General features: G+C 24.5%; 1 protein-coding gene across 1 annotated transcript; it reads left to right on the top strand.

Annotated features, from left to right (window-relative positions):
* Window positions 1-7,180: 7,180 nt before the first annotated feature.
* Window positions 7,181-18,173, top strand: LOC126997807 (terminal nucleotidyltransferase 4A-like). Its single transcript, XM_050859020.1, has 5 exons — window positions 7,181-7,281; window positions 7,323-7,850; window positions 14,108-14,142; window positions 17,631-17,848; window positions 18,066-18,173. The coding sequence occupies exons 1-5, from the start codon at window positions 7,181-7,183 to the stop codon at window positions 18,171-18,173; spliced, it is 990 nt and encodes a 329-aa protein (XP_050714977.1).
* The last annotated feature ends 48,888 nt before the right edge of the window (window positions 18,174-67,061 follow it).

Here is a 67,061-nt window from a genome sequence, read left to right as displayed (position 1 = left end):
GAGACAAGAAAACCTGTCGGAAGAGGAAAACAGCGTGTCGACTTGCAGATAAATATGACGCCAGAAATGCCCGCGTGTGGTCTCGTCACTTAAAAAGTGATTATTCTCCAAGGAGTGATAGTGCCACTTGGGGACTAAAGGCAACAAGGGCACTGAGGCCAGGGGCTGTACCATCTGTACATATTCCATCAAAATCACATACAGGCAGGTTATGTATAGTGAAAGCAGTGAAGATGAAGGTGACTGGTGGTGGCGGGGTGCGTGTTGTGTCGAGTGCAGGGACAGGCGAGTGGCTGCACGTCCCAGATGATGATTCAGGCCCTCCTCCAGTGCCATTTACAGATAGGTGCTAGGGGTTTCAGAGCTACTGATTGATGTAAGGCTAGGCCAGTTTTTGCATCACTATACGAGAATGGCACGGCATTCCTTACTGTTTTAGTCACCGATATTTTGGTAGGGATACAAGAAGAAAATATGAAACACACATATAGTATAGTATGGACGAGATACAGCATCTGTGACAGCTCAACTTCAGCATTTTTTTGCTGTTCTCTTGGTTAATTTTCTCGATTTGGTGCATAAATGTTCCAGCCTATTACAAAAGTTTCATTCTGCACAAGTTTCATATTCTGCTGCATTGAAATAACGTAACAGAAGGTGCGTTACCATGCTTTCGCCATGGCTTTGGGCACCAGCGCGCACGAGATGCGGGCGTGACGTCATCGTTCCCAGTGACGTCATAACAATGACGTCGGAGCGAAATCTCCTCTCTTGATCCTTGTAACACACTGCCTTCCTGCCCCCCTGCCCCCCTCCCACCGACTGAGCTAGGCACCTCTGAAACACCGTCCTAAAGTTTGAAGATTAAGGTCATTGTCCCTGCTTAAGGCTGAGCTCCTGGGTGATTGAAGCTGCTTAATAAGAAGGGCAAAGTAGGTAGAGGAAGGATGGTAAAGGAGGTAGAGTGGATGATAAGGAGGAGGAGGCGAAGTAGGATAGAGATTACAAGGAAGAAAGCAAGGAAGAAAAGAAGGAAGTAAAGGAATAATAAGGGAGGAAGATTTACATAGATTTACATAGAAAATCAGACCACACAGCCCCCATGCTCCAGACTAGGTGGTCTGTCCTTAAACCTAAGTGAATCTATACTAATCAGATGGCTCCTAAACGTTGCATTTCTAATCGAGTTCCTATGAAGGTGAAGGAAGTGACGGGCGAGCTGGTTGTTAAAGGAGTCAATCGTGTTACATTGGACCAATGACGGTGAGAGCTTATTCCATTCTCGCACTACAACGTTGGTGAAGAAAAATTTGGTGCAGTCTGAATTTACTTGTCTACATTTGAGTTTTATGCCATTGTTCCTCGTTCGCAAAGTGTCATCGATCATAAACAATTTTGTTCTGTCTACATTCGTGAAACCATTAAGTAGTTTAAAACAGTCGATCAGTTTTCCTCGGAGGCGACGTTTCTCAAGAGAGAACATGTTAAGGGTGGAAAGCCTTTCTTCGTAGGATTTGTTGCGCAAGGAAGGGATCATTTTTGTTGCCCGACGCTGAACACCTTCTAATTTAGCAATGTCCTTGGCATGGTGAGGAGACCAAAACTATACCGACTATTCCAAGTGTGGACTGACTAAACTATTGTACGGCGGAAGTATTACATCTTTATTCTTGAATAAAAAGTTTCTTTTAATGAAGCCCAACATTCTGTTCGCTTTATTTGCTGCATCGATACATTGATGTGAGAATTTGAGGTTTGACGCGATTTTGACCCCAGGTCCTTAACGCATTGAACGCTTGTGAGAGGATGGTAAGGGCCGCAGAGGAAATGAGAGATAAGAGGAAGGAAGGAAGGAAAGAAGAGGAGGATAAATGAGGAAGGGGATGATGGTAAGCGGCGCAGAGAGAGTTGATGAAGTGATGAAGGATGAATAGCGATGAAGAGAATGTGAGATAGCCACGAAGAGGAGGAGTAACTGGAGGAGAGAGATTGCAGGAAAGGGAGGAAGGAAGGGGATGATAAAGGGAGAAATGACAGAATGATGATGAGAGGATGAAGGATGAATAGCGATGAGGAGCGCGTGAGAATGTGAGAAGGGGAGGAACAAACTGGAGGAGAGAGATTGCAAGGAAGGCAGGAAGGAAGGAAGGGGACGATGAATGAGGAAGGGAATGTAGGGACGGCGTGATGGTGAGAGAAGGAGGGAGCGTGAGGGTGAGGGTGTGAGGTGACTGAGGAGGGGGAACAAAAGGACGATAGATTGCAAGGAAGGAAGGAAGGAAGGAAGGAAGGAAGGAAGGAAGGGGATGAAGGGACGGCATGATAGTGAGAGAAGGAGGGAGCGTGAGGGTGAGGGTGTGAGGTGTATGTAAAGGGAGTAAAAAAGGACTATAGATTGCAAGGAAGGAAGGAAGGAAGGAAGGAAGGAAGGAAGGGAATGTAGGGACGGCTTGATGGTGAGAGAAGGAGGGAGCGTGAGGGTGAGGGTGTGAGGTGACTGAGGAGGGGGAACAAAAGGACGATAGATTGCAAGGAAGGAAGGAAGGAAGGAAGGGACGGCATGATGGTGAGAGAAGGAGGGAGCGTGAGGGTGAGGGTGTGAGGTGACTGAAGAGGAGGAACAAAGGGACGATAGATTGCAAGGAAGGAAGGAAGGAAGGAAGGAAGGAAGGAAGGGGAAGGAAGGGGATGAAAGGACGGCATGATGGTGAGAGAAGGAGGGAGCGTGAGGGTGAGGGTGTGAGGTGACTGAAGAGGGGGAACAAAAGGACGATAGATTGCAAGGAAGGAAGGAAGGAAGGAAGGAAGGAAGGAAGGAATGAAGGGACGGCATGATGGTGAGAGAAGGAGGGAGCGTGAGGGTGAGGGTGTGAGGTGACTGAGGAGGGGGAACAAAAGGACGATAGATTGCAAGGAAGGAAGGAAGGAAGGAAGGAAGGAAGGAAGGAAGGAAGGAAGGAATGAGGGACGGCATGATCGTGAGAGAAGGAGGAGCGTGAGGGTGAGGGTGTGAGGTGACTGAGGAGGGGGAACAAAAGGACGATAGATTGCAAGGAAGGAAGGAAGGAAGGAAGGAAGGAAGGAAGGAAGGAAGGAAGGAATGAAGGGACGGCATGATGGTGAGAGAAGGAGGGAGCGTGAGGGTGAGGGTGTGAGGTGACTGAGGAGGGGGAACAAAAGGACGATAGATTGCAAGGAAGGAAGGAAGGAAGGAAGGAAGGAAGGAAGGGACGGCATGATGGTGAGAGAAGGAGGGAGCGTGAGGGTGAGGGTGTGAGGTGACTGAAGAGGGGGAACAAAAGGACGATAGATTGCAAGGAAGGAAGGAAGGAAGGAAGGAAGGGGATGAAGGGACGGCATGATGGTGAGAGAAGGAGGAGCGTGTGGGTGAGGGTGTGAGGTGACTGAAGAGGGGGAACAAAAGGACGATAGATTGCAAGGAAGGAAGGAAGGAAGGAAGGAAGGAAGGAAGGAAGGAAGGAAGGGACGGCATGATGGTGAGAGACGGAGTGAGCGGGTGGGTGAGGTGTGGAGTAGAAAGAAGAGGAGGAACAAAGGACGATAGATTGCAAGGAAGGAAGGAAGGAAGGAAGGAAGGAAGGAAGGAATGAAGGGACGGCATGATGTTGTGAGAAGGAGGGAGCGTGAGGGTGAGGGGTGGAGGTGACTGAAGAGGGGGAACAAAAGGACGATAGATTGCAAGGAAGGAAGGAAGGAAGGAAGGAAGGAAGGAAGGAAGGAAGGGACGGCATGATGGTGAGAGAAGGAGGGAGCGTGAGGGTGAGGGTGTGAGGTGACTGAAGAGGAGGAACAAAAGGACGATAGATTGCAAGGAAGGAAGGAAGGAAGGAAGGAAGGAAGGAAGGAAGGGAATGAAGGGACGGCATGATGGTGAGAGAAGGAGGGAGCGTGAGGGTGAGGGTGTGAGGTGACTGAAGAGGAGGAACAAAAGGACGATAGTTTGCAAGGCAGGAAGGAAGGAAGGAAGGAAGGAAGGGGATGATAAGTCAGGATGAGGATGGCTGGGACGGTGAGAGTACAGAGTAAGTGGGAGGTGAAGAATTAGGGATTGGAAACAGCCGCCACCATGCTCTCCCTCATCCTCTTCTTCTTCTTCTTTTCACCATTACAACTTTCTTTCCTTTTCCATTACGATTTTGTTTTCTTCGTTTTAATAAGTTCTTATAATTAGTACTTACTTTTATGAACTTTCTTCTTCTTCTTCTTCTTCTTCTTCTTCTTCTGTTCTTTCTTATCATCATAACATTCTTTACCACTTCCGTCTATAATATTTTCTTTGTTTTCAAAATTCTACATTGTTGTGCTTTTACATATGTCTCTTTTTTTTCTTTCTCTCTTTCTTTCTTTCTTTCTTTCTCCTTCTGCTGCGCCTCCTTCAGCAGCCTCCAGCTTTAACTTTACCTTGCAGGATGCCTCGCCTCGCCTGCCTCCTCGCCACGCCGCCTTGGCAAACTCATCCTGATTACAACACATTATCTCTCTCTCTCTCTCTCTCTCTCTCTAACTCTCTCTAACTTCCTTTGGTTCCCTTCCTTCCACCACCCTCACCTTCCTTTATTTCACAACCTTTTCCTCCTTCATGGTCCCCATTCGTCTTTTTCTTCCTCCCTCCCTTTGCCTTCCCGTTTTTCACACCCCGTCATCCTCCTCAGCACATCCTTCCCTTCCCTTTCTTGGCCACTTCTCGACAGTTCCGATTCCCCTCTGTCACGTCTGTCCTTCCTTCCCTTCTACAGGCCTCTTCTATTCTCTGTTCTCTCATTCAACAACCCACCTTTTAATATTTCTTTTCTTTTGCTCATCTTTCACTTTCCAATACTCTCCTTCTCAACGGTCCTCCCATCCTAATATTACACGTGCTAGCCTTCCCTCCTCTCCTCCCCACCTCTATGGGGCGTCCACACTCACCTTTCTTCCACTAATTCTACACATAAAACCCGTTGTCTTGTATTATTAAGGGAGAACACGGCCAACTGATTACTAAACACTACCTTTGTTTCCTTCCTTTTCTTCTTTGGGTCTACGTTCACACCCTGTGAAGGTCCTCGATCATTCTCTGTAAGTTTTCCTCTGAGTCTGTGGAGGCCTTCACTTTCCATCCTGGTTCCAAACAATCCCAGGCTAGCCGACTCTGCCTCATGTCACACTCTTTTCATAAACACAGAGGAACAAAAATGAACACCTACCAAAAGAAAATCGGAATCGTACTGGCAGGCATCACTGCGGCCCTCGCGCCGGACCGCTGGGGGGCCGCCTGCTACGGCGGGCTGCTCCTGGAGGCGCGGCGGAGTGGCAGGCTGCCGGCCCACACACAACGGCGCTGGGAGAGCTAAGGCAGCGTCTGGCCGGCGCCTGGTGGCTCCCCGGCGCTGCGCCCTGCACCGCCCCGGGATCCCCTGATGGAGTGTGGCCTCCCGCCGGCGACGGCTGGTGGGACGTGCTGCGGCTGCTGGCCGGGGCCAAGCGGCATCTGGACTGCCTGCACGAGCAGGTACGGCAGGCTGAGGAGGAGCAAGCAGGTTTCGTTAGAACTCTGCTAGTTTGCGGCTGCCTGCTGCTGCTCCTGGCGATGTTGGCGGCCCTGGCTGCCGTGGCCTCCAGCCCACCGTCCCGACGGGAAGGAGGTGAAGAAACAGGCCTGAACGTGACACCACCTGATAAGGGGGCGATGAAAAAAGCAAGAAGAAACACACCTGGAGGAGGTGAAGGAGTGTGTCCAGGAAGGACCACGTGACACGGAGACACCCGGCGACGGGGAAGGAGGCGGTGAGGAAAGGATGACAGAAGTAGGAAATGAAGGAGAGGAGCACCTGAGTGACGGGTGTGTGGAAGATGGGAGAAGAGACGGAGACAGAAGGCGAAGAAGGGTTGGAAAATGAAGAAGACTTGGAAAAAGGAGATACAGAAACCAAAGAAGACTTGCTAACTGAAGAAGAGACAGAAAAGGAAGAAGAGATGGAAAACAAGGAAGAGGTGGAAAGGGAAATGACGAGAATAAGGAAGATGAAGTAGACAATGCAAACGAGGAGAATAAAAATGAAGTACATAAGGAAACTGAGGAAGACATTGAGAAAGAAGACCACAGACAAAATACAGACAATGAGATGGAAGGAATGAAAATGACGGGCAGAAGGAAAATGAAGAAAATACTGCGAGGGAAGAAGGAAATGAAAATGAAGAACAGGAAGAAAATGAAGAAAATATTGAGAAAGAAGAAAATAAAAATGAACACAAAGAAAATGAAGAAAATATTGAGAAAGAAGAAGTAAACGAAAATGAAGAACAAAAGGAAAATGAAGAAAATATTGAGAAAGAAGAAGAAAACGAAAATGAAGAACACAAGGAAAATGAAGAAAATATTGAGAAAGAAGAAGTAAACGAAAATGAAGAACACAAGGAAAATGAAGAAAATATTGAGAAAGAAGAAGAAAATGAAAATGAAGAACACAAGGAAAATGAAGAAAATATTGAGAAAGAAGAAGAAAATGAAAATGAAGAACACAAGGAAAATGAAGAAAATATTGAGAAAGAAGAAGAAAATGAAAATGAAGAACACAAGGAATATGAAGAAAGTATTGAGAAAGAAGAAGAAAATGAAAATGAAGAACACAAGGAATATGAAGAAAGTATTGAGAAAGAAGAAGTAAATGAAAATGAAGAACACAAGGAATATGAAGAAAGTATTGAGAAAGAAGAAGTAAATGAAAATGAAGAACACAAGGAATATGAAGAAAGTATTGAGAAAGAAGAGTGTTCCCAAGCCGCGGACAACACGAACACCGTCGAGGCGACAGACGATACAAGTCATGCCGCAGAGTCTAGCCCGTCCGCCAAAACTTTAAAACACGTTCATGCAACCGAACCCCAAACGCAGACCAGTGCCACTCCTCCTGTGCCACGCCAAGCACCTCCTCAGACACCCACCCGTGCCCCTTCGTCTGCTTCACCTCAACAACGACACCCCGCCAGCCAACACCGCCTCTTTCTACCGCCAATTCCCCGCCCGCCCCCCTGGGACTGCCCTCCCAAGTGTTATGACGGCAGCCGCCGCGCTCTGCACCAGGAACTACTGGACTTTCATCGGTGGGCTGGCGGCTCAGACGCCGAGTACCAGCGTCGCCTGCGTCCAGTGGAGGACCTGCGGCGTGTGGTGGTCACAATGTGGCCTCAGGTGCGCGTCGAGGCCACCGGCAGCCTGGCCAACGGCCTCTATATGGCGGACAGCGACGTGGATGCGACACTGCTGGGCCACTGGCCCGAGTCACCCTCTCCACTGCTCGCATTTCCGCGACGCCCTCCAGCGGGAGGGCGTGGCGGCTCGGCCAGCTCACCGTGCTGGAAAAGACGACGGTTCCACTGGTCAAGTTCGTCCACCAGGCGACGGGCTTGCCCGTGGACGTGTCCCAGGGCAGCGAGGCGGCCGTGCGCGCCGCAGAGCTGGTGCGGGAGTTGTTGCGCCGCTTCCCGGCCCTGGCGCCCATCTCACTGCTGGTGCGCCACTACCTGCGTGGCCTGGGCCTGGCAGAGGTCTTCACGGGGGGCGTGTCATCCTACGCCGTCACCCTTATGGTCACCAGCTTCCTGCAGCTGCAGATTCCCCCGGACGCCCAGCACGACCTCGGGTGGCTGTTGGTGAGCTTCTTCGCCTTCTACGGCTATGAGTTTAATTTCGCCAGCACGGGGATCAGCGTAGTGGGGCGCGGCCGCTACCTGCGTAAGGAAGACGTGCCCATCGTGATGCCGCGCGGCCACCGGCGGGCGGACCTCTGCATCCAAGACCCGCTCTGTCCCACCAACGACCTGGGCGGTCCTCCTTCCGTGTCTGGGACGTGCGCAGAGCCTTCCAGCACGCCTACCGAGTGCTGGAAGCCGCCCTGTTCGAGCCAGGCGTGTACGCCTCCCCCTGCTCCCTGCTCGGCCAGCTGCTGGCGCGGCACGCCACGCCCCAGCGAGTCCTGCCAAAGTGGACGCCTCCACCCGTCCCAGCAGCAACAGGAGCCAGCAGGACTGCCTATGAGCAAAAGAAACAAGGTATTGTTAAAAGAGATAAAACCACGTCTAACACAAAGAATAAGAAACTCGCAGCACGAGCTGAAGTAAACCAGATAAATCATAACGACATTGACGACCGTGCGCTCCCTCGCCGCAGAGGCTGAACACCGAAGCAAGCACAGGCCCGGCCAGACCCGGAAAGACGACTTCAAGAAGCCAGAGCAGGCACCGCCCCCCCAGCCAACGCGCACAGGGCCGACTGTCAGGGTGCTGAACCGGCACGGACGATTCGTGACGATCTCCAGGAAGGAGGCGGCGGACGGGCTTTCCACAACAAGCGGTTTCATTAATTAATAAACCCTTCAAAGCCTAGCATGACCGTGATGTTTTTCAACATATGCATATACGATTAAGATAAGTGAAGAGAGGTAAAAATTTTCCGTGTCACAGTCTAGTGTACGATAGTTCCTACAAGCTCCTAGTAGCCTGCTGAATTCAGCCTTCCCAATCTGGAGTAGGCAGCCACAGAATGAAGACGTGCTGTAAAGTTGCAGCCATGGCCAGACAACAAAAGTAAGTCTTCACTTTTTTCATAAGAACATAAGAACATAAGAACACAGGAGTCTGCAAGAGACCGGTAGGCCTGTACGAGGCAGCTCCCCTGAACCTAAGCTCCCGTGTATCTAGCCCCACCAAATATCGCGGTCCATGAATTTATCTAATCTATTTTTGAATGTGACAATTGTATTGGCACTCACCACATGACTGCTAAGCCTATTCCACTCATCCACCACCCTGTTTGTAAACCAATTTTTGTCTATGACCCTGTTTAATCTGAATTTATCCCGTTTAAAACCATTACTTCGTGTCCTACCCGGTTCTCTTCACCAACAAAACCTTATGAATGTCTCCTTATTAAAGCCCTTCATCCATTTATAAACCTCGATCATGTCTCCACGCACCCTTCGCCTCTAGAGAATGCAAGTTTAACTGTTTGAGTCTTTACTCTAATGGCAAGTTATCAAACCCTGAATAATATTAGTCATCCTCCTCTTCACCTATTCTTAAATTTTGATATACATTTTATAGTAAGGTGACTCTGAACTGAACCGCATAGTCAAGATGAGGTCTAACTAATGCTAAATATAGTTTGAGGAATACTTCGGCGCTTCAGTTTCTTACGCTCCTTGAAATAAATCCCAGTACCCTATTTGCTAGATTTCTAGATTGAATGCATTGTGCCTTGGACGGAAATCAGAGCTCACTAAGATCTCTAAATCCTCTCGCACCCAGACCTACTTATGGGAGTGTCATTTAAGGAATAGTTATGTGAGGGGTTGTTCCTACCACACTCAGAATACTGCACTTCCCTACATTGAACTCCATCTGCCATTTGTCCGCCCAGTCATACAATCTGTTTAGTTCACCCTGTATCCATTATCTGTATCTGTATCTGTTTCCATGTAACATCCTCAAAATACTTATTGTTGATGTTTTCTGATTAAAATGAATAGTTCCTTGTACTGAATGTAGTGAATAAAATAATTTGTCTAAACACAGATATATTTAGTAGAAGTTGTGAGCGTTACTATATGGTTACGCTAGGCTTTCAGACACTAATAGCCAATGTTTGTTAGTTGTTTGAGTAGCAAAGACACAGGCTTTATATCTTATATATTGAATTATTTTTCTTCTTCCAGAAGCTTGACAATTGCTGAGATACTATAAGAACTGGAGAATGGCGATGCTGGGGTTACCAGTATATATATATATATATATATATATATATATATATATATATATATTATATATATATATATATATATATATATAAGATATATATATAAATCAAGAATGAGCTCCTAAACAACTGCCTGCGCTGTGACGGGCTCGGACCGACCATCAGGCCCATATGAATTAGCCTCCCGGCTATAGGTCACATGTACACATATATATATATATATATATATATATATATATATATATATATGTATATATATATATATATATATATATATATATATATATATAGATAGATATATAGATGAATATATATATGGATAGATATATATATATATATATATATATAGATAGATAGATAGATAGATAGATAGATAGATAGATAAATAGATAGATATAGATAGATATATACACATATACACATATATGCACACATATATACACACATATATATATATATATATATATATATATATATATATATATATATATATATATATATATATATATATATATATATATATATATATATATATATATATATATATATATATTACATATATACATACATACATACATACATATATATATATATATATATATATATATATATATATATATATATATATATATATATATATATATATATATATATATATATATCAGTCGACGCTAGAGAAAGAAAGTGTCATGGTTTTGAGAATGTTTAGCCTGGTAGCGGTATCTGGCAACTATACTACGGTGACGCATTCACTGGTGATGTTAGTGACGCGTTTCAGTGTGTACCGTGTGTGTGGACCGTGAAATTATAATATTGTATAATATATTATATTATAATATAGTGTAGTTAGAAATATACCAGATTACATGAATTCAATTTAGAAATGCGATAATGAATGTCTTCTTACATGATGATGATGATGATGACGAGGTAAAAACATCACAAACAGTCTGAAACACTTTTTTCTTATTAAACTTTGAAAACACCGTGTGCAATGCTGTCCTTCACAGAGGCAGGCAGTGACTAATGCTCCTTACCATCAAACAGCAAATAGGCTTGAGGGTCTGTTTAACTAGCAGCCTTAATTCCGTCACTAAAAAGCCTCAAAGACAATTCAGATCATCAAAATCTAAAATCATTTCTCCGTGAAGATTACGTATTATCTAAGTATAAATGTGCTGTGTGTGTGTGTGTGTGTGTGTGTGTGTGGCTGACTAGCTGAGCCCTTGTCGTTGATGGACATGCAGGGTTGCCATATACTCCAGAAAAGTCTGGATTTTCCAGAATTTTGTTAAGTTATTGCCAGAATTCCAGAATTTTGACGAATATATCCAGATTTTTCATGCGCTTAGCCAGAAAGAATCCTTAAAACTTCTAAACTTCCAGAATTTACTGTTTAGTGATTAACTGATTACGTTCAGACGGTTCAGTAAATAATCAGATTACCATATACATCATTGAGTTTCAACTACTGTGTATAAAATAAATACGGACAGTAGCTGTTGAGTTGAAACAAGAGTCTTGAACAGAAAACATTACCCGTACGCTTCTCGTCAAGGTCCCGTACGCTTCTCGTCAAGACCGTGCAGCAGGGTGCCAGATTGTCCCACTCACACTCATATGTTTGAAAGCGCCGATTTCAGAGCCAAAACCAGTCTCCTCCTACCCAATAATTGACTTCATATATAGTTACCGTTAAAATGGTTAATAATTATCGTTGTTTCTTGGCAATAGTTCTGGGTCAGAAGCCGGTAAATACATGTCTCCCGTCCCCACCAGCTTTCTCTCTCTCTCTCTCTCTCAGGGAACCTTCCAGAGGACTGGTTAATGGAGTTATTATCCCTATTTACTTAAAAAAAATGCAGGGGAAGTAGAGGATGTTAATAATTACAGAATTATAACTCTACTAAGTTGCTTGGGGAAACTATTTACAAGAATGCTTAACGTAAGAGTTCCGTGATGATAATTATATATAATCATGCGTTATTAAGGACTTAAGGTTACTTCCCCACTACTGATTATGTCTTGGGTATAAAAAAATTGATTGATCTGTTTGCTTACAAGAAGAAAAAACCTTGCATTGTTCGACTGTTGACTGTAGGAAAGCCTTTGAGCTGGTGTGGAGAGATGGCCTGTGTATGTTAGTATAGGCAGGAATTACTGGTGGACTATCAAGAAAGCAAGAAACATGTACAGTAACAGTAAATTCTTGTGTTCAGCTAATCGTCCAGACCACTTGGTAAGTCTACGCTGCACGGCTTAGGGTAAGGGGATGTAACGGGCTTGTCGGGGGGCGTTTAAAGGTGTTGATTAAGACTTCATTCTTTAAGGCGAATTATATTCGTAGCCTTGGTACAAGAGTGACGGAGCGAGAGCGACTGTCATGGTGTGTCAGTCGTGACTCTCGTGAAGGAGTGGCGGAGTTACAGGTTGGAAAACACTGTTACACTGGTCACGCGTCAAGGTGACCTCCACGCACCATCGGAGTGCTAAGTATACAAAACTGAGACGCAAACACTGGACGGACGAGACACCTATAAGGTGGTGCACCCATCTGTCGGGTTTTCCATTGACAATTGTATGCCTAATTCGTGGTGATATTAAATAATAATAATACATTGATATCCTACTATAACACTGCTCGGTCACCTACCATGATCGCGACTCGCGATATAAAAAATCAGCGCAGTCTAGGTACCATGAACATACATAGAGGAGTTTGTCGCTAGACTGCCTATGATACACACCATTAAAACACTGGCTGGTGTGGTAAACAGATGTGGGAATTATAAATAGGGAGAGGAACCACAACGTGTGACATGAAACATAAGAAACCTCAAAAGATAAATATAAGGACACATGTAAGAAAACTATCAACTGGGTACAATTACAGCAGACAATGTCGCTGATCTATTCCTAAAAAATACAGTAGTGGAAACACAGCACAATGTTGGTGCATAGGAGCAGCTTGTGTTTCTGTCCCCTGACTGGTCTGAGAAAGGAAACTACCTGCCAGTGGCCTCCCTGGTATCCAGTCACAAATTGCACAACCAATCGTGCAGGACAGAGTCCAAGGTAGCACATGACACGAGACCGACTGAACAAAACATTGGTACAAAAATCCAGGTACAGGTAGGGGAGATGCAAAATAATCAGGCAGCGTCTCCTCCAGGTTTCCGCAAACTCTGTTTTGTTCGCGAAAGACAATGAATTAAGGGGAATTAATACGAGATGCTGAGATGAATGTCATCGAGAGACCCTGTAGAGGAAACACTGATGGGGAAATATTGGCCGTGAAACCAGACGAATCCGGACGGGTACGTTGTTATGTTAGTGGAGCGATATAGCACGCTTCCGGGCGGCGGCATAGTGACCAGTAACCCGCTGATAAGTGGCACTCTCCGGCAGATGACCGATACATGAAGGACTGAGGGAAATAAAATACGCAGACCCTGAAAGTTCTTATGGAAAAACAGGTGTCGGTGGAAGGCCAGGGCGGGCAATAGAAAGAGGTGCCGGACGCGTTCACGCGGGTGAGGGCGATTCGCATACCCCTCCCCGAACTGGAAGGAAGGCAAAGAGAGACGCAGAGCGCGAATCGCCCGAAGACCGTCTCTTGGCAATACTGCAAGAGGAGAAGGCCTGTTGAATACAGAGAGCGAAATCCTTCGCGATTAGAACAAGAGACGGGGACGTCCAGGGCCAACACACTGTCCTCGCCGAAAAAGGAACGGACACTTGTGTGCCTCAACACGTCCGCCGTCTGAAAGGAAATATGAATGATTATGGCATCAGGGGTGAGGCTGGACTCAATCAAGGGTAAAAATATTGACCATGTCCGGGGTGTAACAGTGTTAGTTATAATTTTGATACCCGATCTGACAGTCGTTCTCAACCGTGTAGAGGAACAAGGCAGGTGACTTCATCGTGCGCTGCGTCAACCACGTTGGGCATTAACCCGTTGATTTGCCGTTGCGACGGAGTTAATGAGGTTTTCAACATGCAAGCAAGGCCTGATCTAGGAGGAGAAATCCGATTCACCTGGTCGATCTGTTTGACAACCATGTTGGGATAACCCTACCATCTTATTTGTCTGCTCTAGCAGTACCGCAATGTTAGGGGTATGCAATCGCGCAAGCCCTACAACTGGCGTTGATCACCTCAAGATTTCTGAGCAGCAAAGGAAAGCATGAGCGTAGTGGTCCTGCAAATCGCGAACGTCCTCGTCGGTAGCCGTACCGAAAGGAACTTTGAGGTAAATTCCTATCAGATGTTGAGCAACCCTTTACCCGGGAGAGTGAACTGAGTGAAACTATAATCCATAAGCTTACTCATCACCTTTCCTCGTAACAGAATCCAATCTCCAGTAGCTGAAAAAGAGTCAGAGAGTTGGTACTAGAAGGAGCCTTTGATTCCCTAGTCTTGGTAGCCCGGATACAGTCTGCCATGCCGATTAGTTTTTCTGAGACTATCCATCAGTCCGTGGTGTTGGTCAAGGAAGATATGATATTTTACGAGGAGCACATCTTTCAATGAGGAAATTCCTCCTATGTGCCGTGAGGGTACCAGGCTTCAGGTGGATGGTGCAAGGTGCGAGGAGGCCGAGGGACAACAAGATGATCAGAAAACGCAAACAAGGATCTGGTGCGTGGGAATGAAGTTATTTAAACCCGTGGTCTCGGTTATAGCTAAGCAGGTGTTGGGATTATCCTGTTGAACATTTGACCTTGAGGGGGGCACCAATATCATGTCCAAAGGTGAGGGAATTACTTTCAGACGATCACTGTGAACTTCTAGACTGACTCACTATTCGACTCGAGACCTCGAACCGATTTCCGATGACCTGAACAACTCGGTAAGGACCCACAAATTCAGCTCCCAGTTTCGAACCCTTCCGCTTGTTTAATCATGACTGTGTTGGCCCTTTGAAATTCACCGGGACGCATCTGTTGTTTGAGACTACTTCAACCTTCAGCTTTTAACGTACAATTCCAACTTGAGTGTATCTTTGAAAACATATGCATCTGCTGTTGTGCGGCACCTATCAATGTTGTAGAGAGGTTGCTGGGTTGTAAGGAAGCGTACGAAGACGTTTCTCCACCCCATACAAAGATGTAGTAGGAGACTTCCTGCAGTCGCTTTCACTGACGTATTTATGTAGCGGGTTATATGCGACAGCCAATCCCAATTATCGTGGAGATCGTTCACGATAATGGAGGACCTGTAAGATTTTCCTATTAGGCCCTTCCACAACCCATTAGCAGCTGGGTGGTAAGTGCCGTGATGAAGGATTGCGTGATAACTGAGCGCATATTTCGCCAATACCGAGTTCAAACCGGTGCCATTGTCACTCAGAAGAATTGAGGAGCATGAATGTGACACAACACGTGAGCTCACGAGGGCATGGGCCACGCGTGTATTGTCTTGTCCTTGAGAGGCGCTTAACCAGGAAACCCAGAGAACTGGCTCGACGCACACCAATAAGTAAAGTGAGCTATGTTGGCTCTGGGAGCTGTAGTAAGTCTATAACAACACCTGTTAAGTGCCTCTGGTATTGGGTATTGCAAGACAGGTGTTGGCCCTTTGACGGCCCCCTTTGTGTTTGTGTTAACAAACGACGCAACAAAGACATGTTTTTTCACATCAACCCGTAATGTGGGGCTTAAAGAGAATTTTCTGTCTGGTGGACAGATAGCGTCTGTCTCTTCCTGGTGACCCGGTAATGTGTGTGTGCACCAGCTTAAGGCCGCCGGACGTATATGTCTGGGATGCATAGTTGGTCTGTAGGTACCGCCTGTTGGCTATGACCTACAAAGGAGGTTGTCCTCTGATAGGAAGAATTGTGAAAAAGGAACTGGCAACGAAGGTTTGATTCGCCCCTGACCTCGAGGGCGTAAATTAACCTCTTCCACAGGGTGGTCACGCTGAGCAGTGTGTAGCCTGTGGTGAAGGAAGTTGCATGACCTCTGGGTGGTAATCGCGCCTATCGAACATTCCGAGATAAGGCATCTGTTCACATTTGTTTCTCCCGGTGATGTATTTTATTCCCGGATTGTATGCTTGGATCGTTAAGAACCATCTTGCCAGACGACCGTGCAGGTTTTTTCCTTGAAAAGATCAGTTATGGCTGCGTACTGTAAACACTACAATTTTGTACCCCATCACAAGGTCACGAAATGTTTGAGCCCACACACAATGGCAAGAGAGCCTAGGTGGGTAACAGAATAGTTCTTTTCCGGGAGCTGGGCATCACTGGCGAACGCTATCACATGTTTTTGCCGGACATATCTGTTTGCATCAGCGCGGTTCCTACCCGCCAGCTGAAGTAAGCGGTAATAAAGCCGAGGTCCGAACTGGAAAGACAAGGAATCGGAGCCTGTAAGCGCTTTCTTTAAATCCTCAAAACTGTTTGTTGAGGCTGGAGCCACGAAATGCGTCTTTTCTTAAAAGATGGGTTAGGACCGCGAGCTGCTGTCCTTAACGAAAGGCCTGTAATAACCTGCGACACCCAAGAAAGAATGCCTTGTCCGCAGACGTTGGCTGAGGAACCGGCAATAGCCTTTATTTTGTCGTCCACTGTGGATGCCGAATCTGTCCAGCTTTGACATGCCCCGCAGAACTTGATCCGAGGTTTAAAATTCACATTTGGTGATTTTGAGCTAACCTTGGACTCTTGAAGTTCCCGGGAGACTGTTTTAGTGTTCCACGGGTAATGCATCGTCTTTACGGCAGACATGCTCGTTCAAATACATAGACAGAGTTCAGCAAGTCACCAAAATACTTGTTCATTGTCCTTGAAGGTCATATTCTCAGCCCGAACGGTAATCCTCGTTCACCCATAGTGGCTGCGAGGCGTGCTGGTGCCGTTATTTCACGCACTCAAGCAGGGTGCAGTTGCCAGTAAAATATCATCTGTGATCAGCATCAGAAGACTTTATTTCTCTACCGAGACACACATCAGAAGACCAGCAACGAAGTGAAAATGACTTCATCCCACGGTCAGGTGTTCACACGCTGGAACCAGACGATAAGAACCGCCTTCTTTGGAAACCAGGATATACAATTCCACGGGAATCTGATTTTGATGACACCTTGTTCAACATTTCAGATAGCTGCACCACCTCCCCGATTGGGGAATGGTAATGCATTGACATATACAGGATTTGGTACGGGTTTTAAACTAATGCAGGATCAGCACACTGCGTAACCCAAGCGGCTCGCCTGGTATAAGCGCCCCCGATACCGTTCCAAAGCTGACCAAGGTTGGCTTAATTTCGGAATAGTGCAACTTTTTAGAACGCCTCTAAATTAGCCAGTCTTTGTTCGGGAGAAAGCCTGACAATGCCGAGGTTATGCTGGAGACTTAAGGTCAGCGTATCTGGCAGTTCCGGGCGACATTCCGCGTTAATGACACTGCATAATCGAATAAATGGGCGATGGCGGTGGTCCAGATGTGCCACGCCAACCGCCCTGCAAAAACCTCCTGACTGTTGCAAGAGCGCTCTGACCGTCACGCGGGTATGTGGAGAACCTGACGATACACACATCACTGCCCGTCGGAGGGCGTTAGGCAAACGGATTTGCCAAGTCTTTGCAGCATGACCCGGAACGAGTATGAGTATCCCGCCGATTCTGCCGCCGTTACTGTCCGCCACAAAGTTCAATGGTTTCGTGGTTTGACCGTAAGAGGACACTTGCTGGTGGTGTTCCCTGAGTCTGTGTGGTGGGTTGTTTCCACTTGAGGGTGAGATTACAGCCGACAGAGGCGATGGATTGACCATCCCCTGTATGCGGGTTTAATTTGGATACACGACGCGTTGTTACAGGGAAAAGATGCAGGTCTTTCATATATTCAATCCTAAGATCCCATCCACAGGTAAAAGCAAACTCATGGACATAAAAGAATCTCTAAAAGGGACATACTTTTTTTTACAAGCTGACTATTATGTACTGCCCAAGGATACCCAGTGGTGCCTGCCGCCTACCACATTCAGGTTGTTCTTTCTTGGAGCGGCTTACTTCCCCACTGTAGTGTCAGTGACCTGTAAGCGAGTCGGATATGACATTGATCAGGCACCAAAGCCAACCGTTAAGGTGAGTGAAGTGTTGCCTGCACTTTGCAAGGAGGCAATGGCGTTGTCCGTCCTGGGCAGCGGCAAACACGGAGCCGCCGTTCTCACTGGTATTTTCCTTAAGGACACTTGGATGTACGCCTGGGCTGCCGCCGAAGTCATGCTTTATTTGGAAGAGAATGGGTTTACTGTCCGCTGAGGACTTCAGTACTTGTTCTCCTTGGCCTTTTGTATTGCAGAACAACCGTCTGAATCTGGCGAAAACACCCGTGGATATGGCAAAAAGGCAGCCTCCCGCCGATGGTTTGGGCCAGGGTCTTGTGGGTGATGAATGCCTGCCCCTGTAACCTCCTGAATTGCATTCGAGCCCTGTCTTTGAATGTGTTGGACTTCACGTTTCAAGAAACAAGAATGTTCAGAATGTCCTGATTGTTTGCAAAACTACAGGTGAGAGAGACTCATTTGCTTCCGTAATACTGCGTTGTGAGAGGGGATGCTGTGAGGGTGTCCGAACCTGAGGATGGGTATGCAGACGAACCGGGGGTGAAACGGTTCGGTGGCCTGTACTGATAAATAATGAGTGCCTGAACATAAGATTACTCAGTAAATTCACCGTTGTGGTATCGTGTTCCAGTCCTCTTCGACTTGAAGGACGAGCCAACTGGTTGAAAGGTGTCGCTGAGTTTAGAAGAGAGTGTCTTGGTCACATGGTGTAAATCACAACAAAATAGGGCGTTATGCTGAAAGTTGCAGATAAGGAACCAAAACGGAACGTGTAAGTGAACAAATAGTTTGCGTTGAAACCCAAAAGGCAAGAAAGAATGGCTAGTAAGGTGCCCAGTTTAGATGCATAGTTAAGGGGTTATAAATAATGCCTTAATGATATGGGTATATATAGAAAGAAATCAAAACAGTATAAACAAGTGATATGCTGGCGAGTATGCTATTGATGCTCGCTGCTTTCTCGAGCGGTGAAAAGAAAAACGGAGGCAGGGGGCTAATTGGATGGGAAGATTAACTTTGATCAAGGAAACTCATAATTACACCACAGACTCTATTAATTTTAGGTTATTTTATGTGTATTTTGTATATCTATTTTCATACAAATACATTTTCTTTTGATATTTTGTTTATTTATTTTGACGCGAATTTACATTATTTAATGTGTATTTTGAATATAAATTTTTATACGTATTTACATCATTTCATGTGTATTTTGTATATATATTTCTATAGAAATCTACGTTATTTTATGTGTATTCTTAAATAGATTTTGAAACAAATTTACACTTTTATGTGTATTTTGCATATTTTTTCAATACAAATTCACTTTATTGTATATGCATTTTGTATATTAATTTTAATACAAATTTAATTATTCTATGTGTATTTTTGTATATGTATTTATATAAAAATATGCTTTATTTCATGGGTATTTTGCATCTTTATTTTCATACAAATTTACATTATTTCATTGATAATCTGCTCATTCATATCGATACGATTTGATATTATTCTATGTGTATTTTGTATATTATTTTCACACAAATTTACGTTATTTTATGTGTATTTGTTTATATATTTTGACATAAATTTACAATATTTTATGGGTATTTTGTATATATATTTCAAAAGAAATTTATCTAGTTTTATGCGTATTTTGTATATCTATTTTCATACAAACTCAAATTATTTCTATGTATTTTTGTATATATTTTAATACAAATTTTAGTTATGTTATGTGTATTTTGTAAATCTATTTTCATTCAAATATATATTATTTTATTGGTGATTTGTTGATTTGTATTGATACGAATTTACATTATTTTATATGTACTTTGTATATATATTTTTATACGCATTTACATTATTTAATATTTATTTTGAATATATATTTTTATACAAATTCATGGTATTTTATGTGTATTTGTATATATTTTCATATAAATTTACATTATTTTATGTGTATTTTGTACATATATATCATTACAAATTTACCTTATTTTATGTATATTTTGTATGTGTATTTTGTATACTTATATTTATACAAATACACATTCTTTTACTGATATTTTGTTTATTTATTTTGATTCGAATTTACATTATTTTATGTGTATATTGTATACATTTTTTTATACGTATTTACTTAATTTTATGTGTATTTTGTATATATATTTTTATAGAAATCTACACTATTTTATGTGTATTCGTATATATATTTAGAACAAATTTACATTGTTTTATATGTATTTTTGCATATCTCTTTCAATACAAGTTTACCTTATTGTATGTGCATTTTGTATATTTATTTCAATACAAATTTAAATATTTTATGTGTATTCCTACAAATATACGTTCTTTTATCGGAATTTTTTTTATTTATTTTGATACGAATTTTCATTTTTTTAAGTGTATTTGATATATATTTTTTTTATACTTATTTACATAATTTTATATGTATTTTGAATATATATTTTCATAGAAATTTACTCTATATGTATATGTATAGAAAATACACATGAAATAACCTAAATTCGCATCGAAAAATAAGAACAAAATACCGATAAAATAATGTAATTTTGAATGAAAATATATATAGAAAATACACATAAAATAATGTAGATTTGTTTCAAAATATATATACGAATACACTTAAAATAACGTAGATTTCTATAGAAATATATATACAAAATACACATGAAATGATGTAAATACGTATAAAAATATATATACAAAATACACATTAAATAATGTAAATTCGTGTCAAAATAAATAAGGAAAATATCAATAAGAGAATGTGTATTTGTATGAAAATACATAAATAAAATACACATAAAATAACGTAAATTTGTATAAAACTATATATAAAAATACACAAAAATAAATTAAATTTGTATGAAAATAAATATACAAAATACACATAAAATTAGGTAAATTTGAATTGAAATACATATACAAAATACACATAAAATAATTTAAATTTGAATGAAAATATATAAACAAATACACTTAAATTAACGTAAATTTGTATAAAATATATATACAAAATACTCATTAAATAATGTAAATATGTATAAAAAATATATATACAAAACACAAATAGAATAATGAAAAATCGTATAAAAAAATACACAGAAAGTATATAAAATAATGTAAATTTGTATGAAAATAAAGATGCAAAATACCCATAAAATAACGCTTTTTTTTTAAATATATTTACAAAAATACACATAAAAAAATTAATTTGTATTAAAATAAATATACAAAATACACATACAATAAGGTAAATCTGTATTGAAATAAATATGCAAAATACATATAAAACAATGTAAATTTGTTTCAAAATATATATACGAATACACATAAAATAACGTAGATTTCTTTAAAAATATATATACAAAATACACATAAAATGAGGTAAATACGTGTAAAAAATGTATACAAAATACACATAATTTAATGTAAACTCGTATCAAAATAAATAAACAATATACCAATAAAAAAATGTGTATTTGTATTAATATAAATATACAAAATACACATAAAATAACGTAAATTTATATAAAACTATATACAAAAATACACAAAAGTAATTAAATTTGTATGAAAATAGATATACAAAATACACACAAAATAAGCTAAATTTGAATTGAAAAATATATACAAAATACATAAAATAAAGTAAATTTGTATCAAAATATTTATACAAATACACATATAATAACGTAAATTTGTATAAAAATATATAAACAAAATACACATCAAATAATGTAAATACGTATAAAAAATATGTACAAAATACACATATAATCATGTAATTCGAATCAAAATAAATAAACAAAATACCAATGAAATAATATAAATTTGTATGAAAAAACATATACAAAAAACACATAAAATAACGCAAATTTCTATGAAAATATATGTACAAAAATGCACATCAAATAAATTTGCATAAAAATATATATACAAAACACAGATTAGATAATGTAAATGAGTATAAAAATATGTATACAAAATACCTATGAAATAATCTAAATTCGTATCGAATTAAATTAAGAAAATACCAATAAAATAATGTAATTTTGGATGAAAATATGTATAGAAAATACACATATAATATCCTAAATACAAATACAAATATACACATAAAATAATTTAAGATTGAATGAGATAAATATACAAAATAAACATAAAATAAGGTAAATTTATAATGAAATATATATAAAAATACACAAAATAATATAAATTTGTATGAAAATATATATACAAATACACATTAAATAACAAGAATTTGTATAAAATTTGTATGAAAATATATACGAATACACACAATAAAATAACGTAAATTTTTATGATAATGTATATTCAAAATACACATAAAATAATTTAAATACGTAGAAAAATATATATACAAAATACACATAAAATAATGTAAATTTCTATGAAAATATATAAACAAATACATATTAAATAATGTAAATATGTATAAAAAAATATATACAAAATACACATAGAATAATGTTAAATCGTATCAAAATAAATAAACAGAATATCAATAAAATAATGTAAATTTGTATGAAAAAAAAAATGCAAAATATCCATATAATAACACATATTTGCATAAGAATATATATACAAAAATACATAATAATAATTAAATTTGTATTAAAATAAATATACAAAATGCACGTACAATAAAGTAAATTTGTATTGAAATAGATACAAAATACACATCAATAATGTAAATTTGTATGAAAATATATATACGAATACTCATAAAATAGAGTAAATTTCTATGAAAATATACATAAAAAATAGATACACAAAATACACATATAAGTAGTTAAATTTGTATTTCAATACATGTACAAAAAAACATTAAATAATGTAAATTTGTATGAAATGAAAACAAATTCACATAAAATAACGTATATTTTATATAAAATATATATACAAAATACACATAGAATAATGTAAAATCATATCAAAATAAATACACAGAATATCAATAAAATAATGTTAATTTGTATGAAAATAAAAATGCAAAATACCCATAAAATAAAGCATATTTTTATTAAAATACATATACGAAAATAAACATAGAATAATCAAATTTGTATTAAAATTAATATACAAAATGCACATACAATAAGGTAAATTTGTATTGAAAAAATATGCAAAATACACATAAAAGAATATAAATTTGTTTCAAAATATATATACGAATACACATAAAATAACGTAGATTTCTATAGAAATATATATACAAAATACACATGAAATGATGTAAATACGTATAAAAATATATATACAAAATACACATTAAATAATGTAAATTCGTGTCAAAATAGATAAACAATATATCATGAAAAGAATGTGTATTTCTATGAAAATAGATATACAAAATACAAATAAAATAACATAAATTTGTATAAAACTATATACAAAAACACACAAAAATAATTTAAACTTGTATGAAAATAAATATACAAAAAACACATAAAATTAGGTAATTTTGTTTTGAAATACATATACAAAATACACATAAAATAATGTAAATTTGAAGGAAAATATATAAACATATACACTTAAAATAACGTTAATTTATATCTAATATATGTACAAATAAACATTAAATAATGTAAATATGTATAAAAAAATAGATACAAAACACAAATAGAATAATGTAAAATCGTATCAAAATAAATACACAAAATATTAATAAAATAATGTAAATTTGTATGAAAATTAAGATGCAAAATACCCATATAAAAATAAATATTATATATTATAAAAATATATATACGAAAACACATAAAATATCTGATTTGTATTAAAATAAGTATACAAAATGCACATACAATAAGGTAAATTTGTATTGAAATAGATACGCAAAATACATATAAAACAATGTAAATTTGTTTCAAAATATATAAAGGAATACACCTAAAATAACGTAGATTTCTATAAAAATATATATACAAAATACACATATAATTAAGTAAATACGTATAAAAAAATGTATACAAAATACACATAAAATAATATAAACTCGTATCAAAATAAATAAACAAAATACTAATAAAAGAATGTGTGTTTGTATAAATATAAATATACAAAATACACATAAAATAACGTAAATTTATATAAAACTATATACAAAAATACATGAAAGTAATTAAATTTGTATTAAAATAGATATACAAAATACACATAAAATAAGCTAAATTTGAATTGAAATATATACAAAATACATAAAATAATGTAAATTTGTATCAAAATACTTATAAAATACACATATAATAATGTAATTTGTATAAAAATATATAAACAAAATACACATCAAATAATGTAAATACGTATAAAAAAATATGTTCAAAATACACAAATAATCATGTAATTCGTATCAAAATAAATAGACAAAATACCAATAAAATAATGTAAATTTGTATGAGAAAACATATACAAAATACACATAAATAACGCAAATTTCAATAAAAATATATATAATATAATATATTTTTATACATATTTAAAATATTTAATGAATATTTTGTATATATATTTTATCCAAATTTACGTTATTTTATGTGTATTTGTTTATATATTTTCATACAAATTTACATTATTTTATGTGAGTTTTGTATATGTATTTCAATACAAATTTGCCTAACTTTATGTGTATTTTGCATATCTATTTTCAAACAAATTTAAATTATTTTTGTGTATTTTTGTATATATTTTTATACAAATTTTTGTTATTTTATTTGTATTTTGTATATATATTTTCCTACAAATATACATTCTTTTATTGGAATTTTGTGTATTTATTTTTTTACGAATTTACATTATTTTGTGTGTATTTTATATATATATTTTTCTACGTATTTAGATTATTTTATGTGTATTTTATATATACATTTTCATAAAAATTTATGTTATTTTATTGTGTGTATTCGTATATAATTTGATACAAATTTTATACAAATTCATGTTATTTTATGTGTATTTCTATATATTTTCATACAAATTTAAATTATTTTATGTGTATTTTTACATATATTTCATTACAAATTTACCTTATTTTATGTTTATTTTGTATATTTATTTTATTCAGTTTCAAATTATTTATTGTGTATATTTGTATTTGTATTTAGGTTATTTTTGTGTGTTTTCTATATATATTTTCATCCAAAATTACATTATTTTATTGGTATTTTCTTAATTTAACTCGATACGAATTCAGATTATTTCATAGGTATTTTGTATACATATTTTTATGCTCATTTACATTATCTAATGTGTGTTTTGTATATATTTTTTTATCCAAATTAATTTTATGTGTATTTTTGTACATATATTTTTAGAGAAATTTGCGTTATTTTATGTGTATTTTGTATATGTTTTCTCATACAAATTTACATTATTTTATTGTTTTTTTGTTTATTTATTTTGATACGAATTACATGATTATATGTGTATTTTGTACATATTTTTTTATACGTATTTAATTAATTAATGTGTATTTTGTTTATATAATTTTATACAAATTTACGTTTTATATGTGTATTTGTTAAAAATATTTCGATACAAATTTACTTTATTTTATGAATTTTGTATATATATTTTAATTCAAATTTAGCTTTTTTTGTGTGTATTTTGTATATCTATTTTCATACAAATTTAATTACTTCTGTGTATTTTTGTATACATTTTTTTATATAAATTTACGTTATTTTATGTGCATTTTGTATATTTATATTTATACAAATACACATTCTTTTATTGGTATTTTGTTTATTAATATTTATACGAATTTACATTTTTTTATGTGTATTTTGTATACATTTTTATACGTATTTACTTAATTTTATGTGTATTTTGTATATATATTTTTATAGAAATCTTCGTTATTTTATGTGTATTCGTATATATATTTTGAAACAAATTTACATTGTTTTATATGTATTTTGCATATCTATTTTAATACAAATTTACCTTATTGTATGTGCATTTTGTATATTTATTTTGATACAAATTCAAATATTTTATGTGTATTTTGGTATATATAATTTTATAAAAAATGCGTTATTTTATAGGTATTTTGCATCTTAATTTTCATACAAATTTACATTATTTTATTAATATTCTGTGTATATATTTTGATACGATTTTATATTATTCTATTTGTATTTTGTATATATTTTTTTATACATATTTACATTATTTGATGTGTATTTTGTATATATATTTTATACAAATTTAATTATTTTAAATGTATTTGTTTATATATTTTCACTCAAATTTACATTATTTTAAGTGTATTTTGTATATGTATTTCAATACAAATTTACCTAATTTTATGTGTATTTTGTATATTTATTTTCATACAAATTTAAATTATTTTTGTGTATTTTTGTATATAGTTTTATACAAATTTAGGTTATTTTATGTGTATTTTCTATATCTATTTTCATACAAACACACATTCTTTTATTGATCTTTTGTTTATTTATTTTGACGCGAATTTACATTATTTAATGTGTATTTTGTATATATATTTTTATACGTATTTACATCATTTCATGTGTATTTTGTATAGTTTTAAACAAATTTACATTATTTAATGTGTATTTTATATATTTATATTTATACAAATACACATTCTTTTATTGTTATTTTGTTTATTTATTTTGATACGAATTTACATTATTTTATGTGTATTTTGTATACATTTTTTTATACGTATTTACTTAATTTTATGTGTATTTTGTACATACATTTTTATAGAAATGTACCTTATTTCATGTGTATTCGTATATATATTTTGAAACAAATTTACATTGTTTATATGTATTTTGCATATCTATTTTTGTGTATTCTGTATTTATTTTTGTTATACATAGAATAATGTAAAATCGTATCAAAATAAGTACACAGAATATCAATAAAATAATTTAAATTTGTATGAAATTAAAGATGCAAAATACCCATATAATAAAGCATATTTTTTTTAAAAAGTACATATACAAAAATACACATAGAATAACTAAATTTGTATTAAAATTAATATACCAAATGCACATACAATAAGGTAAATTTGTATTGAAAAAATACGCAAAATACACATAAAACAGTGTAAATTTGTTTCAAAATATTTATACGAATACACATAAAATAACGTTGATTTCTATAGGAATATATATACAAAATACACATGAAATGATGTAAATACGTATAAAAATATATATACAAAATTCACATTAAATAATGTAAACTCGCCTCAAAATAAATATACAAAATATCAATAAAAGAATGCGTATTTGTATGAAAATAGATACAAAATACAAATAAAATAACCTAAATTTGTATCAAACTATATACAAAAATACACAAAAATATTTTAAATTTGTATGAAAAAAAATATACAAAATACACATAAAATTAGGTAAATTTGTATTGAAATACATATACAAAATACACATAAAATAATGTAAATTTGAATGAAAATACAAACAAATACACTTAAAATAACGTAAATTTGTATAAAAAAAATATATACAAAACACAAATAGAATAATGTAAAATCGTATCAAGATAAATACACAAAATTTAATAAAATAATGTAAATTTGTATGAAAATAAAGAGGCAAAATACCCATAAAATAACGCATTTTTTTTATTTATAAAAATATATATACCAAAATACACATAAAAAAATTAAATTAGTATTAAAATAAATATATAAAAAACACATACAATAAGGTAAATTTGTATTGAAATAGATATGCAAAATACATATAAAACAATGTAAATTTGTTTCAAAATATTTATACGAATACACATAAAATAACGTAGATTTCTATAAAAATATATATACAAAATACACATAAAATGAAGTAAATACGTATAAAAAAATGTATACAAAATATACATAAAATAATGTAAAATCGTATCAAAATAAATAAACAAAATACCAATAAAAGAATGTGTATTTGTATAAATATAAATATACAAAATACACATAGAATAACGTAAATTTATATAAAACTATATACAAAAATACACAGAAGTAATTAAATTTGTATGAAAATAGATATACAAAATAAGGTAAATTCGTATCAAATTCAATAAACAAAATTCAGCTAAAAGAACGTATATTTGTAGAAAAATAAATATACAAAATACATATAAAATAACGAAAATTTGTATGAAAATATACAAAAATAAATAAAAATAATTTCAATTTTTATGAAAATAGATGTTCAAAATACACTGATAATTAGTTAAATTTGTCTTTAAATACATGTACAAAATACACATAAAATAATGTAAATTTGTATGAAATGAAAACAAATACACATAAAATAACGTACATTTGTATAAAATATATATAAAAAATACACATAGAATAATGTAAAATCGTATCAAAATAAGTAAACAGAATATCAATAAAATAACGTAAATTTGTATGAAAATAAAGGTGCAAAATACCCATAAAATTAAGCATATTTTTATAAAAATATATATTCAAAAATACACATTCAATAATTAAATTTGTATTAAAAGTAATATACAAAATGCACATACAATAAGGTAAAAAAAAATTTTAAATTTGCAAAATACACATAAAACAATGTTAATTTGTTTCAAAATATATATACGAATACACATAAGATAACGTAGATTTCTATAGAAACATATATACAAAATGCACTTGAGATGTTGTAAATACGTTTAAAAATATATATACAAAATAGACATTAAATAATGTAAATTTCGTGTCAAAATAAATAAATAAAATATCAATAAAAGAATGTGTATTTGTATGAAAATACATATACAAAATACACATAAAATAACGTAAATTTGTATAAAACTATGTAAGTTTGTATTAAAATATATAAAGAAATACACATAAAATAACGTAAATTTGGATAAAATATATATACAAAATATACATTCAATAATGTAAATATGTATAAAAATATATATACAAAATACACATAGAATAATGTTAAATCGTATCAAAATAAATAAACAGAATATCAATTAAATAATGTAAATTTTTATGAAAATAAAGATACAAAATACCCATATAATAACGCATATTTGCATAAAAATATATATACAAAAATAAACATAGAATAATCAAATTTGTATTAAAATTAATATACAAAATGCACATACAATAAGGTAAATTTGAATTGAAAAAATATGCAAAATACACATAAAACAATGTAAATTTGTTTCAAAATATATATACGAATACTCATAAAATAACGTAGATTTCTATAGAAATATATATACAAAATACACATGAAATGATGTAAATACGTATACAAATATATATACAAAATACATATCTAGGTAGATTCGTGTCAAAATAAATAAACAAAATATCATGAAAAGAATGTGTATTTGTATGAAAATAGATATACAAAAAACAAATAAAATAACCTAAATTTGTATAAAACTATATACAAAAATACACAAAAACAATTTAAACTTTTATGAAAATAAATATACAAAAAACACATGAAATTAGGTAATTTTGTTTTGAAATACATATACCAAATACACATAAAATAATGTAAATTTGAATGAAAATATATAAACATATACACTTAAAATAACGTAAATTTGTAACAAATATATATACAAATACACATTAAATAATGTAAATATGTATAAAAAAAATAGATACAAAACACAAATAGAATAATGTAAAATCTTATCAAAATAAATTCACAAAATATTAATAAAATAATGTAAATTTGTATGAAAATTAAGATGCAAAATACCCATAAAATAACGCATTTTTTATAAAAATATATATACGAAAACACATAAAATATCTGATTTTGTATTAAAATAAGTATACAAAATGCACATACAATAAGGTAAATTTGTATTGAAATAGATACGCAAAATACATATAAAACAATGTAAATTTGTTTCAAAATATATAAAGGAATACACCTAAAATAACGTAGATTTCTATAAAAATATATATACAAAATACACATATAATTAAGTAAATACGTATAAAAAAATGTATACAAAATACACATAAAATAATGTAAACTCGTATCAAAATAAATAAACAAAATACTAATAAAAGAATGTGTGTTTGTATAAATATAAATATACAAAATACACATAAAATAACGTAAATTTATATTAAACTATATACAAAAATACAAAGAAGTAATTAAATTTGTATTAAAATAGATATACAAAATACACATAAAATAAGCTAAATTTGAATTGAAATATATATACAAAATACATAAAATAATGTAAATTTGTATCAAAATACTTATAAAAATACACATATAATAATGTAAATTTGTATAAAAATATATAAACAAAATACACATCAAATAATGTAAATACGTATAAAAAAATATGTTCAAAATACACAAATAATCATGTAATTCGTATCAAAATAAATAGACAAAATACCAATAAAATAATGTAAATTTGTATGAGAAAACATATACAAAATACACATAAATAACGCAAATTTCAATAAAAATATATATAATATAATATAATTTTATACATATTTAAAATATTTAATGAATATTTTGTATATATATTTTATCCAATTTTACGTTATTTTATGTGTATTTGTTTATATATTTTCATACAAATTTACATTATTTTATGTGAGTTTTGTATATGTATTTCAATACAAATTTGCCTAACTTTATGTGTATTTTGCATATCTATTTTCAAACAAATTTAAATTATTTTTGTGTTTTTTTGTATATATTTTTATACAAATTTTTGTTATTTTATTTGTATTTTGTATATATATTTTCCTACAAATATACATTCTTTTATTGGAATTTTGTGTATTTATTTTTTTACGAATTTACATTATTTTGTGTGTATTTTGTATATATATTTTTCTACGTATTTAAATTATTTTATGTGTATTTTATATATACATTTTCATAAAAATTTACGTTATTTTATTGTGTGTATTCGTATATAATTTGATACAAATTTTATACAAATTCATGTTATTTTATGTGTATTTCTATATATTTTCATACAAATTTAAATTATTTTATGTGTATTTTTACATATATTTCAATACAAATTTACCTTATTTTATGTTTATTTTGTATATTTATTTTATTCAGTTTCAAATTATTTATTGTGTATATTTGTATTTGTTTTTAGGTTATTTTTGTGTGTTTTCTATATATATTTTTATCCAAAATTACATTATTTTATTGGTATTTTCTTAATTTAACTCGATACGAATTCAGATTATTTCATAGGTATTTTATATACATATTTTTATGCTCATTTACATTATCTAATGTGTGTTTTGTATATATTTTTTTATCCAAATTAATTTTGTGTATTTTTGTACATATATTTTTAGAGAAATTTGCGTTATTTTATGTGTATTTTGTATATGTTTTCTCATACAAATTTACATTATTTTATTGTTTTTTTGTTTATTTATTTTGATACTAATTACATGATAATATGTGTATTTTGTACATATTTTTTATACGTATTTAATTAATTAATGTGTATTTTGTTTATATAATTTTATACAAATTTACGTTTTATATGTGTATTTGTTAAAAATATTTCGATACAAATTTACTTTATTTTATGAATTTTGTATATATATTTTAATTCAAATTTAGCTTTTTTTGTGTGTATTTTGTATATCTATTTTCATACAAATTTAATTACTTCTGTGTATTTTTGTATAATTTTTTTTATATAAATTAACGTTATTTTATGTGCATTTTGTATATTTATATTTATACAAATACACATTCTTTTATTGGTATTTTGTTTATTAATATTTATACGAATTTACATTTTTTTATGTGTATTTTGTATACATTTTTATACGTATTTACTTAATTTTATGTGTATTTTGTATATATATTTTTATAGAAATCTTCGTTATTTTATGTGTATTCGTATATATATTTTGAAACAAATTTACATTGTTTTATATGTATTTTGCATATCTATTTCAATACAAATTTACCTTATTGTATGTGCATTTTGTATATTTATTTTGATACAAATTCAAATATTTTATGTGTATTTTGGTATATATAATTTTATAAAAAATGCGTTATTTTATAGGTATTTTGCATCTTAATTTTCATACAAATTTACATTATTTTATTAATATTCTGTTTATTTATTTTGATACGATTTTACATTATTCTATTTGTGTTTTGTATATATTTTTGTATACATATTTACATTATTTAATGTGATTTAATATATATATATATATATATATATATATATATATATATATATATATATATATATATATATATATATATATATATATATATATATATATATATATATATATATATATATATATATATTATACAAATTTACGTTAATTTAAGTGTATTTGTATATATATTTTAATTCAAATTTACACTATTTGATGTGTATTTTGTAAATGTATTTCAATACATTGTTTATATATTTTCATAAAGTTTTACATTATTTTATGAGTGTTTTGTATATGTATTTCAATCCAAATTTGCCTAATTTTATGTGTATTTTGCCAATCTATTTTCAAACAAATTTAAATTATTTTTGCGTATTTTTGTATAAATTTTTATACAAATTTTAGTTATTTTATTTGTATTTTGTATATATATTTTCCTACATATATACATTCTATTATTGCAATTTTGTTTATTTATTTTGATACGAATTTCCATTACTTTATGTGTATTTTGTATATAAATGTTTCTACGTATTTACATTATTTTATGTGTATTTTGGATATATATTTTCATAAAAATTTACGTTATTTTATTGTGTGCTCTCGTATATATTTTGATACAAATTTTATACAAATTCATGTTATTTTATGTGTATTTGAATACATATTTTCATACAAATTTAAATTATTTTATGTGTATTTTTACATATATTTCATTACAAATTTACCTTATTTTATATTTGTTTCATATATTCATTTGATGCAATTTTAAATTATTTTATGTGTATATTTGTATTTGTATTTAGGTTATTTTATTTGTATTTTCTATATACATTCTCTTCCAAAACTACATTATTTTATTGGTATTTTGTTAATTTAATTCGATACGAATTTAGATTATTTTAAAGGTATTTTTTATACATTTTTTTACACGCATTTACATTATTTAATGTGTGTTTTGTCTATATATTTTGATGCAAATTTACTTTATTTGATGTGCATTTTTGTACATATATTTTTAAAGAAATTAGCGTTATTTTATATGTATTTTGTATATGTTTTCTCATACAAATTTACATTATATTATTGGTATTTTGTTTATTTATTTTGATACGAATTACATGATTATATGTGTATTTTGTATATATTTTTTATACGTATTTACATTATTTAATGTGTATTTTGTTTATGTTTTTTATACAAATTTACGTTATTATATGTGTATTTGTATAAATATTTTGATACAAATTTACATTATTTCATGTATTTTGTATATATATATATATATATATATATATATATATATATATATATATATATATATATATATATATATATATATATAATATATATATATATATATATATATATATATATATATATATATATATATATATATATATATATATATATATATATATATATATATATATATATATATATATATATATATATATATATATATATATATATATATTTCAATTCAAATTTATTTTATTTTATGTGGATTTTGTATATCTATTTTCATACAAATTTAACTACTTTTGTGTATTTTTGTATATAGCTTTATATAAATTTACGATATTTTATGTGTATTTTGTATATTTATTTTTATACAAATACACATTTTTTTATTGGAATTTTGTTTATTTATTTTGATACGAATTTACATTATTTTATGTGTATTTTGTATACATTTTTTTATACGTATTTACTTCATTTTATGTGTATTTTGTATATATATTTTTATAGAAATCTACGTTATTTTATGTGTATTCGTATATATTTTGAAACAAATTTTACATTGTTTTATATGTATTTTGCATATCTATTTCAATATAAATTTACCTTATTGTATGTGCATTTTGTATATTTATTTTAATACAAATTTAAATTTTTTATATGTATTTTGGTATATATATTTAAAAAAAAAGCGTTATTTTATGGGTATTTTGCTCCTTTATTTTCATACAAATTTACATTATTTTATTAATATTCTGTTTATTTATTTTGTTACGATTTTACATTATTCTCTTTATGTTTTGTATATATATTTTATATATATATATATATATATATATATATATATATATATATATATATATATATATATATATATATATATATATATATATATATATATATATATATATATATATATATATATATATATATATATATATATATATATATATATATATATATATATATATATATATATTTCATACAAATTTACGTTATTTTAAGTGTATTTGTTTATGTATTTTCATTCAAATTTACATTATTTTATGTGTATTTTGTAAATGTATTTCAATACAAATTTACCTAATTTTATGTGTATTTTGTATACTTATTTTCAAACAAATTTAAATTATTTTTGTGTATTTTTTATATAGTTTTATACAAATTTACGTTATTTTATGTGTATTTTGTATATCTATTTTCATACAAATACACATTCTTTTATTGATATTTTGTTTATTTATTTTGACACGAATTTACATTATTTAATGTCTATTTTGTATATATATTTTTATACGTATTTACAGCATCTCAAGTGTATTTTGTATATATATTTCTATAGAAATCTGCGTTATTTTATGTGCATTCGTATATATATTTTGAAACAAATTTACATTGTTTTATGTGTATTTTGCATATTTTTTAATAAAAATTTACCTTATTGTATGTGCATTTTGTATATTAATTTTACTACAAATTTAATTATTGAATGTGTATTTATGTATATGTATTTTTATAAAAATATGCTTTATTTTATTGGTATTTTGCATCTTTATTTTCATACAAATTTACATTATTTTATTGATATTTTGTGTATTTATTTTGATACGATTTTACATTATTTTCTTTGTGTATTTTGTATATATATTTAATACAAATGTACGTTATTTTATGTGTATTTGTTTTCATTTCATACAAATTTTCATTATTTTGTGTATTTTGTACATGTACAAATTTGTACAAATTTAACTAATTATATGTGTATTTTGTATATCAATTTTCATAAAAATTTAAATTATTTTTGTTTGTTTTTGTATATATTTTTATACAAATTTTTGTTATTTTATGTGTATTTTGTATATTTATTTTCCTACAAATATACGTTCTTTTATCGGAATTTTGTTTGTTTATTTTGATACGAATTTACATTATTTTAGGTGTATTTGGTATATATATTTTTATACTATTTACATCATTTTATATTTATTTTATACGTATATTTTCATAGAAATTTACTCTATTTTATGTGTATTCGTATATATATTTTGATACAAATTTACATTATTGATCTGTATTTTGCATATGTATTTCAATACAAATTTACTTTATTGTATATGCATTTTGTATATTTATATCAATACAAATTTAATTATTTCATGTGTATTTTTGAATATATATTTTTATGCATATATGCGTTATTATATGGGTATTTTGCATCTTTATTTTCATACAAATTTAAATTATTTTATTGATATTCTGTTTATTTATTTTGATACGATTTAACATTATTCTATGTGTATTTTGTATATATATTTTTATACATATTTTCATTATTTAATGTATATTTTGTATATATATTTTATCCAAATTTACGTTATTTTATGTGTATTTGTTTATATATTTTCATACAAATTTACATTATTTGATGTGTATTTTGTATATGTATTTCAATTCAAATTTGCATAATTTCATGTGTATTTTGCATATCTATTTTCAAACAAATTTAAATTATTTTTGTGTATTTTTGTATTTATTTTTATACAAATTTTAGTTATTTTATTTGTATTTTGTATATATATTTTCCTACAAATATACAATCTTTTATTATAATTTTGTTTATTTATTTTGATACGAGTTTACATTATTTTATGTGTATTTTGTATATATATTTTTCTACGTATTTACATTATTTTATGTGTATTTTGTATATATATTTTTCTACGTATTTACATTATTTTATGTGTATTTTGTATATATATTTTAATAAAAATTTACATTATTTTATTGTGAGTATTCCTATTTATTTTGATACAAATTTTATACAAATTCATGTTATTTTATGTGTATTTGTATATATATTTTCATACAAATTTATATTATTTTACGTGTATTTTTACATATTTTTCATTACAAATTTACCTAATTTTATGATTATTTTGTATATTTATTTCATTCAATTTTAAATTATTTTATGTGTATATTTGTATTTGTATTTACGTAATTTTATGTGTATTTTCTATATATATTTTCATCCAAAATTACATTATTTTATTGGTATTTTCTTTATTTAACTCGATACGTATTTAGATTTTTTCATAGGTATTTTGTATACATATGTTTATACTCATTTACATTATGTAATGTGTGTTTTGTATATATTTTTTAATGCAAATTTATTTTATGTGCATTTTTGTACATATATTTTTATAGAAATTTATTTATTTTGTGTATTTTGTATGTTTTCTCATAAAAATTTACATTATTTTATTGGTATTTTGTTTATTTATTTTGATACGAATTACATGATTATATGTGTATTTTGTATATATATTCTTATACGTAATTACATTATTTAATGTGTATTTTGTTTATATAATTTTATATAAAATTTACGTAATTATATGTGTATTTGTAAAAATATTTTGATACAAATTTACTTTATTTTACGTATTTTGTACATATATCTCAATTCAAATTAAGCTTATTTTGTGTGTATTTTGTATATCTATTTTCATACAAATTTAATTACTTTTGTGTATCTTTGTATATTGTTTTATACAAATTTACCTTATTTTATGTGCATTTTGTATATTTATATTTATACAAATACACATAAAATAAAGTATATTTGCATAAAAATAAATATACAAAACACATATTAAATAATGTAAATGCGTATAAAAATATATATACAAAATACCTATGAAATAATTTAAATTCGTATCGAATTAAACTAACAAAATACCAATAAAATAATGTAATTTTTGATGAAAATATATATAGAAAATACACATATATATATATATATATATATATATATATATATATATATATATATATATATATATATATATATATATATATATATATATATATATATATATATATATATATATATATATATATATATATATATATATATATATATATATATATATATATATATATATATATATACACATAAAATAATTTAAAATTGAAGGAAATAAATATTCAAAATAAATATAAAATAAGGTAAATTTGTAATGAAATATATGTAAAAATGCACATAAAATAATGTAGATTTGTATGAAAATATATATACATATACACATAAAATAACATGAATTTGTCTAAAATTTGTATCAAATTATATACGAATACACACAATAAAATAAAGTAAATTTTTATGAAAATATATATCCAAAATACACATAAAATAATGTAAATACGTAGAAAAATATATATACAAAATACACATAAAATAAAGTAAACTCGTATCAGAATAAATAGATAAAATTCCAATAAAAGAATGTATATTTGTAAGAAAATATATATAGAAAATACAAATAAAATAACTAAAATTTGTATAAAAATATATACAAAAACACACAAAAACTATTTAAATTTGTTTGAAAATAGATATGCAAAATACACATAAAATTAGGCAAATTTGTATTGAAATACATATACAAAATACACATAAAATAATGTAAGTTTGAATGAAAATATATAAACAAATACACTTAAAATAACGTAAAATTATATGAAATATATATACAAAATACACATTAAATAATGTAAATATGTATAAAAAAATATATACAAAACAGAAATAGAATAATGTAAAATCGTATCAAAATAAATACACAGAATATTAATAAAATAATATAAATTTCCATGAAAATAAAGATGCAAAATACCCATAAAATAACGCATTTTTTATAAAAATATATATTCCAAAACACACATAAAATATTTGAATTTGTATTAAAATAAATATACGAAATGCACACACAATAAGGTAAATTTGTATTGAAATAGATATGCAAAATACATATAAAACAATGTAAATTTGTTTCAAAATATATATACGAAAACACATAAAATAACGCAGATTTCTATAAAGATATATATACAAAATACACATAAAATGAAGTAAATACGTATAAAAAAATGTGTACAAAATACACATAAAATAATGTAAACTCGTATCTAAATAAATAAACAAAATACTAATAAAAGAATGTGTATTTGTATAAATATAATTATACAAAATACACATAAAATAACGTAAATTGATATAAAAGTATATACAAAAATACACAAAAGTAATTAAATTTGTATGAAAATAGATATACAAAATACACATAAAATAACTCATTTAAAAAAAAATTTATACAAAAATACACATAAAATAATTAAATTTGTATTAAAATAAATATACAAAATACACATACTATAAGGTAAATTTGTATTGAAATAGAAATGCAAAATACACATAAAATAATGTAAATTTGTATCAAAATAGATACAAATACACACAATAAAATAACGTAAATTTTTATGAAAATATACGTACAAAATACACATAAAATAATGTAAATACGTAGAAAAATACATATACAAAATACATATAAAATAATGTAAATTGATATATATATATATATATATATATATATATATATATATATATATATATATATATATATATATATATATATATATATATATATATATATATATATATATATATATCTATATATATATATATATATATATATATATATATATATATATATATATATATATATATATATATATATATATATATATACAAAATGCACATACAATAAGGTAAATTTGTATTGAAAGAATATGCAAAATACACATAAAACAATGTATATTTGTTTCAAAATATATATACGAATACACAGGTAAATTCGTGTCAAAATAAATAAACAAAATATCATGAAAAGAATGTGTATTTGTATGAAAATAAATAATAGATAATAAATTTGTATAAAATATATATGCAAGATACACATTAAATAATGTAAATATGTATAAAAAAATATATACAAAAAACAAATAGAATAATGTGAAATCGTATCAAAATAAATACACCGAATATTAATAAAATAATGTAAATTTGTATGAAAATAAAGATGCAAAATTCCCATCAAATAGCGCATTTCTTATAAAAATATATATACCAAAATACACATTTCTTATAAAAATATATATACCAAAATACACATAAAATATTTAAATTTGTATTGAAATAAATATACAAAATGCACATACAATAAGGTAAATTTGTATTGAAAGAGATATGCAAAAATACATATAAAACAATGTAAATTTGTTTCAAAATATATATACGAATACACATAAAATAACGTAGATTTCTATAAAAATATATATATACAAAATACACATAAAATTAAGTAAATACGTATAAAAATAGATTTACAAAATACACATAGAATAATGTAAAATTGTTTAAAAAAAAAACAGAATATAAATTATTTAATGTGTTTTTTGTATATATATTTGATACATATTTACGTTATTTTAAGTTATTTTATGTGTATTTGTTTATATATTTTGACACAAATTTACATTGTTTTATATGTATTTTGCATATGTATTTCAATACAGATTTACCTTATTGTATGTGTATTTTGTATATTTAATTTAATACAAATTAATTTTTTCATGTGTATTTTGGTATATATATTTTTATAAAAAATGCGTTATTTAATGGGTATTTTGCATCTTTATTTTCATACAAAACAAAAAACTCATATAATTAGGTAAATTTGTATTGAAATACATACACAAAATACACATAAAATTATGTAAATTTGAATGAAAATACATAAACAAATACACTTAAAATAACGTAAATTTGTATAAAAAAATATGTACAAAACACGAATAGAATAATGTAAAATCGTATCAAAATTAATACACAGAATATTAATAAAATAATGTAAATTTGTATGAAAATAAAGAAGCAAAATACCCATAAAATAACGCATTTTTTTATTTATAAAAATATATATACCAAAATACACATCAAAAAATTAAATTTGTATTAAAATAAATATACAAAAAACACATACAATAAGGTAAATTTGTATTGAAATAGATATGCAAAATACATATAAAACATTGTAAATTTGTTTCAAAATATATATACGAATACACATAAAATAACGTAAATTTCTATAAAAATATATATACAAAATACACATAAAATGAAGTAAATACGTATAATAAAATGTATACAAAATACACATAAAATAATGTAAATTCGAATCAAAATAAATAAACAAAATACCAATAAAAGAATGTGTATTTGTATAAATATAAATATACAAAATACACATAAAATAACCTAAATTTATATAAAACTATATACAAAAATACACAGAAGTAATTAAATTTGTATGAAAATATATACAAAATACACACAAAATAAGCTAAATTTGAATTGAAATATATATACAAAATACATGAAATAAAGTAAATTTGTATCAAAATATTTATACAAATACACATATAATAACGTAAATTTGTATGAAAATATATAAACAAAATACACATTAAATAATGTAAATACGTATAAAAAAATATGTACAAAATACACATATAATCATGTAATTCGTATCAAAATAAATAAACAAAATACCAATAAAATAATATAAATTTGTATGAGTAAACGTGTATGTTGTATATTTTTTCAATACAAATTTACATTATTATATACGCATTTTGTATATTAATTTTAATACAAATTTAATTATTCGATGTGTATTTTTGTATCTGTACTTTTATAGACATATGCTTTATTTTTTGGGTATTTTGCATCTTTATTTTCTTACAAATTTACATTATTTTATTGATATTCTGCTCATTCATTTTGATACGAATTGACATTATTCTATGTGTATTTTGTATATATTTTTCATACAAATTTACGTTATTTTATGTGTATTTGTTTATATATTTTGACACAAATTTACAATATTTTATGCGTATTTTATATATACATTTCAAAAGAAATTCACCTAGTTTTATGTGTATTTTGTATATCTATTTTCATACAAACTCAAATTTTAGTTATGTTATGTGTATTTTGTAAATTTATTTTCATTCAAATATATATTAATTTAATTTAAATTTGTATGAAAAGAAATACCCAAAATACACATAAAATTAGGTTAATTTGTATTGAAATACATATACAAAATACACATAAAATAATGTAAATTTGAAAGAAAATATATAAACAAATACACATATAATATATATATATATATATATATATATATATATATATATATATATATATATATATATATATATATATATATATATATATATATATATATATATATATATATATATATATATATATATATATATATATATATATATATATATATATATATATATATATATATATATATATATATATATATATATATATGCAAAATACACATTAAATAATGTAAATATGTATAAAAAAATATATACAAAACACAAATAGAATAATGTAAAATCGTATCAAAATATATACACAGAATATTAATAAAATAATGTAAATTTGTATGAAAATTAAGATGCAAAATACTTATAAAATAACGCATTTTTTATAAAATTATTGATACCAAAATACACATAAAATATTTGAATTTGTATTAAAATAAATATACAAAATGCACATACAATAAGGTAAATTTGTATTGAAATAGATACGCAAAATACATATAAAATAATGTAAATTTGTTTCAAAATATATATACGAATACACATAAAAAACGTAGATTTCTATAAAAATACATATAAAAAATACACATAATATTAAGTAAATACGAATAAAAAAATGTATACAAAATACACATAAAATAATGTAAAGTCGTATAAATGTAAATAAACAATATACCATTAAAAGAATGTGTATTTGTATAAATATGAATATACAAAATGCACATAAAATAACGTAAATTTATATAAAACTAAATACATAAAATAACGCAAATTTCTATAAAAATATATGTACAAAAATGAACATAAAATAAATTTGCATAAAAATATATATACAAAACACACTTTAGATAATGTAAATGAGTATATGTATACAAAATACCTATGAAATAATCTAAATTCGTATCGAATTAAATTAAGAAAATACCAATAAAATAATGTAATTTTGGATGAAAATATATATGCAAAATACACATAAAATAACCTAAATACAAATACAAGTATACACATAAAATAATTTAAAATTGAATGAAATAAATATACAAAATAAACAAAAAAAAAGGTAACCTAAAGATAACCTAAGATAACCTAAATACAAATGCAAAAATACACATTAAATAATTTAAAATTGAATGAAATAAATATACAAAATAAACATAAAATAAGGTAAATTTGTAATAAAATATATGTAAGAATACACATAAAATAATATAAATTTGTATGAAAATATATGCAAATACACATAAAATGACATGAATTTGTATAAAATTTGTTTCAAAATGTATACGAATACACAATAAAATAACGTAAATTTTTATGAAAATGTATATATAAAATACACATAAAATAATTTTAATACGTAGAAAAATATATATACAAAATACACATAAAATAATGTAAATTCGTAAAAAATTAAATACACAAAATTCCAATAAAAGAATGTATATTTGTAGGAAAATATATATACAAAAAACAAATAAAATAACTAAAATTTGTATAAAAATATATACAAAAATACACAGAAATAATTTAAATTTGTTTGAAAATACATATGCAAAATACACATAAAGTTAGGCAAATCTGTATTGAAATACATATACAAAACTCACATAAAACAATGTAAATTTGCATGAAAATATATAAACAAATACACATAAAATAACGTAAATTTGGAAAAAATATATATACAAATATACATTAAATATTTTATATATGTATAAAATATATTATATTATATATATTTTTATTGAAATTTGCGTTATTTATGTGTATTTTGTATATGTTTTCTCATAGAAATTTACATTATTTTATTGGTATTTTGTCTATTTATTTTGATACGAATTACATGATTATTTGTGTATTTTGTACATTTTTTATACGTATTTACATTATTTAATGTGTATTTTGTTTATATATTTTATACAAATTTACGTTTTTATATGTGTATTTGAATAAGTATTTTGATACAAATTTACATTATTTTATGTATTTTGTATATATATTTCAATTCAAATTTAGTTTATTTTATGTGTATTTTGTATATCTATTTATTTTAATACAAAATCAAATATTTTATGTTTTTTCGTATATATATTTTTATAAAAAATGCGCTATTTTATGGGTATTTTGCATCTTAATTTTCATACAAATTTACATTATTTTATTAATATTTTCTGTATTTATTTTGATACGATTTTACATTATTCTATTTGTGTTTTGTATGTATTTTTTTTATACATATTTACATTATTTAATGTGTTTTTTGTATATATATTTGATCCATATTTACGTTATTTTAAGTTATTTTATGTGTATTTGTTTATATATTTTGGCACAAATTTACAATATTTTATGGGTATTTTGTATATATATTTCAAAAGAAATTTACCTAGTTTTATGTGTATTTTGAATATCTATTTTCATACAAACTCAAATTATTTTTATGTATTTTTGTATATATTTCAATACAAATTTTAGTTATGTTATGTGTATTTTGTAAATCTATTTTCATTCAAATATATATTATTTTATTGGTATTTTGTTGATTTATATTGATACGAATTTACATTATTTTATATGTATTTTGTATATATATTTTTATACGCATTTACATTATTTAATATTTATTTTGAATATATAATTTTATACAAATTCATGGTTTTTTATGTGTATTTGTATATATATTTTCATATAAATTTACATTATTTTATGTGTATTTTGTACATATATTTCATTACAAATTTACCTTATTTTATGTTTATTTTGTATGTGTATTTTCTACATTTATATTTATACAAATACACATTCTTTTATTGGTATTTTGTTTATTTATTTTGTTTCGAATTTACATTATTTTATGTGTATTTTGTTTACATTTTTTTATACGTATTTACTTAATATTATGTGTATTTTGTATATATATTTTTATAGAAATCTACGTTATTTTATGTGTATTCGTATATATATTTTAAAACAAATTTACATTGTTTTATATGTATTTTTGCATATCTCTTTCAAATAACGTAGATTTCTATAGAAATATATATACAAAATACACATGAAATTATGTAAATACGTATAAAAATATATATACAAAATACATATCTAGGTAAATTCGTGTCAAAATAAATAAACAAAATATCATGAAAAGAATGTGTATTTGCATGAAAATAAATAATAGATAATAAATTTGTATGAAATATATATGCAAGATACACATTAAATAATGTAAATATGTATAAAAAAATATATACAAAAAACAAATAGAATAATATGAAATCGTAACAAAATAAATACACCGAATATTAATAAAATAATGTAAATTTGTATGAAAATAAATATGCAAAATTCCCATCAAATAGCGCATTTCTTATAAAAATATATATACCAAAATACACATAAAATATTTAAATTTGTATTGAAATAAATATACAAAATGCACATACAATAAGGTAAACTTGTATTGAAAGAGATATGCAAAAATACATATAAAACAATGTAAATTTGTTTCAAAATATATATACGAATACACTTAAAATAACGTAGATTTCTATAAAAATATATATACAAAATACACATAAAATTAAGTAAATACGTATAAAAATAGATATGCAAAAAACACATAGAATAATGTAAAATTGTTTAAAAAAAATAAACAGAATATAAATAAAATAATGTAAATTTGTATGAAAATAAAAATACAAAATACCAATAAAATAAAGCATATTTTTATAAAAATACATATACAAAAATACAGATAGCATAATTAAATTTGTATTAAAATTAATATACAAAATGCATATACAATAAGGTAAATTTGTATTGAAAAAATATGTAAAATACACATAAAACAGTGTAAATTTATTTCAAAATCTATATACGAATACTCATAAATCAACGTAGATTTCTATAGAAATATATATACAAAATACACATCAAATGATATATATATATATATATATATATATATATATATATATATATATATATATATATATATATATATATATATATATATATATATATATATATATATATATATATAATACACATTAAATAATGTAAATTCGCGTCAAAATAAATAAACTAAATATCAATAAAAGAATGTGTATTTGTATGAAAATAGATATACAATATACACATAAAATCACCTAAATTTGTATAAAACTATATACAAAAATACACAAAAATAATTTTAATTTGTATGAAAATAAATATACAAAATACACATAAAATTAGGTAAATTTGTATTGAAATACATTTACAAAATACACATAAAATAATGTAAATTTGAATGAAAATATATAAACAAATACACTTAAAATAACGTAAATTTGTATAAAATATATATAAAAAATACACATTAAATAATGTAAATATGTATAAAAAAATATATAAAAAACACAAATAGAATAATATAAAATCGTATCACAATAAATACACAGAATATTAATAAAATAATGTAAATTTGTATGAAAATTAAGATGCAAAATACCCATAAAATAACGCTTTTTTTTTTAAATATATATACCAAGACACACATAAGATATTTGATTTTGTATTAAAATAAATATACAAGATGCACATACAATAAGCTAAATTTGTATTGAAATAGATATGCAAAATACGTATAAAACCATGTAAATTTTTTTCAAAATATATATACGAATACACATAAAATAGCATAGATTTCTATGAAAATAAATATACAAAATACACATAAAATGAAGTAAATACGTATAAATAAAGGTATACAAAATACACATAAAATAATGTAAACTCGTATCAAAATAAATAAACAAAATACTAATAAAAGAATGTGTATTGTATAAATATAAATATACAAATAAAATAACGTAAATTTATATAAACTATATGCAAAAATACACAAAAGCAATTAAATTTGTGTGAAAATAGATATACAAAATACATGTGTATTTTGCATATTTATTTTCATACAAATTGAAATTATTTTTGTTTATTTTTTTATATATTTTCATACAAATTTTCGTTATTTTATGTGTATTTTGTATATTTATTTTTTCTACAAATAAACGTTCTTTTATCTGAATTTTGTTTATTGAATTTGAAACGAATTTACCTTTTTTTGTATATCTATTTTCATACAAATTAAAATACTTCTGTGTATTTTTCTATATAGTTTTATATAAATTTACGTTATTTTATGTGTATTTTGTATATTTATATTTATACAAATACACATTCTTTTATTGGTATTTTGTATATTTATTTTGATACGAATTTACATTATTTTATGTGTATTTTGTATACATTTTTTTATACGTATTTACTTCATTTTATGTGTATTTTGTATATATATTTTTATAGAAATCTACGTTATTTTATGTGTATTCGTATATATATTTTGAAACAAATTTACATTGTTTTATATGTATTTTGCATATCTATTTCAATACAAATTTACCTTATTGTATGTGTTTTTTGTATATTTATTTTAATACAAATTTAATTTTTTGATGTGTATTTTGGTATATATATTTTTATAAATAAAAAAAATACGTTATTTTATGGGTATTTTTATAAATATTTTGATACAAATCTACATTATTTTATGTATTTTGTATATACATTTCAATTCAAATTTAGCTTATTTTATCTGTATTTTGTATATCTATTTTCATACGAATTTAATTACTTCTGTGTATTTTTGAATATAGTTTTATACAAATTTACGTTATTTTATGTGTATTTTGTATATTTATATTTATACAAATACACATTCTTTTATTGGTATTTTGTTTATTTATTTTGATACGAATTTACATTATTTTAGTTGTATTTTGTCTACATTTTCTTATACGTATGTACTTAAAATAACGTAAATTAGTATAAAAATATATATACAAAACACAAATACAATAATGTAAAATCGTATTAAAATAAATACACAGAATATTAATAAAATAATGTAAATTTGTATGAAAATAAAGAGGCAAAATACCCATAAAATAACGCATTTTTTTTATTTATAAAAATATATATACCAAAATACACATAAAAACTTTTTAATTTGTATTGAAATAAATATATAAAAAACACATACAATAAGGTAAATTTGTATTGAAATAGATATGCAAAATACATATAAAACAATGTAAATTTGTTTCAAAATATATATACGAATACACATAAAATAACGTCAATTTCTATAAAAATATATATACAAAATACACATAAAATGAAGTAAATACGTATAAAAAAATGAATACAAAATACACATAAAATAATGTAAATTCGTATCAAAATAAATAAAGAAAATACCAATAAAAGAATGTGTATTTGTATAAATATAAATATACATAATACACATAAAAAGTATTATATAAATTTGCGTTATATTATGCGTATTTTTTATATTTATATTTATACAAATACACATTCTTTTATTGGTATTTTGTTTATTTATTTTGATACGAATTTACATTATTTTATGTGTATGTTGTATACATTTTTTATACGTATTTACTTTATTTTACGTGTATTTTGTATATATATTTTCAGAGAAATCTACGTTATTTTATGTGTATTCGTATATATATTTTGAAACAAATTTACATAGTTTTATATGTATTTTGCATATCTGTTTCATAAAAAATTGTATTGTGTATTATGTTATTATTATAAAAATAAAAATTTAAATTTATATTTTGTATATGGTATATATTTTATAAGAAAAATTTATATTTATATTTTTTTCTTCTTTATTTTCATACAAATTTACATTATTTTATTGATATTCTGAGTATTTATTTTGTTACGATTTTACAATATTCTATTTGTGTTTTCTATATATTTTTTTATACATATTTACATTATTTAGTTTGTATTTTGTATATATATTTCATACAAATTTACGTTATTTTAAGTGTATTTGTTTATGTATTTTTATTCAAATCTACATTATTTTATGTGTATTTTGTATACATATTTCAACACAAATTTACATAATTTTATGTGTATTTTGAATATTTATTTTCATACAAGTTTAAATTATTTTTGTGTATTTTTGTATATATTTTTATACAAATTTAGGTTATTTTATGACTGTGTATTTTGTATATACATTTTCATACAAATACACATTCTTTTATCGATATTTTGTTTACTTATTTTGACGCGAATTTACATTATTTAATGTGTATTTAGTATATGTATTTTTATACGTATTTATATAATTTCATGTGTATTTTGTATATATATTTTTATAGAAATCTACGTTATTTTATGTGTGTTTGTATATATATTTTGAAACAAATTTGCACTGTTTTATGTGTATTTTGCATATTTTTTCAATACAAATTTTCCTTATTGTATGTGCATTTATATATAAATTTTAATACAAATTTAATTATTCTATGTGTATTTTTGTTTATGTAATTTTATAAAAATATGCTTTATTTTATGGGTATTTTGCATCTTTATTTACATACAAATTTACATTATTTTATTGATACTCTGTGTATTTGTTTTGATACGATTTTACATTATTCCATGTGTATTTTGAATATATATTTTATACAAATGTACGTTATTTTATGTGTAATTGTTTTCATTTCATACAAATTTACATTATTTTATGTGTATTTAAATACAAATTTAACTAATAATATGTGTATTTTATATATCTATTTTCATACAAATTGAAATTTTTTTTTTGTGTGTATATATTTTTATACAAAATTTCCTACAAATATACACTCTTTTATTGGAATTTTGTCTATTTATTTTGATACGAATTTACATTATTTTATGTGTGTTTTGTATATATACTTTTCTACGTATTGAAATTATTTTATGTGTATTTTGTATATACATTTTCATAAAAATTTACGTTATTTTCTTGTGTGTATTCGTATATATTTTGAAACAAATTTTATACAAATTCATGTTATTTTATGTGTATTTGTATAAATATTTTCATACAAATTTAGATGTATATTTTGTATACATTTTTTTATACGTATTTACTTAATTTTATGTGTATTTTGTATATATATTTTTATAGAAATCTACGTTATTTTGTGTATTCGTATATATATTTTTAAACAAATTTACATAGTTTTATATGTATTTAGCATATCTATTTCAATACAAATTTACCTTAATAAATGTGCATTTTGTATATTTATTTTAATACAAATTTAAATATTTTATGTGTATTTTGGTACATATATATTTTTTAAAAAATTCGTTATTTTATGGGTATTTTGCATCTTTATTTTCATACAATTTTACATTATTTTATTAATATTCTGTGTATTTATTTTGATACGATTTTACCCTATTCTATTTGTGTTTTGTATATATTTTTTTCATTCATATTTGCATTATTTAATGTGTATTTTGTAAATATATTTTATACAAATTTACGTTATTTAAAGTGTATTTGTTTATATATTTTCATTCAAATTTACATTATTTGATGTGTATTTTGTATATGTATTTCAATACAAATTTACCTAATTTTATGTGTATTTTGTATATTTATTTTCATACAAATTTAAATTATTTTTGTGTATTTTTGTATGTATTTTTTATATATATTTTTACAGAAAATTACGTTTTTTTATGTGTATTCGTATATATATTTTGAAATAAATTTACCTTGTTTTATGTGTGTTTTGCATATCTATTTCAATACAAATTTACCATATTGTTTGTTCATTTTGTATATTAATATTAATATAAATTTAATTATTTTATATGTATTTTTGTATATGTATATTTATAAAAAATATGCTTTATTTTATGGGTATTTTGCATCTTTATTTTCATACAAATTTACATTATTTTATTGACATTCTGTGTATTTATTTTGATACAATTTTACATTATTCTATGTGTATTTTGTATATATATTTTATAAAAATGTAAGCTAAATTTGAATTGAAATCTATATACAAAATACACAAAATAATGTAAATTTGTATCAAAATATTTACACAAATACACATATAATAAAGTAAATTTTTAAAAAAATATATAAACAAAATACACATTAAAAATGTAAATACGTATAAAAAAAATATGTACAAAATACACATATAATCATGTAATTCGTATCAAAATAAATAAACAAAATACCAATAAAATAATGTAAATTTGTGTGAGAAAACATATACAAAATACACATAAAATAACGCAAATTTCTATAAAAATATATGTACAAAAATGCACATAAAATAAAGTAAATTTGCATAAAAATATATATACAAAACACACATTAGATAATGTAAATGAGTAAAAAAATATGTATACAAAATACCTATGAAATAATCTAAACTCGTATCGAATTAAATTAAGAAAATACCAATAAAATAATGTCATTTTGGATGAAAATATATATAGAAAATACACATAAAATAACCTAAATAGAAATACAAATATACACATAAAATAATTTAAAATTAAAAGAAATAAATATAAAAAATAAACATAAAATAAGGTAAATTTGTAATGAAATATATGTAAAAATGCACATAAAATAATATAAATTTGAATGAAAATATATATACAAATACACATAAAATAACATGAATTTGTATAAAATTTGTATCAAAATATATACGAATATACACAATAAAATAACGTAATTTTTTATGAAAATATATTTACAAAATACACATAAAATAATGTAAATATGTAAGGAAAATATATACAAAATACACCTAGAATAATGTAAAATTGTATCAATATAAATGTACAGAATATCAATAAAGTAATGTAAAAATGAAAACAAAGATTATCTAATGTGTGTTTTGTATATATATTTTTACGCAAATTTATTTTATGTTCATTTTTGTACATATATTTTTATAGAAATTTGCGTTATTTTATGTATATAGTTTTATATAAATTTACTTTATTTTATTTGCATTTTGTATATTTATATTTATACAAATACACATTCTTTTATTGGTATATTGTTTATTTATATTTATACGAATTTACATTATTTTATGTGTATTTTGTATATATTTTTTTATACGTATTTACTTAATTTTATGTGTATTTTGTATATGTATTTTTATAGAAATCTACGATATTTTATGTGTATTCGTGTATATATTTTGAAACAAATTTACATTATTTTATATGTATTTTGCATATCTATTTCAATACAAATTTACCTTATTGTATGTGCATTTTGTATATTTATTTTAATACAAATTCAAATATTTTATGTGTATTTTGGTATCTATAAAAAAAAAAAAAATGCGTCATTTTATAGGTATTTTGCATCTTAATTTTCATACAAATTTACATTATTTTATTAATATTCTGTGTATATATTTTGATACGATTTTACATTATTCTATTTGTGTTTTGTATATATTTTTTTATACATATTTACATTATTTAATGTGTTTTGTATATATATTTCAAACAAAATTATGTTATTATATGTGTATTTGTTTATATATTTTCTTTCAAATTTATATTATTTTATGTGTATTTTGTATACAAAATACACATAAAATAACGTAGATTTGTATAAAACTTGATACTAAAACACACAAAAGTAATTAAATTTGTATGAAAATAGATATACAAAATACACTTAAAATAAGCATAATTTGAATTGAAATATATATACAAAATACATGAAATAAAGTAAATTTGTATCAAAATATTTATACAAATATACATATAATAACGTAAATTTGTATAAAAATATATAAACAAAATACACATTAAAAAATGTATATACGTATAAAAGATATGTACAGAATACACATATATTAATGTAATTCGTATCAAAATAAATAAACAAAATACCAATAAAATAATGTAAATTTGTATAAGAAAACACATACAAAATACACATAAAAGAACGGAAATTTCTATAAAAATATATGTACAAAAATGCACATAAAATAAAGTAAATTTGCATAAAATTATATATACAAAACACACATTAAATAATGTAAATGCGTATAAAAATATGTATACAAAATACCTATGAAATAATCTAAATTCTTATCGAATTAAATTAACAAAATACCAATAAAATAATGTAAGTTTTCGATGGAAATATATATAGAAAATACACATAAAATAACCTAAATACAAATACAAATATACACAAAATAATTTAATATTAAATTAAATAAATATACAAAATAAACATAAAATAAGGTAAATTTGTAATGAAATATATGTACAAAATACACATCAAATAATGTAAATTTATATGAAAATATATATACAAATACACATAAAATACCATGAATTTGTATAAAAATATATATTCAAAATAAATATTAAATAATGTAAATGCGTATAAAAATATATACAAAGTACATATAAAATAATGTAAATTCGTATCAAAATAAATCAACAAAATACCAATAAAATAATATCTATTTGAATAAAAAGAAATTTACAAAATACACATAACATAACTAAAATTTGAATTAAAATATATACAAAAATACATAGAAATAATTTGAATTTGTATGAAAATAGATATACAAGATACGCGTAAAACTAGGTAAATTTCTTTTGAAATATATATACCAAATACCAGTAAAATATTGTAAAATTGTGTCAAAATATATAAACAAATACAAATAAAATTATGTAAATTTGTATGAAAATAATATACAAAATACACAAAGAATAAAGTCAATTCGTATCAAAATGAATGACCAGAATATCAATAAAATAATGTAAATTTGTATGAAAATAAAGATGCAAAATACCCATGAAATAAAGCATATTTTATAAAAATACATACACAATTAAATAATGTAAATTCGTCAAAATAAATAAACAAAATATCAATAAAAGAATGTATTTATATGAAAATAGATATACAAAATACACATGAAATAACATAAATTTGTATAAAACTATATACAAAACTACACAAAAATAATTTAAATTTGTATGAAAATAAATATACAAAATACACATAAAATTAGGTAAATTTGTATTTAAATACATACACAAAATACACTTAAAATAATGTAAATTTGAATGAAAATATATAAGCAAATACACTTAAAATAACGTAAAATTGTATAAAATATATATACAAAATACACATTAAATAATATAAATATATATAAAAAAATATTTACAAAAGACAAATAGAATAATGTAAAATCCTGTCAAAATGAATACACAGAATGTTAATAAAATAATGTAAATTTGTATGAAAATTAAGATGCAAAATACCCATAAAATACGCATTTTTTTTTAAATATACATAACAAAATACACATGAAATAATTGAATTTGTATTAAAATAAATTTACAAAAAGCACATACAATAAGGTAAATCTGTATTTAAATAGATATGCAGAATACATATAAACAATGTAAATTTGTTTCAAAATATATATACGAATACACATAAAATAAGGTAGATTTCTATAAAAATATATATACAAAATACACATAAAATTAAGTAAATACGTATAAAAAAATGTATACAAAATACACATAAAATAATGTAAATTCGTATCAAAATAAATAAACAAAACACCAATACAAGAATGTATATTTGTATAAATATAAAAATACAAAATACACATTAAATAACGTAAATTTGTAATTTACATTATTTTATTAATATTCTATTTATTTATTTTGATACGATTTAACATTATTCTTTGTGTATTTTGTATATATATTTTTATACATATTTACATTATTTAATGTATATTTTGTATATATATTTTTTCCAAATTTACGTTATTTTATGTGTATTTGTTTGTATATTATCATACAAATTTACATTACTTTATGTGTATTTTGTACATGTATTTCTATGCAAATTTGCCTAACTTTATGTGTATTTTGCATATCTATTTTCAAACAAATTTAAATTATTTTTTTGTATTTTTGTATTTATTTTTATACAAATTTGAGTTATTTTATTTGTATTTTGTATATATATTTTCCTACAAATATACATTCTTTTATTGGAACTTTGTTTATCTATTTTGATACGAGTTTACATTATTTCATGTGTATTTTGTATATATATTTTTCTTCGTATTTACATTATTATATGTGTATTTTGTATATATATTTTAATAAAAAATTACATTATTTTATAGTGTGTATTCGTATTTATTTTGATACAAATTTAATACAAATTCATGTTATTTTATGTACATTTGTATATATATTTTCATAGAAATTTATGTTATTTTATGTGAATTTTTACATATTTTTCATTACAAATTTACTTTATTTTATGATTATTTTGTATATTTATTTCATTCAATCTTAAATTTTTTTATGTGTATATTTGTATATGTATTTAGGTAATTTTATGTGTATTTTCTATATATATTTTCATCCAAAATTGCATTATTTTATTGGTATTTTCTTAATTTAACTCGATACGAATTTAGATTTCTTCATAGGTATTTTGTATACATATTTTATGTGTATTTTATATATGTTTTCTCATACAAATTTATATTATTTAATTGGTATTTTTTTATTTTTTTTATACGAGTTATATGATTATATGTGTATTTTGTACATATTTTTTTTATATATATTTACATTATTTAATGTGTATTTTGTTTATATATTTTTATACAAATTTACGTTATTATATGTGTATTTGTATAAATATTTTGATACAAATTTACTTTATTTTATGTATTTTGTATATATATTTCAATTCAAATTTAGCTTATTTTGTGTGTATTTTGTATATCTATTTTCATAAAATTTAATTACTTCTGTGTATTTTTGTATATAATTTTATATAAATATACGTTATTTTATGTGTATTTTGTATATTTACATTTATACAAATACACATTTTTCTAATGGTATTTTGTTTATATATTTTTCTACGTATTTACATTATTTTATGTGTATTTTGTATATATATTTTCATAAAAATTTACGTTATTATATGTGTATTTGTATAAAAATTTTAATACAAATTTTCATTATTTGATGTATTTTGTATATATTTTTCAATTCAAATTTAGCTTATTTTATGAGTATTTTGTATATCTATTTTCATACAAATTTAACTACTTTTGTGTACTTTTGTATATAGTTTATACAAATTTACGTTATTTTATGTGTATTATGTATGTCTATATTTATACAAATACACATTCTTTTATTGGTATTTTGTTTATTTATTTTGATACGAATTTACATTATTTTATGTGTATTTTGTATACATTTTTTATACGTATTTACTTCATTTTGTGTGTATAATAATTACATTATTATATACGCATTTTGTATATTAATTTTAATACAAATTTAATTATTCGATGTGTATTTTTGTATCTGTACTTTTATAGACATATGCTTTATTTTTTGGGTATTTTGCATCTTTATTTTCTTACAAATATACATTATTTTATTGATATTCTGCTCATTCATTTTGATACGAATTGACATTATTCTATGTGTATTTTGTATATATTTTTCATACAAATTTACGTTATTTTATGTGTATTTGTTTATATATTTTGACACAAATTTACAATATTTTATGCGTATTTTATATATACATTTCAAAAGAAATTCACCTAGTTTTATGTGTATTTTGTATATCTATTTTCATACAAACTCAAATTTTAGTTATGTTATGTGTATTTTGTAAATTTATTTTCATTCAAATATATATTAATTTTATTTAAATTTGTATGAAAAGAAATACCCAAAATACACATAAAATTAGGTTAATTTGTATTGAAATACATATACAAAATACACATAAAATAATGTAAATTTGAAAGAAAATATGTAAACAAATACACATATAATAACGTAAATTTGTATGATATATATATATATATATATATATATATATATATATATATATATATATATATATATATATGTATATATATATATATATATAGATATATATATATATTTATATATATATATATATATATATATATATATATATATATATATATATATATATATATATATATATATATATATATATATATATATATATATATATATATATATATATATATATATATATATATATATATATATAATTAAATAATGTAAATATGTATAAAAAAATATATACAAAACACAAATAGAATAATGTAAAATCGTATCAAAATATATACACAGAATATTAATAAAATAATGTAAATTTGTATGAAAATTAAGATGCAAAATACTTATAAAATAACGCATTTTTTATAAAATTATTGATACCAAAATACACATAAAATATTTGAATTTGTATTAAAATAAATATACAAAATGCACATACAATAAGGTAAATTTGTATTGAAATAGATACGCAAAATACATATAAAATAATGTAAATTTGTTTCAAAATATATATACGAATACACATAAAAAACGTAGATTTCTATAAAAATACATATAAAAAATACACATAATATTAAGTAAATACGAATAAAAAAATGTATACAAAATACACATAAAATAATGTAAAGTCGTATAAATGTAAATAAACAATATACCATTAAAAGAATGTGTATTTGTATAAATATGAATATACAAAATGCACATAAAATAACGTAAATTTATATAAAACTAAATACATAAAATAACGCAAATTTCTATAAAAATATATGTACAAAAATGAACATAAAATAAATTTGCATATATACAAAACACACTTTAGATAATGTAAATGAGTATAAAAATATGTATACAAAATACCTATGAAATAATCTAAATTCGTATCGAATTAAATTAAGAAAATACCAATAAAATAATGTAATTTTGGATGAAAATATATATGCAAAATACACATAAAATAACCTAAATACAAATACAAGTATACACATAAAATAATTTAAAATTGAATGAAATAAATATACAAAATAAACAAAAAAAAAGGTAACCTAAAGATAACCTAAGATAACCTAAATACAAATGCAAAAATACACATTAAATAATTTAAAATTGAATGAAATAAATATACAAAATAAACATAAAATAAGGTAAATTTGTAATAAAATATATGTAAGAATACACATAAAATAATATAAATTTGTATGAAAATATATATACAAATACACATAAAATAACATGAATTTGTATAAAATTTGTTTCAAAATATATACGAATACACAATAAAATAACGTAAATTTTTATGAAAATGTATATATAAAATACCCATAAAATAATTTTAATACGTAGAAAAATATATATACAAAATACACATTATATAATGTAAATTCGTAAAAAATTAAATACACAAAATTCCAATAAAAGAATGTATATTTGTAGGAAAATATATATACAAAAAACAAATAAAATAACTAAAATTTGTATAAAAATATATACAAAAATACACAAAAATAATTAAAATTTGTTTGAAAATACATATGCAAAATACACATAAAGTTAGGCAAATTTGTATTGAAATACATATACAAAACTCACATAAAATAATGTAAATTTGTATGAAAGTATATAAACAAATACATATAAAATAACGTAAATTTGGATAAAATATATATACAAAATATACATTAAATATTTTAAATATGTATAAAAATATATTATATTATATATATTTTTATTGATATTTGCGTTATTTATGTGTATTTTGTATATGTTTTCTCATAGAAATTTACATTATTTTATTGGTATTTTGTCTATTTATTTTGATACGAATTACATGATTATTTGTGTATTTTGTACATTTTTTTTAATACGTATTTATATTATTTAATGTGTATTTTGTTTATATATTTTTATACAAATTTACGTTATTATATGTGTATTTGTATAAGTATTTTGATACAAATTTACATTATTTTATGTATTTTGTATATATATTTCAATTCAAATTTAGCTTATTATATGTGTATTTTGTATATCTATTTATTTTAATACAAAATCAAATATTTTATGTTTTTTCGTATATATATTTTTATAAAAAATGCGCTATTTTATGGGTATTTTGCATCTTAATTTTCATACAAATTTACATTATTTTATTAATATTTTCTGTATTTATTTTGATACGATTTTACATTATTCTATTTGTGTTTTGTATGTATTTTTTTTATACATATTTACATTATTTAATGTGTTTTTTGTATATATATTTGATCCATATTTACGTTATTTTAAGTTATTTTATGTGTATTTGTTTATATATTTTGGCACAAATTTACAATATTTTATGGGTATTTTGTATATATATTTCAAAAGAAATTTACCTAGTTTTATGTGTATTTTGAATATCTATTTTCATACAAACTCAAATTACTTTTATGTATTTTTGTATATATTTCAATACAAATTTTAGTTATGTTATGTGTATTTTGTAAATCTATTTTCATTCAAATATATATTATTTTATTGGTATTTTGTTGATTTATATTGATACGAATTTACATTATTTTATATGTATTTTGTTTATATATTTTTATACGCATTTACATTATTTAATATTTATTTTGAATATATAATTTTATAAAAATTCATGGTTTTTTATGTGTATTTGTATATATATTTTCATATAAATTTACATTATTTTATGTGTATTTTGTACATATATTTCATTACAAATTTACCTTATTTTATGTTTATTTTGTATGTGTATTTTCTACATTTATATTTATACAAATACACATTCTTTTATTGGTATTTTGTTTATTTATTTTGTTTCGAATTTACACTATTTTATGTGTATTTTGTTTACATTTTTTTATACGTATTTACTTAATATTATGTGTATTTTGTATATATATTTTTATAGAAATCTACGTTATTTTATATGTATTCCTATATATATTTTAAAACAAATTTACATTGTTTTATATGTATTTTTGCATATCTCTTTCAAATAACGTAGATTTCTATAGAAATATATATACAAAATGCACATGAAATTATGTAAATACGTATAAAAATATATATACAAAATACATATCTAGGTAAATTCGTGTCAAAATAAATAAACAAAATATCATGAAAAGAATGTGTATTTGCATGAAAATAAATAATAGATAATAAATTTGTATGAAATATATATGCAAGATACACATTAAATAATGTAAATATGTATAAAAAATATATATACAAAAAACAAATAGAATAATATGAAATCGTAACAAAATAAATACACCGAATATTAATAAAATAATGTAAATTTGTATGAAAATAAATATGTAAAATTCCCATCAAATAGCGCATTTCTTATAAAAATATATATACCAAAATACACATAAAATATTTAAATTTGTATTGAAATAAATATACAAAATGCACATACAATAAGGTAAACTTGTATTGAAAGAGATATGCAAAAATACATATAAAACAATGTAAATTTGTTTCAAATTATATATACGAATACACTTAAAATAACGTAGATTTCTATAAAAATATATATACAAAATACACATAAAATTAAGTAAATACGTATAAAAATAGATATGCAAAAAACACATAGAATAATGTAAAATTGTTTAAAAAAAAATAAACAGAATATAAATAAAATAATGTAAATTTTTATGAAAATAAAAATACAAAATACCAATAAAATAAAGCATATTTTTATAAAAATACATATACAAAAATACAGATAGCATAATTAAATTTGTATTAAAATTAATAAACAAAATGCATATACAATAAGGTAAATTTGTATTGAAAAAATATGTAAAATACACATAAAACAGTGTAAATTTATTTCAAAATCTATATACGAATACTCATAAATCAACGTAGATTTCTATAGAAATATATATACAAAATACACATCAAATGATGTAAACACGTATAAAAATATATATATATATATATATATATATATATATATATATATATATATATATATATATATATATATATATATATATATATATATATATATATATATATATATATATATATATATATATATATATATATATATATATATATATATATATATATATAAATAAACTAAATATCAATAAAAGAATGTGTATTTGTATGAAAATAGATATACAATATACACATAAAATCACCTAAATTTGTATAAAACTATATACAAAAATACACAAAAATAATTTTAATTTGTATGAAAATAAATATACAAAATACACATAAAATTAGGTAAATTTGTATTGAAATACATTTACAAAATACACATAAAATAATGTAAATTTGAATGAAAATATATAAACAAATACACTTAAAATAACGTAAATTTGTATAAAATATATATAAAAAATACACATTAAATAATGTAAATATGTATAAAAAAATATATAAAAAACACAAATAGAATAATATAAAATCGTATCACAATAAATACACAGAATATTAATAAAATAATGTAAATTTGTATGAAAATTAAGATGCAAAATACCCATAAAATAACGCATTTTTCTTAAAAATATATATACCAAGACACACATAAGATATTTGAATTTGTATTAAAATAAATATACAAAATGCACACACAATAAGCTAAATTTGTATTGAAATAGATATGCAAAATACGTATAAAACCATGTAAATTTTTTACAAAATATATATACGAATACACATAAAATAGCATAGATTTCTATGAAAATAAATATACAAAATACACATAAAATGAAGTAAATACGTATAAATAAAGGTATACAAAATACACATAAAATAATGTAAACTCGTATCAAAATAAATAAACAAAATACTAATAAAAGAATGTGTATTGTATAAATATACAAAATACAAATAAAATAACGTAAATTTATATAAAACTATATGCAAAAATACACAAAAGTAATTAAATTTGTGTGAAAATAGATATACAAAATACATGTGTATTTTGCATATTTATTTTCATACAAATTGAAATTATTTTTGTTTATTTTTTTATATATTTTCATACAAATTTTCGTTATTTTATGTGTATTTTGTATATTTATTTTTTCTACAAATAAACGTTCTTTTATCTGAATTTTGTTTATTGAATTTGAAACGAATTTACCTTTTTTTGTATATCTATTTTCATACAAATTAAAATACTTCTGTGTATTTTTCTATATAGTTTTATATAAATTTACGTTATTTTATGTGTATTTTGTATATTTATATTTATACAAATACACATTCTTTTATTGGTATTTTGTATATTTATTTTGATACGAATTTACATTATTTTATGTGTATTTTTGTATACATTTTCTTATACGTATTTACTTCATTTTATGTGTATTTTGTATATATATTTTTATAGAAATCTACGTTATTTTATGTGTATTCGTATATATATTTTGAAACAAATTTACATTGTTTTATATGTATTTTGCATATCTATTTCAATACAAATTTACCTTATTGTATGTGTTTTTTGTATATTTATTTTAATACAAATTTAATTTTTTGATGTGTATTTTGGTATATATATTTTTATAAATAAAAAAATACGTTATTTTATGGGTATTTTTATAAATATTTTGATACAAATCTACATTATTTTATGTATTTTGTATATACATTTCAATTCAAATTTAGCTTATTTTATCTGTATTTTGTATATCTATTTTCATACGAATTTAATTACTTCTGTGTATTTTTGAATATAGTTTTATACAAATTTACGTTATTTTATGTGTATTTTGTATATTTATATTTATACAAATACACATTCTTTTATTGGTATTTTGTTTATTTATTTTGATACGAATTTACATTATTTTATGTGTATTTTGTATACATTTTCTTATACGTATTTACTTAAAATAACGTAAATTTATATAAAAAAATATATACAAAACACAAATAGAATAATGTAAAATCGTATTAAAATAAATACACAGAATATTAATAAAATAATGTAAATTTGTATGAAAATAAAGAGGCAAAATACCCATAAAATAACGCATTTTTTTATTTATAAAAATATATATACCAAAATACACATAAAATTTTTTTATTTGTATTAAAATAAATATATAAAAAACACATACAATAAGGTAAATTTGTATTGAAATAGATATGCAAAATACATATAAAACAATGTAAATTTGTTTCAAAATATATATACGAATACACATAAAATAACGTCAATTTCTATAAAAATATATATACAAAATACACATAAAATGAAGTAAATACGTATAAAAAAATGAATACAAAATACACATAAAATAATGTAAATTCGTATCAAAATAAATAAAGAAAATACCAATAAAAGAATGTGTATTTGTATAAATATAAATATACATAATACACATAAAAAGTATTATATAAATTTGCGTTATTTTATGCGTATTTTTTATATTTATATTTATACAAATACACATTCTTTTATTGGTATTTTGTTTATTTATTTTGATACGAATTTACATTATTTTATGTGTATGTTGTATACATTTTTTATACGTATTTACTTTATTTTACGTGTATTTTGTATATATATTTTCAGAGAAATCTACGTTATTTTATGTGTATTCGTATATATATTTTGAAACAAATTTACATAGTTTTATATGTATTTTGCATATCTGTTTCAATACAAATTTAAATTAGTGTATGTGTATTTTGTATAATTATTTTAATACAAATTTAAATTTTTTATGTGTATTTTGGTATATATATTTTTATAAGAAAATGTGTTATTTTATGGGTATTTTTCTTCTTTATTTTCATACAAATTTACATTATTTTATTGATATTCTGAGTATTTATTTTGATACGATTTTACAATATTCTATTTGTGTTTTCTATATATTTTTTTTATACATATTTACATTATTTAGTTTGTATTTTGTATATATATTTCATACAAATTTACGTTATTTTAAGTGTATTTGTTTATGTATTTTCATTCAAATCTACATTATTTTATGTGTATTTTGTATACGTATTTCAACACAAATTTACATAATTTTATGTGTATTTTGAATATTTATTTTCATACAAGTTTAAATTATTTTTGTGTATTTTTGTATATATTTTTATACAAATTTAGGTTATTTTATGTGTATTTTGTATATATATTTTCATACAAATACACATTCTTTTATCGATATTTTGTTTACTTATTTTGACGCGAATTTACATTATTTAATGTGTATTTAGTATATATATTTTTATACGTATTTATATAATTTCATGTGTATTTTGTATATATATTTTTATAGAAATCTACGTTATTTTATGTGTGTTTGTATATATATTTTGAAACAAATTTACACTGTTTTATGTGTATTTTGCATATTTTTTCAATACAAATTTTCCTTATTGTATGTGCATTTTGTATATAAATTTTAATACAAATTTAATTATTCTATGTGTATTTTTGTTTATGTAATTTTATAAAAATATGCTTTATTTTATGGGTATTTTGCATCTTTATTTACATACAAATTTACATTATTTTATTGATACTCTGTGTATTTGTTTTGATACGATTTTACATTATTCCATGTGTATTTTGTATATATATTTTATACAAATGTACGTTATTTTATGTGTAATTGTTTTCATTTCATACAAATTTACATTATTTTATGTGTATTTAAATACAAATTTAACTAATAATATGTGTATTTTATATATCTATTTTCATACAAATTGAAATTTTTTTTTTGTGTGTATATATTTTTATACAAAATTTCCTACAAATATACACTCTTTTATTGGAATTTTGTCTATTTATTTTGATACGAATTTACATTATTTTATGTGTGTTTTGTATATATACTTTTCTACGTATTTAAATTATTTTATGTGTATTTTGTATATACATTTTCATAAAAATTTACGTTATTTTCTTGTGTGTATTCGTATATATTTTGAAACAAATTTTATACAAATTCATGTTATTTTATGTGTATTTGTATAAATATTTTCATACAAATTTAGATGTGTATTTTGTATACATTTTTTTATACGTATTTACTTAATTTTATGTGTATTTTGTATATATATTTTTATAGAAATCTACGTTATTTTGTGTATTCGTATATATATTTTTAAACAAATTTACATAGTTTTATATGTATTTAGCATATCTATTTCAATACAAATTTACCTTAATGAATGTGCATTTTGTATATTTATTTTAATACAAATTTAAATATTTTATGTGTATTTTGGTACATATATATTTTCTAAAAAATTCGTTATTTTATGGGTATTTTGCATCTTTATTTTCATACAATTTTACATTATTTTATTAATATTCTGTGTATTTATTTTGATACGATTTTACCCTATTCTATTTGTGTTTTGTATATATTTTTTTCATTCATATTTGCATTATTTAATGTGTATTTTGTAAATATATTTTATACAAATTTACGTTATTTAAAGTGTATTTGTTTATATATTTTCATTCAAATTTACATTATTTGATGTGTATTTTGTATATGTATTTCAATACAAATTTACCTAATTTTATGTGTATTTTGTATATTTATTTTCATACAAATTTAAATTATTTTTGTGTATTTTTGTATGTATTTTTTATATATATTTTCACAGACAATTACGTTTTTTTATGTGTGTTCATATATATTTTGAAATAAATTTACCTTTTTTTATGTGTGTTTTGCATATCTATTTCAATACAAATTTACCATGTTGTTTGTTCATTTTGTATATTAATTTTAATACAAATTTAATTATTCTGTGTTTTTTTGTATATGAATTTTTATAAAAATATGCTTTATTTTATGGGTATTTTGCATCTTTATTTTCATACAAATTTACATTATTTTATTGACATTCTGTGTATTTATTTTGATACAATTTTACATTATTCTATGTGTATTTTGTATATATATTTTATAAAAATGTAAGCTAAATTTGAATTGAAATATATATACAAAACCCACAAAATAATGTAAATTTGTATCAAAATATTTACACAAATACACATATAATAAAGTAAATTTTTAAAAAAATATATAAACAAAATACACATTAAAAATGTAAATACGTATAAAAAAATATGTACAAAATACACATATAATCATGTAATTCGTATCAAAATAAATAAACAAAATACCAATAAAATAATGTAAATTTGTGTGAGAAAACATATACAAAATACACATAAAATAACGCAAATTTCTATAAAAATATATGTACAAAAATGCACATAAAATAAAGTAAATTTGCATAAAATATATATACAAAACACATTAGATAATGTAAATGAGTAAAAAAATATGAATACAAAATACCTATGAAATAATCTAAACTCGTATCGAATTAAATTAAGAAAATACCAATAAAATAATGTAATTTTGGATGAAAATATATATAGAAAATACACATAAAATAACCTAAATAGAAATACAAATATACACATAAAATAATTTAAAATTAAAAGAAATAAATATAAAAAATAAACATAAAATAAGGTAAATTTGTAATGAAATATATGTAAAATACACATAAAATAATATAAATTTGAATGAAAATATATATACAAATACACTTAAAATAACATGAATTTGTATAAAATTTGTATCAAAATATATACGAATATACACAATAAAATAACGTAATTTTTTTATGAAAATATATATACAAAATACACATAAAATAATGTAAATATGTAAGGAAAATATATACAAAATACACCTAGAATAATGTAAAATTGTATCAATATAAATGTACAGAATATCAATAAAGTAATGTAAAAATGAAAACAAAGATTATCTAATGTGTGTTTTGTATATATATTTTTACGCAAATTTATTTTATGTTCATTTTTGTACATATATTTTTATAGAAATTTGCGTTATTTTATGTATATAGTTTTATATAAATTTACTTTATTTTATTTGCATTTTGTATATTTATATTTATACAAATACACATTCTTTTATTGGTATATTGTTTATTTATATTTATACAAATTTACATTATTTTATTTCTATTTTGTATATATTTTTTTATACGTATTTACTTAATTTTATGTGTATTTTGTATATGTATTTTTATAGAAATCTACGATATTTTATGTGTATTCGTGTATATATTTTGAAACAAATTTACATTATTTTATATGTATTTTGCATATCTATTTCAATACAAATTTACCTTATTGTATGTGCATTTTGTATATTTATTTTAATACAAATTCAAATATTTTATGTGTATTTTGGTATCTATAATAAAAAAAATGCGTTATTTTATAGGTATTTTGCATCTTAATTTTCATACAAATTTACATTATTTTATTAATATTCTGTGTATATATTTTGATACGATTTTACATTATTCTATTTGTGTTTTGTATATATTTTTTTTTATACATATTTACATTATTTAATGTGTTTTGTATATATATTTCAAACAAAATTATGTTATTATATGTGTATTTGTTTATATATTTTCTTTCAAATTTATATTATTTTATGTGTATTTTGTATACAAAATACACATAAAATAACGTAAATTTGTATAAAACTTGACACAAAAATACACAAAAGTAATTAAATTTGTATGAAAATAGATATACAAAAATACACTTAAAATATGCTAAATTTGAATTGAAATATATATACAAAATACATAAAATAATGTAAATTTGTATCAAACTATTTATACAAATACACATATAATAACGTAAATTTGTATAAAAATATATAAACAAAATACACATTAAAAAATGTATATACGTATAAAAGATATGTACAGAATACACATATATTAATGTAATTCGTATCAAAATAAATAAACAAAATACCAATAAAATAATGTAAATTTGTAT

Source organism: Eriocheir sinensis, chromosome 13 (genome assembly GCF_024679095.1).
Source record: "Eriocheir sinensis breed Jianghai 21 chromosome 13, ASM2467909v1, whole genome shotgun sequence".
NCBI lineage: Eukaryota > Metazoa > Arthropoda > Malacostraca > Decapoda > Varunidae > Eriocheir > Eriocheir sinensis.
This window is presented reverse-complemented; position numbering and strand designations above follow the sequence as displayed.

Excerpts from the sequence above, each read along its gene's own strand:
- LOC126997807 (XM_050859020.1), top strand. The coding sequence starts at position 7,181 with ATGTGGCCTCAGGTGCGCGTCGAGGCCACCGGCAGCCTGGCCAACGGC. Across the intron at positions 7,282-7,322 it reads CTGCTGGGCCACTGGCCCGA|CGGGAGGGCGTGGCGGCTCG; the intron begins GTCACCCTCTCC and ends GACGCCCTCCAG. Across the intron at positions 14,143-17,630 it reads AGCTGAAAAAGAGTCAGAGA|GTAAAAGCAAACTCATGGAC; the intron begins GTTGGTACTAGA and ends TCCCATCCACAG.